Source organism: Dipodomys spectabilis, unplaced genomic scaffold (genome assembly GCF_019054845.1).
Source record: "Dipodomys spectabilis isolate Male_0828 unplaced genomic scaffold, ASM1905484v1 ptg000173l, whole genome shotgun sequence".
In the NCBI taxonomy this organism is placed as follows: domain Eukaryota; kingdom Metazoa; phylum Chordata; class Mammalia; order Rodentia; family Heteromyidae; genus Dipodomys; species Dipodomys spectabilis.
Genome location: NW_024870850.1, coordinates 6,274,989 through 6,347,077, shown reverse-complemented (window position 1 = coordinate 6,347,077; position 72,089 = coordinate 6,274,989). Strand labels below are relative to the sequence as shown.

The 72,089-nt window shown below is 38.9% G+C and overlaps 3 protein-coding genes and 3 pseudogenes across 3 annotated transcripts in view; 3 read left to right on the top strand and 3 right to left on the bottom strand.

The window, feature by feature from the left end:
• Positions 1–18,370: 18,370 nt before the first annotated feature.
• LOC122119967 lies at positions 18,371–19,251 on the top strand (annotated as a pseudogene).
• A 5,256-nt stretch (positions 19,252–24,507) lies between these two features.
• On the top strand, positions 24,508–31,139 carry LOC122119966 (putative gustatory receptor clone PTE01). The gene is given in 4 exon segments (XM_042694011.1): positions 24,508–24,536; positions 27,171–27,262; positions 27,265–28,101; positions 31,081–31,139. Coding segments are annotated over 4 exon segments (1,017 nt in total).
• A 5,290-nt stretch (positions 31,140–36,429) lies between these two features.
• LOC122119965 lies at positions 36,430–37,353 on the bottom strand (annotated as a pseudogene).
• An 8,470-nt stretch (positions 37,354–45,823) lies between these two features.
• Positions 45,824–47,587, bottom strand: LOC122119964 (annotated as a pseudogene).
• Positions 47,588–54,979: 7,392 nt separating this feature from the next.
• LOC122119963 (olfactory receptor 18-like) lies at positions 54,980–67,019 on the bottom strand. Its single transcript, XM_042694009.1, is given in 3 exon segments — positions 54,980–55,618; positions 55,621–55,951; positions 66,970–67,019. Coding segments are annotated over 3 exon segments (1,020 nt in total).
• Positions 67,020–71,773: 4,754 nt separating this feature from the next.
• LOC122119759 (olfactory receptor 7D4-like) overlaps positions 71,774–72,089 on the top strand; it is a 957-nt gene continuing 641 nt past the window's right edge. Inside the window, exon 1 of the mRNA XM_042693806.1 lies at positions 71,774–72,089. This exon is cut by the window's right edge and continues 641 nt beyond it. Coding sequence (XP_042549740.1) covers positions 71,774–72,089 — 316 coding nt within the window.

The window sequence follows — 72,089 nt, the reverse complement described above, 5'->3', positions numbered from 1 at the left end:
TTTTGATAGTCAAGATTATGCTATTCTTGGGAAATGATAAAAAAGATCAGTTTCCCCTTTGAATATTGTAGGTGGGTAATAACCACAGTTCCTGGGAGCTGACAAAAAAGGAGAGATTCTTTGCAGTCCCCATTTTATTTGCTCAAGGGATGAGATTACTTTTACGTGGTTTATGTTTTTATTTTAGTCAATTTTATTACTTTGTAATGAAGATCAGGAGGCTGGAAAGAGAAGTTGTAAGGTACATTCATGAAATCTCAAATGAAGCCTTGGTGAACACAACTATTGGCTGAATCATAAGGGCTACGAAATGTATGTCTTATAGTACCACACAGGGTCAAAGCGATGGCTTTGATTTGGCAAGTGAAAATGTAGTAGGAAACACTTTGACTGACCTAAAAATGTGCTGTGCAATGAGCACACAAAGGTAAAGGACAGAATTGATTGAATATGATGGATGTATGTGTCTTTGGGGTTTCAAAACTAGAACTTTCCAAGTCAACCCCTCCCCCAGACCTGTGCCAATTCTACCATAAAAATCAGATGTTAATACAAAGATGACAGAAGCAAGTCTGGCAGTGTCACTTACGCCTGGATCCCCAGTGGCTTGGGAGGTAGAGAAGAAGAGGGATCACCATTGAAGACTAGAACTGGGCAAAAGCTTTGTGAGACACAATCTTTAAAGAAAATGTTGAGTGGGGTTGCACTGTGCCTGTCCACCCAGCTGGATGGGAAACTTAATTTTAAAAGGATACTGTGGTCCAAGCCAGCTTGGTCATCCCCCCTCAAAAAAATAAAAATATGAGCCCTCCCCTACCTGAAAAAAAAATAGCTAAAGCAGAAAGGGAAAGGGCTACGATATTGTAGAACCCCTCTCTGTCTAGCCAATCTGAGGTTCTGAGTGCAAACCATTTCATCACAAAAAACAACAAAAAGAAGCTCAAGGAGTCAGAGCCAAAAGTGCTCTTGATCTTGGTAAGAGACTTAGCTTATGGATACCCTCAGAGGCAGAATTTAAAAAAAAAAAATGCGAAGAATTTAGGGAAGGTAGCCACCTTACCCTACTTTATTACTTCGTCAATTGGACTCAAGATTATCTTGGGCAATACATTTTTTTTCTTTGCACTAAAGTAGGAAGTTCATAGCAATGTCCTTTCAGATCATTGAAGGCACCCATTAGTAGGAAAATGACTTTGAAACTTACCAGCAGAATCTATCTTTTAAGACAGAATATGGCACTGTGTTATTTTTTCAACAGAGGGAAAAAAAAGATATGCTATTGTGTCAAGGATATATCTGATTCTTTGAATTGGACGTTTTACCTTGAAAAGGAGATAAACATAAAAACACCTGTGGTGTACATGTACACTTTGTCCAGGCATTGAGTATAGCATGAGTGAAAATGCAGTTGAGGTCTTTATTGCCTAGTTAGAGCTGATGCTTTCTGTTTTTTTCTTTGTGTGGATGAAGGCAGTATATTCTTCAGAATCCCTTTGAAATGGTGGTTAAGTTTATATAGAGGAGACATCTGCGAATGCCAAGAGGGTGAAGACGGAACAACTACCAGGAGCTAGTGTTTCACCCGCGGACCCCCTCACCCATCATTTATGCCTTGTGTGTGTGTGATGTCCACGCAGGGGGAACAAAGGGGGGGGTGGAGGTGACTCAAGTCGGGAACAGTCCAAACTCAGATGAAGCACTCTCATCCATCCAGTCAATGAAACTGCGATGATTGTTGTTTTGTTATCGAGGTACACAGACTCAACATTCTGAGTCCATTGGAAACATAAATGAAGACTCTACGTCGACAGAGTGACTTGTTTTATTATAAATTAGATTTTGAAAAGAATAATTGCGAAGGGGTAAAAAGATGCCCATTCCTTCTTTTTGGGAGGGGGTGACTTAGGCCTAATTCCTCAAATGTGCAGCAATGTTGATTTAACATGAATTGTGAGCTTACTCAATGTGTCCTGCAAGATAGGGTCTCTGGAGTACCTGTTCTCTCCAAAGTCAATACAGCCTGTATCAAGCTGTGTTCTCCGGAGAATGGCCTTCTCCTTGTCCAGCTGCATGTGTTTCAAGCACATCCATTCTGAGTGCCTTAAGAGTCAAATAATTGCAATGTTTGCAGTAGTGGTTTCAAACAACAAAGATACACTATACAAAACTTAAAGCATTTGGGATAAAGGATTTGTCTCTCTTGTATGGATAGAGTAGAGCAAATGAACTTGTCATTTGTCTTTAGATCAGACAGAAGTTGACAACAAGATCAATAAATGGAGAGTTTGGGGAAGGAGAAGTGGAAAAAGGGGATGGAAGGCTGAGTGGTTAAAAGATCCTTAGCAACTACTGTCTTGTTGTCTTCCAATCGGGTGGGTGATGTTGTTTTTCCTTTTCCTACCTGCCAATAGGAAAGGAAAATGATCTATGATTTCTGGTAAGTAGAGAAGTAATTTCTTCCAAGAAGGCAACCCCTACCATGAGATCTTCATTCATACCTTGCAGCCTTGACATTAGTTGAACCCTGTAGGCTGGCTTCATCTTGGGGGCCCTTAGCTTACCTAACATGGGTCCCCAGGAGCCTCAGTTTGGCAATGCCAGCCTCCACCTTCACCTCTGATTGTTTGGGAGAGTAGCCAGGGTCCTCAAGATGACCCTAGAGGACAGAGTTGTGACAATTCTAATTATAATCCTTGTAACTATAACTGTGGGTCAAATGGTCCACAAGCAGGTAGAAAAATGTGTGGATTTATGAACTCTTCAATTATGTGAGTTCCTAGAAAAAATGTTTTTTAAATTTTTATTTTTAATCTTCTAACTGAAAAACAGAAAAAAAGCACTGTCTAAAAGGGAAGGCGATTTCCAGGTGACTGATAAGGAAACAAGTTGGGGAAGCTGTCAGCCTGAGAGAAATGGCCACTGGTTTGGACATTGTGAAAAATTACACGGTTGTCTTCATTACCAGATTAGGATGTTCTTTCTCTTGCCTTTATTTTCTTGTAACAATTTTTGGTTATTGGCACTTTTTTCTTGCTGACAACAGTGAAGCAGCTGCCCTTTGGTCAGTTGCTGGCATTTTTAAGAGACCAAGTGCACTATCTTCTCCTGCAGTGCTTCTCGGGGGTGTCAGTAGGCCCCCTTTCTATATGTCTGATGTGTACACAGCCATCTTTGTTCCTTTACCCCAGTGTAGCCAGGAAGGTCAGCTTCCTCAAAGCCCAGGCACTTTTTGGAAAGAAAGGGCACTGAAATGAGTAAACTCTTCCTTCTTTCTCCTCACAGTTGTTTCCTGAAGGCACTGAGCACCATTTTGACAGTACTGGAAAAATTAATTTGGCCAACATAGCCAATTGCACACACACACACACACACACACACACACACACACACACACACACACACCAAACCTGTGATGTCCCCCCCAAAGCTATCCATTTTTGTGGGCTTCTAGAAGGATGTGTTGGAGACTGTGGCACTGGAAGATGCCACAGAAATAGTCAACCCTCAGGATTGGGGAGAAAAGAAGGGTAGTGGAGGAACGTTGTCTAGACTTTAATTTTCGATAATACATGCTTCTCTTCCTGGTGTTTTGCTTAGTGATAGTTTGGTTGCTTAGTTACTGAGAGGATTCCATACATAGCATGGAGATGACAACTCCCTACTGCTTCCTTTCTCTCTCAGTCTCTGATTCTTCATTTAGGACAGGCTGTTCTTCTGTGGGTCTTGATCTCACAGACAAACAATGTAGGCATTTTTTTATAGAAGATGCGTTCTCTAGTCCTCTGCCAAGTAGCTAAACTCTCAGAAAAGTGCAAATCCCATGCATTAGTAGGAAAAAAAAAACCTACAACATTAGGTGATAACATTTTTACCATAACTTTTTTTTCGGAAGGTGGGGAGCCCAAGTCATGTCGATGGAGAATAATTTTTGACTTAGGGAAATTCAAAATGATTATCCTTTTCCAGCCTGCCCCAAGTGTCTCATTAAGAAAAAAGAAAAAAAAAAGAAGAAAGAAAAAAAGTGGTCATAATGATTCTTGCCTTTATAGTACTATGAGCCCAGGCCCTGTTCCTGTTCTCATAGACATTAAATGTTCGTTTCCTTTTTAATTGTGGCTGAATGTCTTTGGTTAAATATTGGTTACCAAGCCCCACCAAGCCACCAGAGGCCTCTGTGTCTGAACCAGTCAAATTATCCATGCTCGCCAAGTTGGATAAGACACTAGAGGTGGCACATGGGCAGGGCTGCTGCCTTCTGCCTACTTGTCCCTCGTTAGGTCTGCTTTCTATTTGCCCCCATGGAGAGACATGGGGTCTCGGGGTATCTCACTTGAGTCCTGACTGGGCTAAGGGCTGCATCTTTGGGCATATCTGCCCAGTTTCCCAACTAAGTCCTTTGTGGTCTTCCAATCTCTTGCCCCTCTCCCTGCCTTCACCCTGTGCTCTCATTGGCTTCAGGAGCTGCAGAGTATGTGGTGGCAATTGTGAAAGGCTCCCATCCTCCTCCTTTAGAGAGCCTATTTTCTTTTCCTCTGGACTGGCTATTTGTGCTTTATTTTTTGAGAGGTAGTGTTTTTGTTTTCAAACTGGCCAACCCATTTCTCTCTCACCCAAGTGTTCGGGTGAAGAGTCACAAGTTGCCTTTGAAAATGTCTGCCCCGCGGTGGACTCTTTTGTTGTTGTTGTAGGAGTCTTCTCTGCTGCGTTCTAGAAAGGGCATTCTAGAAACGAGGCTGGACACACACTCATCAGAAGAAAGCTCTTCTTCCTGGGTTCTTGGAACCCAAAAAAGAGCCCAGCCATCTATCAGAAGCTTCAGTGTCTGTGAATAGGAAGTGTGCAGAATTCTGGAAGTGGGGATGGGTTGGGAGAACACCCGTTTTCTGGTGACCCAGGAGAAGAGAAGGAGAAAGGGGAGGAGGAGGAGGAGCAGGAGAAGAAGTTGTGATGCCTAACCCTTTGGGCAAAGATTCACTTTTGGCAGGGAGTAAAACCTCCTCAGTGCTTTGCATTATGGCATTACTCTTGCCCACCTCTGTTTTCCCTCCCTGCCTACACTCCAACCCTAACCCCCAAACCCCCCGCCATGTTCAAAATCAGTCTCTCCAGTTGGCAGAAAAGGCTGTCATGGCTGCCTTTATTTATGTTTTGAATTTTATTTCCCTTTGAATAAATACCCCTGAAAGAAGACAGGTTGCCACTCTGATCATCTGAGCTGATCTGTGAACAGAGCTGATATGTTCTTGAACTATTGCCGGCACCTCCTGTTTGGTGGCAGTGGGTGATGGAAGATGCAGGGGTCTCTGGGACACAGGATTGGTTCTGAGACTGCTTCCAGGACAGCCCAGGTTGGCAAGTCACCACAGAAATGGCCACTTGCTTGCACTGGGTGGAAAAGGTTCAATTTTTTATTAGTACACATTTTACTGGTATTTTATTATATTAAATATAATATATAATACCAGACATCTGCAATCACATTTCTGTGCGGGACTTACTGTGTTGAAGATAAGTCTTCATCTTTTTGAGAATGGATTGCATTGTAGCAGGATACGGATATCTTTTTCTTTTTGTTCCGGGCAAAACTCCATGACATAGGAAAAGATTTGAATCTAAATGGAGGATGCTCTTCTGGGCAAGTGAATGTCACCTGTTAACCTGGAGATTTTTGAGGAGCACCTGCTGTACCTGTGATGGATGGGGACCCCCACACCGGACTCCCTCCTACCCTCCCAGCCTCCCATCCTCCCTTCTGCCCAGCTCCAGTGAATCTTTTCTGTCCATTCCCATCATGCCAAACATCCAACAGCTGGGGCTTAGCAGGCTGTTTGAGTTGAGTATCTTCATCTCTGTGGATGATCTTAAGTGAAATCATGCAGTGTGAAAAGAGGGTCCCAAGATGGAGACCAGAGTCCTTGAGGGATCTAAAATGCACAGATGGTCTGCCTGTGGCTTGAGAACTGCACTGCTGGTGGTGGCATGTAATGTGTTTTTGGAGAAACCTCACTTCTTATCCCTATCTGTATCTTCTTATTTTTCTTAAAGGTTGGGTCTATTCCCATATTTAACCCTTACAGCATACTGTGGCATTCATTGTTCTTCTAGATCTTCTAGCTGTCCAGTTAGTGGAGTGTCATTGCTTAAAGGAATCACAAGTAACGATGGGCCATAGAGAGAATGAAAGTCCAAGGGTTGTGTGTGACTTCACAAACTGCCACCCACCCTGACTCTACCCCACCCCAACAAAGCTAGTTGTTTCACAGAAAATGCTAGAATTCTGGGATGTATCCTCTCAGGGTTCACTAGGAATCACTTCAATATGTTAGAATTCCTCATCAGCTTTGAAAGGTTCAAATGATCATACCATAGCAGAGGATAGCAAGAACTTGCTAATGGTGAAGACCCCACTGTGGAAATTTCTTAGGCATCCCCACCATGCTAATGGCATGCTCTGACCTATTAGCTGGCCTTGTACAGAAGGAAAGAGCTCCACCCACCTAGGCCCGAGGCTCCCTGCACCTCAGCTTTCATGGGCTCCAGGATGGGCCCTGTCTGAGCACCATGACAGACAGACACCAATTTCTTTCTTTCTTTCTTTCTTTTTGTGCTGGTCCTGGGGTTTGAACCCAGAGCCTGGGCACTGTTCCCGAGCTCCCCTCCAAAACCAACCATCCATTAAAAAAAATTGTAAATTATTTTCTAACTGTAGGCTACAGGAAGGCAAAGAATTGCTTGAAACTATGCACACAGATTAATCCAATTCAGTCATTGGGCTTGCAAATGGAACAATGTTCAATATGTGGTTATTTCTCATCTCCAAGATGAGGAGAATGGTTTGGCGTGGGGGTTGTGGGGGTTGGGGAGCTGGTGTAGCAGTCTAAATATGGGGAAAGTGCACAAGACATTTCACTGGATCATCAGAAAGACAGAACATACCACATTCTGCACAAGGAGTCATGCAAAGGACTCAGATACATAGGAGTCTCTGGTCACAGGCAGCCTGGTATCACTTAAAAGAGATGGGCTTACACCCCAAGAATGTCACTGGGAAGTGGTTTTTTATTTCTTTTACTTATTGTATGTTCTCTTCGTTATCATTCAATGAAAATGTAAAAAGAATGTAGGCAAATAGCTCCCAAGAATGCTGCCTGCATCGTATTTTGGCTGAAACTCATATAATGTGTTTTAAGTTGAGGAAAATCCTGTGACATTTGTGGATGTTTTTCAACACACACATACGTGCGCACATGAGTGCGTGTGAGCAAGCCCATGCTCACGCTCACACACACACACACACACACACACACACAAGCTTCTTTTAATAAGCTTCCTGTTGTGGTTGTTCTCTCTTTATATTAGCAAAAATTAATTATAAGAAGAGACTTTGTTATGATATTTCCATAATGCTTATAATGGACACATGTACACACGTACACACACATACACACTTGGTCTAATATTCATGGCCATTGCTCTTTACTATGAGACCCTCAAATTGTGGGGAAAGAAGCTATTTTGACACCTGTTGATCAACTAGAAGGGCAGGTGAATGGGCAAGGGTTAGTGTTGATGGGGGTAAGTTTATGACCCTGACATAAGATGAAAGATTGTGGAACAAAAAGCGTCTAGCACATTCTCTTGTGTTCGCCAGTTCCATGGACACTGAACTTTGGGGCTGCAGGCAACTGAGAGCACTCTGCAGCTAATACTAATCTACAGAGTTAAACTCTGTCTGGTGGAGGAACAATGCAGGGACGTGCCCCTCTGCCAGGGTACAAAATGTCAGCTTTGTAACTATTTGTAAATTCATGTCTTCATTCTTGACTCAGCTGTTACAATCTGTGCTCCTTTGGAATGTCCTTTGTACAATTTGTAAAATGTGATTTGTTCTTGTAGTGCTTTAAATAAAAGCTTTCACGTGTTTTATGTTATAGTTGCTTGTTTTAATTTATCTTTCCTTGTTTATTATTATTTTAATTATTATTTGTGCTAGTCCTAGTTTGAACTCAGGACTTGGGTGCTGATCCTGAACTTGTTTGCTCAAGGCTAACACTCTTATCACTTGAGCCACAGCCCTACTTTCAGCTGTTGGGTGGTTCATTGGAGATAAAGTCTCACAGACTTTCATGCCCAGGCTGGCTTCGTGCCACAATCCTCAGTTCTCAGCCTCCTGAGTAGAATAACAGGTGTGAGCCACCTGTGCCCAGCTAACTTCTTTCTTAACTTGTACAAAGCAGGAACTAATCAGGGCTGTAGAACCACGAAGTGTCCAGTTCCTGAACACATACCTGGCATTTATCATCAGCCTGAGACTGCAACTACTCCTTTCCACCACATCTCTCAAGGAGGGGACCCGGTCCCTGCCTTGGCTCCCATGGCACCCTCCAAGTTCCCATTTATACCACTGATTAGGCGGTAGCTGTCATTTTACCTACTCCACTCTATCGGACGTTCGACTTCCTAGAGGGAAAACCACATCATTTCCCCTGCCTAACTTTGGCCACATGTAAAATGTATAAGCTGATGTCTAATTGGTTAAATATTCTCCACTAATGAATTTCAGTTCCTGACACATTCAGACATACAGTAGATGTCCAGTTTAAGAATTGCATGGTAGGCCAGGCACTGGTGGCTCACACCTGTAATCCTAGCTATGCAGGAGACAGAGATCGGAGGATCATGATTCAAAGCAAGCTAAGGCAGGAAAGTCTGTGAGAATCTTATCTTCCAGTTAATACCACCAGAACTCCAGAAACAGAGCTGTGGCTCAAGTGGTAGAGCATCAGCCTTGAATGAAAAAGCTCAGGAACAGTGCTCAGGCCCAGAGTTCAAGCCCCTACATTTGTAGTTTTATATATTTATAACTGAATCAAATGAAGAGCTGCTACAGTGTACAGTAGGAATGGTGTTCTCTGATTTTATGGAAGGTAGAGTATCAGTGATTACCACTTATGATTTATATTTTAAAATATTATATATATTATATATAACCAAAATATTCCCAATACTAATAAAATGTAATACAAAAACTACTAAAAAATTGAAAAGACATTGAATTTGTGTGTGTGTGCGTGCATGTGTGTATGTGTATTCCAGTCCTGGACCTTGAACTCAGGGCTTGGATGCTATCACTAGGCTTTTTCACTACCACTGAACCATAGCTCCTTTTGTGGTTTTTTGCTGGTTAATTGGAAACAAGAGTCTCACAGACTTTTCTGCTGGGCTGGCATGGAACCATGATCTGCAGATCTCAACCTCCTGAGTAGCTAGGATTTTAGATAAGAGCCAATGGCACCTGGCTCCTATTGGAATTTTGCTAATGCTTGAATTTGTATAAGACTTTTGGTAATATGGCCCCAAATGACTGTTTCCTTGATGAAATTCTTTTTTTATTCCCATTTGCTTTACACAAAACAGCCAACAAATACATACATATATATATATATGCATATATAATCGCATTCTAATTTTTTCTTTGTCCATATATTAACATAAAAATATATATTTAAAATGAAAATTTTAAAAAATATGTATTTTAAAATGAACTATCTACACTTGTAGATTAAACTGACATCAGATTTTTCTTTTTTTGTATCTTGGCTTTTTGCTTTCTCACGATATCAGGGTAGAGAGTAGGATAAGAGATTTACAAAAATTTTCAGCTTTATAAAATGAAAAGTTTCTGGAACTGAATGCTGTCATTGCATTCCAACAGTGTGAATGTAAATTTCTTTTGTAAAAAAAGTTTTTTTGTTTTTTTTCCTTTCATGCAATTGTTTCTATCATATTTATAAGATCATTTCTATGTGATTTGCATGTCCCTCCCCCACAGTATAACCCATACTTTCACTGTATTTGATGTTGGTATAATTTGTGGAGGGGAAGGGAAAAAAACAAATCCTTTAGGGATATAGGCGAACCCATTGCAACAATGAGATGTACATGTCGATATGTCGAAAAAACAAAATTAACAACTTTGGTGGGGGTTTTGGGGGGAGGTTCAGGTGAGGGGAGGGGAGGAGTATGGGAAGGGATGGGAAGGGGAAATAATGAGGAGGCAACAATGATAAGAAATGTACTCATAGCCATCTAATCTTCGATAAGGGAGCTAAAACAATAGAATGGAAGACAGACAGCCTCTTCAGTAAATGGTGCTGGCAAAACTGGTTAACTACATGTAGAAAACTAAAGCTAGATCCTTATATATCACCCTGCACCAGAATCAACTCCAAATGGATCAAAGACCTTGAACTCAAAGCAGACACTCTGAAAACATTACAGGATGGAATAGGAGAAACCCTGGGTCTCCTTGGCTCAGGCCAAAATTTTCTGAATAGAGACCCGGAAACACAACAAATCAAAGAAAGGCTGGACAAATGGGATTGTATAAGGTTGCAGAGCTTCTGCAGGGCAAATGACATAGCTAGCAAGATCAATAGAAAGCCCACGGACTGGGAGAAAATCTTTACTAGCCATACAACGGACAAGGGTCTCATATCTAAAATATACTTGGAACTCAAAAAATTAAACCACCCAACAACAAATCCTCAAAGAAACAACTGCCCAATAAGTAAGTGGGCGAAAGACTTAAAGAGAAGCTTCTCTGAAGAAGAAAGAAGGATGGCCAATAGACACATGAAGAAATGTTCAACATCCCTAGCCATAAAAGAAATGCAAATCAAAACAACATTGAGATATCACCTCACTCCAGTTAGAACAGCAGAAAGGAACCTTACTTCATTGTTGGTGGGAATGTCAACTTGTTCAACCACTTTGGAAAGCAGTATGGAGGTTCCTCAAAAGACTCCACATAGAGCTCCCCAACGACCCAGCAATCCCACTTTTGGGCATTTACCCAAATGATCACAAACAAGGCCACACTAAAGCTACCAGCACAACTATGTTTATTGCAGCATTATTTACCATAGCTAAGACATGGAACCAACCCAGATGCCCCTCAGTAGATGAATGGATCAAGAAGATGTGGTATATATACACAATGGAATTCTATGCCTCCATCAGAAAGAATGACATTTCCCCATTTGTTAGGAAATGGAAAGGCTTGGAAAAAATTATATTAAGTGAAGTAAGCCAGGCCCAAAGAAACATAGGTCCCATGGTTTCCCTTATTTGCAATATCTAGTATAGGTATGAGTCAAGCGGAAAAAGTCAGATAATGTGATGTTAGGAAAACAAAACCTCAAATATGTATTTTAATGTTTTTGTTTCTTTCATGCATGTGTTTCTAACGCATTTATAAGATTATTTCCTTGTTGCTTTGTATGTCCCTCCCCCACAGTGTAACCCCCGCTTTCACTATATTTGATGTCAGTATAACATGTGGAGGAGATGGGGACAAACAAGTCGTTTAAGGATTCAGGTGGACCTGTTGCAACAATGAGAAGTACAAAATGTCATGTCAAAACCAGCTTTACAATGTCGGTGGGGGGGGGAGCGGGGGTACGATTGGTTGGGAGGGAGGGGGGAGGCCGGGAAGGGAGGTGAAGGGTAAACAAAGGAGGAGGCTGCAATGCTTGGTAAGAAATGTATGCATTATCCTGCCCATGTAATTGTAACCCCTCTGTACAGTATGTTCTCAAATAAAATAAAATAAAATTAAAAAAAAAAAAAAAAAAAGAAATGTACTCGTTATCTTGCCCATGTAATTGTAACTCCTCTGTACGGTATTCTCACACACACAAAAAATCTTATGGAGTTGTACACAGGAGTTGCCATCCAACAAAGATGCTCATGAATACATCTTGACCCATATCACCCCTTTCATCACTCCCAACCTCCTTCAATTTTCTTAATTTTGTAGTCCTCCCTTCCTCTCATCATTCATCTCTAAATTTCTTAATAGGGTAAAAATGGCAAGTATACCTCATGCCAATAAAATAATGGTAATTAATAAAATAATAGAGAAGGAAGAAATGATTACATTTTCCTGCTGGGTACCTAAGTCAAAACCCCCTCGGGGACATTTGCTATTCTCTTCTTTATTCCTCTATTAATAGAAGATCCTTAGAGATTTTATTTTGGACAAAAGGAGCAGATTTGGCTAATTGCCACCTCTGTGAATTGAGCCCCCAAGGTCATACCTGGCCTGTCTCCTCAGCCCTGCAGTTTGATATCTCCAGTGGAGCTGGTCTAGAGCTTTACTCTTCTTCCACAGTGGTCCTCTGCTCACAGAAGATCTTATGTGGCATTGAACATTCTCATCCATTTTGAGGGCTTAGATTGAGCCTGAATTGGCTACCAGCTATGGAGACATCTCTGAATCTACACTCCTTTGTCATGGCTCAGCAGGGAAGCTACACAGCTTAGTAAGAGCAGTCTTGACATACTGATTCCTCTTCATGAAAGCAAGCATGAGGGCTTGGATCCTGAAGACGGGAGGTGATTAGTTTATGTACATTTCATCCATGGATTCATAGGAATAGTGGAATGTGTTCTTGTTGTCATGGAAACACCATGGGTCCTTGAGAATTCCTCAGTATCAGTGAATTATACAACTGGGTTTCATGGTGGTAAGTGCAAAACATGCACATAATTAAATTGATTAATTTGATTTATTAAATTCACCTTGTGACTTGGTACCACTGACTCATGCCTGTAACTTTAAGCCATTCAGAAGGTTGAGATTTGAGGATCACAATTGAAAGCCAGGCCAGGTAATGAAGTCTGTGAGAGTCTTATTTCCAATCAAGCATCAAAATATCCAAAGTGGAGTTATGGCTCAAATGGTAGAGTGTTGACCTTTAGGAATAAAGCTCAGGGACAGCATCCAGGCCCCAAGTTTTAAGCCTCAAAACTGGCAAAAATTCCCCTTGTAAATATTTTTTAATGCCTGCCTTCCAACCCTTCTTCCTGCCTTTTCAATAGTTTTTAGTAGATTTCACTATGGCTTCATAAATCTCATTCCAGGTTTGCTTTTATAAATGCTCTGGGTATAGGTTCCATAAATATACATCATGGACACAGATCATATAAAAAGTAGGCAGGTGATAATTAAGCACAACTATATCGCTCATTGCCACTGGGATATTACAGAATCCCACCTCCTTCCCCATGTTTGTAATCTGCTTATACAATCTCAGATGTAGACATTATATCAAGCTTTATTAATAAATGAACAGAGAGAAAATGGGGTGTCAGCAATGAGCGTGGGTCCCAGGGCAGGAGGGGCAGAAGACTAGAGAGACTAAAGGTAAGTGAATACAGTCATCATATTCCATGTACATACATGTACATATGTAAAAATGGAACCAGATAACTTGAGGGGAAGAGTGGGGTTGGGAGAGATGGGGGAGAATGATGGAAGGGATGACACCAATCAAGATGCATTGTGCTGTTGAGATCTCCATGTTAATACAAAGAGAGAATGTTCCATGCCATCACTTTCACTGTAGAAATATAGCAAAACCCCTTCTGTTTATTCCAATCAGTCTTTTCAGATAATTTTAATTTTTCTTTTGGGTGGGGGAGGAAGGTAATTTGTATGTACTCATTTCCTGTGATATTTAAACTAAAACTTTCCTTATGTCTATATTTAGTTAGGACATAGAAGTATAGTTGAAAATGATGGTCTTCATTTTTCCAGAGAAAGATAGATATAAGCATGTTGATTTTTTTGTTAATGTGAAAATACCAAATAATCTCAAGATATATATGATTAAGTTTGAGATACACATGCTGTGATACACAGCATGTACCAGTTTCTTTGTGTACCAGGTATTCCTTCTTTCAAGAAAAATGTGATTATATGCTTATTTTAACACTGAAACTAGCACTAATAATCTAAGGACATGCACCTTACTGATAACATACTGGGAACAAATATATATGATATATAAAAATATTTGATATATTATAAATATAAAATGTATGTATTACATATATATTTGCTAACATAGATAGACATAAAGGTAGAGTCTTTAAGTAATCTGAACCCATTTAGAAACTGCACATTCTATAGCTAGCATTTATTTTTATGGATGGCAATGACATAAAACTTTTAGAACATTTATGGTGGGCAGTGAGACCAGGCTAGAATTATATGATATTTGCATATTAATTATATTGCTTTATTTCATTTTGTTTGTGGTGTTTTATCTATATATTATATGTCTGTGCATATGTCAACTCTACTCTATTTTACTGTGTACTTAAAAATTATATTTGCTACCAGATGATCTTCACTATGCCTCCTGTTATTTCTCTTAGGTCATATATAATCATCTCTAGTGAGATCCATTCATTTCTGTGATACTGTACTTGAGGTTTTACAAAAGACAGGTCCTGCTGTGTTTTTTAATAATAACTTACACGGAAAGTCAACACATTTTTTGGGTAAATTTTCTCACAGAAAGTGTTATTAATTCTGAAGAATTTGTTTATATATCTTCATGGGTCTGGAGATAAATAAATGCCACAGCCCGTTCTTAAAAAATAGAAAAAAACATTAAATGTGGGGTAAGGATTAAGGAGTTTGCAGGAATATGAAGGGAAGTAATAAAATTTACCGTTACACTGGGCAGCATGAACTAGAAGAGAATATCAATTCAATTGAGTTTGGTTAGTGTGTTCTGACAGATTTAATATTTCAGGTCAATATATTGGACCATGAGATCTAAGTATCCATCTAAAAGTTGTAAGGCAGCCAAAAGTTATATCAACTTTGGTGGTGATATTTCATTCTTATTTGAGCAGAACAATTACAGGGCTACAAAGATAAATTACAAAGAATTCTTATATTAAACTGTTTTCTGCCTGGCTGTATGGCATAGACTTTTGATTTGTGTGATATGGTTTCTTTTCTCAGGAATCCTACAAAAGTGTACCAATAAGTTTGAAAGAAGGTGAAGGTTAGCAGATGCTACAAATCTCACTTGTTCATGATTGGGCTGGTTTAGAGTCATGCCCATAAGCTGACAAAGGAGATTCAATAAAAGCAGATATATAAACTCTTTTTTCCTATTTTATTTAGAAGCAGCAAAAGTATTCATCAAGTACTTGTTTGGATGCATATCTTATTAAGAACATTTTGTTGTTTTATTAGGTAAGACTGTTAAAAGAAGCAATGTTTTTAAAGGGCTGAACAAAACATTTGATATGTATAAAAGTTTTCATCTACTCTGTTCTCTTGTGTTTGCCAGTGTTGTTAGTTTATTCTATGAAAGAAGATATTGAAAAGTAGAGTTTAAGTAAATTCCCTTAGGTTGCATTGTTAATGCACTATTGGTGTGAACATAATAGTTATTTATAATTTTAAATAATTATACTAAAAAATCTCTGCCATTAGGTACATTTATAAAGCATTCCTGTGAAATAGTGACAAGAAATATTATCTATGCTTTAGAATGGGAGGAAAAAACCCACATTACATTGTAGTGTATTTTTCTTTTGTTAATAATGTGATGTTAGGAATAGTGTTTCAAAGATCTCAGGGCCATAGATTTATAATGAAGATGCATTTATATTAATGTGCTCATCTATCAACCAGTGGTTATGGCTGATGCCGAGTGTGCAAGCATGACTAACATATGATTTGTTTTCTATCATGCAGCACATTGACAATCATCTGGAAAAAATAAATTCAAGGTCTAGAGATTTGGTTAGGATAGAGAGGGTAGGATATTAGTACATGACAGATTGGCACTTTGCTTCAAGCAGGAGATTGATTAAGCTATATATTTTACTCAAAACACTAATGTGCAATGCTACAAGCATAGAGAAGCATGAAGCTATCAAGATGGATGGGCAGGGAGTACTTAATTTCCTTGGACATACTTTCTTCAAGATGAATGCAGTAGTAGAGAGAGAAAGAACAATGGGCATTGAACAGTTGAAGGATTTAATTAAGAGAGCTCACAGTCTGACTTTAGAAACTCCTTTTCCTCTACACCTGTAAAGAAAGGCTGTGTTAAATATACTATGAGTTTTCTTGATATCATAAACATTTTATAAGTTGTTATGAATAGGAGTATTTCTCCATCATGTAATCAGTTATTATTTGGTAGATTCCTTCTTCCTTTATAACTAGTTAATAAAATTTGTTTGATTCATTTAACTGTTCCTTAGGCATGATTTCATTGGTCATAAACTGCTACCCACATTTAGGGTTACTTTGTGAATAAGTCAGTATATATATGAATAACGTATCTAGTGTTAATTAAATAAATGTTGACTTAATACAATATTATGTAATTTACTTTTGTAACTGATTAAAAATAAGTCACCACTGACTGGAAAAAAAAAAGATGCATTGTGCTGACATGTTGAATTGAAACCCCTTTGTACAACTAGTTAATGATAAGAAGTGATAAAAAATTATGATTAAAAATTGAACCCATGTTTAAATTGTCCAGTTTCCTGGGAAGTAATACAATTATTCAGTATACTGGACCCAGTGACTGGCAATTTTACTTTGAATCCTAGACAGAAATTTAATTATTAATCTCAATTGTTGTCATTTCTGACTCATCTTTGCCATCTGAGTCCATTTCTCCTTTGATGTGATTGAAGGGATTGAGAACTAACAGCATCAAGGACATCTAAAAGTATACAAGAATTAAGTTCAGAGTTGGAGCCTGGCTCAAGTGGCAAGAGTACCTGCCAGGCAAACACAAGGTCCTGAGTTCAAATCCAACTACCTCCAAAAAAAAGTAATACACAATAAAATAATGGTCAAATACAACTTAGATATTATAAAACAATGCTATGGAGGTTCCTTCATCCCTCAGGTGAAACATCCTGTGATCTGAAATTATCATGGTCTTCCATTAGATGTTATTTTTGTCTTTGTATGCACATGTATTTGAAGAGAAATGACTATTTCATTTTTAAGTCCCACAACCAAACTTTATATTGGTTTTGTAGATAAGAAGAATCCAAAATTTTAAAAAACTGTCTTAAATACTATATAGATGATTTCATATTTCATAATAATTGGCCATCAACTATGTAGCTTCAATACCTTCTATTTTTCCTGTCTAAAGTTTCATTCTACTAAATGAGTGAAATATCTCTTTCTTGTGCCTATGTCATGAGCATGGGGGCTCTAGAATCCGTGTAACTGTGTATCAGTTATTTAAAAAAGCATGACATATTTTTGTTGGTGGAAAAAACCATGAAAAATAGGTAGAAAGAAAAGGAAGGGAAACTTTGCTTCTTGAACTTACAATTTTAGCTGGTTTTATGGTGGACTCTATTTTAACTCATCTTTAAATAGTTGTACAGAGGGGATTAAGTTCAACATGTCAGTTTCTAAGTTCAATGCACCTCGATCAACTTCTTTATATCTTTAAAAGCAAACCACAATGATGAATATCTACTAACTTGAAGATGCTTTAAGGCACCCCATCTACTGTACAGATGGAAGTTACTCTATTTTCATTAGTTAGTATGAGCACAGAGAGGCAGAGAGAGTTTGATACATTTGGTGTGCCCCAGTAGGTCAGCAACACTGGGATAAAATGATCTTTTCCTGACTCCTTTCATGGGGGAGCTGACTATTATAGTGGAGTTGAATTGATGCATCTATAAATAAGAGATGTAGAGTTCTAGCTTTGAGGAAAAAGCCTGAGGGATAGCACCTAGTCTTTGAGTTCAAGCTCCAGGACCAGTGTATGTGCACATGAATGTGTGCATGCACGCACACACGCACACACACACACACACACACACACAAACACACACACACACACACACACACACACACACACACACACGGGATTTGTTTAGGGAGGTATAACATATTTTGAACCTATTCACCACTGTATTATCCTTTTCCAAACAAACAGGACTTGAGTGAGCATAGGTAACCTTGAAGGTGGTAATAAGAAACCCATGAATGATGACAAACTCCTGGGAGATAACCAGTACAAACTCTATTTTCTGCTTATGAATGATTAATTTTAGTGTTTAAAATATGTAGTCCTAGGCTTGAATGGTGTCTCTAAGTTCCCTGATTCAGAGTGATGTCTACCTTGGTCCTACAATAAAAATCCAGGGTATTTGAATGATGCTCAGTATTAGTAGAATATTATTTGTAAAAAGGGAATTAATAGTGCCCTATATCCTTGCTTGCAAGGAGTAGGCTTTGATCATAGATACAGTATCTCTGGTGTTATTAGCCTTTTAACACTGCTCATTAGAATATTTTGAAAGTAAATGTATAGAGGAAGAAAATGGATAAATGATAAGCAGAGTTCAAGAAGACTGGATTTGTCACAACTGAGAAATACCTGAACTTTAAAAAAGTTCAGTCTTTGTTGCATATTTTTTGCTTCATTTTTACCATCCATTTTCCCCCATCCCCAAATTATGGCCAAAAAGTCTACCATCAGAAAATACCACACAAGTCACAGAATTCTTCCTCCTGGGCCTCTCAGAGGATCCTGAATTCCAGCCCATCCTCTCTGGTCTGTTCCTGTCCATGATCACTGCACTTGGAAATCTGCCCATCATCCTGGCTGTCACCTCTGACCTCCCACCCCCTCACCCCCATGTACTTCTTCCTCTCCATCCTTTCCTTCTCTGACATCTGCTTCACCACCACCACTGACCCCAAGATGCTGGTGGACATCCAGACTCACAGCAGAGCCATCTCCTATGCAGGCTGCCTCATACAGATGTCTCTTTTCAATATATATGGAGGACATGTTTCTTTCTGTGATGGCCTATGACTTCTTTCTGGCTATCTGTCACCCCCTGCATTACCTGGTCATCAGGAACCCTTGCTTCTGTGTCTCCTTAGTTCTGCTATCATTATTCATTAGCCTTTGGGACTCACAGCGGCATAATCTGATTGCTCCACAGCTTACCTGCTTCAAGGATGTTGAAGTAGCCAGTTTCTTCTGTCACCCTTCCCAGGTCCTTAATCTGGCCTGTGCTATGACCTTCACCCAAAATTTAGTCACCTATTGTGTTGGCACCATCTTTGGCTTTTTCCCCATCTCAGGGATCCTTTCCTCTTACTGCAAAATTATTTGTTCTGAGAATATCATCCTTGGGTGGGAGACACAAAGCCTTCTCCACCTGTGGTTCCCACCATCTGTCATGTGCTTGTTTTATGGACCTGGCATTGGGATGTACCTTAATTCATCTGTATCTCATTTCCCCAGCAACAGTGTAGCAGCCTCAGTGATGTATGCCGTGGTCATCCCCATGCGGAACCCCTTTATCTACAACCTGAGGAACAGGGACATTAGCAGGACCCTGAAGAGGCTTTATAGGAGCCCACTTTAGCCTGACATCTGTTCAGTGGTGTTTGTTTGGAATGTAAGTTAGAAAATCTACCAACATTGATCATGCAGAGAATACAGAGATCTGCTGTCATTTGTTGGTAATTACATATCAATGTTTTTGTAGTTACCTGATAGTGCATAGATTGGGTATTGGAACATATAAAGACATAACTGAGGAGGTAAACATTTTTCTGGAAATGAATGTTTGTAGAAACAGGTCAATGTATAGGATGCCAAGAAAAGTGACAGGTTGCCTGTTTTCTGGGAATATCTCACCATTATGAAGAAAATCTTAAGAAATACAATTTTCAGCTGGGTGTTAGTGGCTTAAACCTATAATTTTAGCTACTCAGGAGTCTGAGATATGAGGATCATAGGTCAAAACCAACCCAGGCAGAAAAATCTATAAGTCTCTTCTTTCCAATTAACCAGCAAAAAGCCAGAAGTGGAGCTGTGGTTCAAGTGATAGAGTGTCAGGCCTTGAGAATAAAAACAAGCAAGAACATGAGGCCTTGAGTTCAAGTCCTAGTACTGGCCATATGCATGCATATAGAAAAATATACAAATTCTTAAAGTGCAGAAACTATTGTAATTTTTTTTAAAAAGAAAGGTATTTACCTCTTCCTTTGTTTTTCTCCTACTATCCCTTCCCTCCCTACCTCTGCAACTCCTCCCTCCCCCCCCACATGTTGTAAAGTTCATTTTCAACATACCGTCTTGTATATCTCATTGTTACAATGAGTTGACCTGAATCCTTATTTCAGCATTTTGTTATTTCTCTTCCCCTCCCCAAATTAGAAAAATGTATATACAAGATGAAGGGCACTGGAATCAAATACAGTGAAAACAGAGGTTATACCATGGGAGAAGAACATACAAAAGAAACAAAGGAGGTAACAATGCTCGATAGGAAATGTACTCATTACCTTACTCATGTAAATGCAACCCCTCTGTACAGTACTTTTACTATATATATATATATATATATATATATATATATATATATATATGTAATTACAAAGTAAGTTATAGCTGAGCTTCCACTTAGAAGAGGGAGAACTCAAAAAACTTTTGTGATCTTCTTTCTCAGCTCAATGGCATCCTGGCAGTAACCACAACTTCCTTCAATCTTATTAAGCATCTTTATCTCAAAATTGGAGTTCAATAAAGGATTTGATTTAACTACAATTCAGGAAACTGGGAAGAGTTTGCTGTTGTTCAAGAAAAGATAATCCCTGATTTAGAACTTTGGACCTCTCCTTAAAACTTTGTGAAGTATGTGAAACAGTGAGAAAATACATTTGACCTAAAAAAGGCTGATTTAACCTGGGATTTTTTTTTCTGATCTTGAACCCAGGACCTGGGAATTATCTTTGAGCTTTTGTGTTCAAGGCCAGCACTCTACCACTTGAGCCACAGCTCTATTTCTGGCTATTTGATGATTAATTGGAAGTAAAAGTCTCATGGACTTCCCTGCCCAGGATGGCTTTGAACCATGATCCTCAGATCTCAGCCTCCTGAGTAGCTAGGATTATAGGTGTAGGCCATCAGAGCCTGGGTTTTTGGATAAGTTCTATTATTCTATTTTGTTTTGTTATTTTATCTTATTATTTTACTTTATCTTATTATTTCTGTAGCACAGGGAAGAATTTGTTTGAAAGCTATCTGGGAGTCATTATTATAATCTGAGAAGACTTAATAGTTGCTAGAACTAGATCGAGGAAATAGTGAAGAGATTCGAAGATCCTCTTGTTATATCCTTAAGTGATGAATACATATTTTAAAAAGTGAAAAAATATGTTATATGTTGTTATTATTATTTTCTGTATGATGCTATGATAAAGATAAACATCTTACAATTCAATTAAATGAGTCCAGGATCTGAAATTGCAATTTTCATGTTTTAGAAATTGGCCATTTCAATTTTTATTTTCAAATACTACAGAAATTTGGGGTTATTCTTACTCCAATCCCATTTGATTTTTTTCTTTTTTTGTCAGTCGTGGGGCTTGATCTCTTGGCCTAGGTGCTGTCCCTCAGCTCTTCAGTTTAAGGAGAACACTCTATTGCTTGAGCCACAGCACCACTTCTGGTTTTCTAGTGGTTTATTGGAGATAAGATTCTTACAGACTTTTCCACCCAGGCTGGCTTGGAACTACAATCTTCAGATCTCAGCCTCCTGAGTAGCTAGGATTACAGGTGTGAGGCACTGGCACCTGGTCCCATTGAATTTTTTAAAATTGGTTTTAGAGCTTGAATTCCGGGCCTGAGTGCTGTCCCTGAGCCTTTTTATTCTCAAGGCTAGCACTCAACTACTGTGAGCCACAGCACCACTTCCAGGTTCTAAGTGGTTAATTGGAGATAAGATTCTCACTGGGACTTTTCTGCCTGGGTTGTCCTTGAACAATGATCCTCAGATTGCAGCCACCTGAGTAGCTAGGATTACAGGTGTGAGCCACCAGTACCCAACTTCGATTTGAGTTTTAAGTCAAATTTATGTATATATTTATGCAAAAGAATTTCAGTCCAACATGTCAGTTTATGAGTACAATGCTTCTAGATAAATGTATTTGTTTAAAATTATTATTATAATCTCTATGTAGTTGTAGAGAAGAAATACCATTAACAAAGCAGCTTGTGAATGTATTAGGTCTTGATCAATGTCATCCCTTTCAATATTCTCGCCTATCCCTCCCCTACTCATCCCTTCGCTCACTCACCTTAGTTTTATATAAGATATACATTAGATTATTGTCTGCATTCTCACCTTTCTCCTCTTCATTCATTTATCCCTCTCTTTGACCCCACACCACCCCTTTCTAGTATCTATTTCCTGGTGTTTTATTTTGCTGAACTTTGATTTTGCCTTTCTAAGGAATTATACTACCAGAGATCTCCCTTGAATCTACCATATTTCATTGAATACATTTGTATATACTTGCACATTTATAATTTATAATTTATATAACTGCACATTTACTGAGGAGTTTGTAAGCTGAATGTAGCTTCCATATATAAGAATCCCCCACAATGGTGGATATTTATTAACTTCAAGATATCATCCCTCTTCTGTCATTCTTTCCACACACAACCTGTCCTGCATCTCTTCCAATCCCATCTACATCCTCAAGTTACCCAGTTCCATTTTCACATACGTACATTGAGTATTATGATCAATATTGCCCACCCTTCCTCTCTCCATTTGTCTACCTCCAGTCCCCTTAAGTTCTTCTTATTATCAGACAAAACATATTTGAACTCCCTAAAATTTATTATTTGAGGTAATTTATTTAAAGGAATTACACCATGGAAACACATTTATTTTTATGTTTTTAAAATAATAGTATGTGCATCTTCGGAGACAATTCAATTATTCTCTTGCACATCTAAGTCTTCAGATCCTAACCATCATTCAAATTATAGGGGAACACTAAAAATAAAAACCTGGGGATTTGAGGCATGGTCCAGGTGGTAGGACATCAGCCAGTGAGCTAAAGTGTTGAATCAAGAGTTCAAATTGTGAAATTGTTAAACATGGACCACATCCATCCTTACTTCACAAGACTTGGCCATCATTGTTATGGCTTTCATCCTCTTCAGGATTAGATCACAAACCTAGAGACCCTGTAAAACAGCACTTATGTGCTAGTTGATGAATATCAGAACTTTGTAATTCCACTGAGCTTCATCAGCATCATTTAATACTCCAATACCATAAGAAAGGTTTCCATGGGTATCAGAACAGAAATGGGCTAAGGAGGAGGCTACAATGCTTGATAAGAAATGTACTCATTATCTTGCTCATGTAATTGTAACCACTCTGTACAGTATTTTCACAATAAAAAAAGAACAGAAATGGGGTGGGTGGGTTTAGATATATTTTTGAGGCTGGCTGGGACACCTTGGAGAGTATCCTCCAATTTCAGTGTATTGTTAGTGTTTTTCTATTTATTTTCACAACCACCTATCTTCATAATGATGAGGTCCTCTCATTGAGGTGGACACAGGTGATGCTTGTAATCCCAGCTATTCAAGAGGCTGAGTTCTGAAGATCATGTTTCAAAGACAGCTTAGGTTCTGTGACATAACTTTAACATTTATTTTTAATTCTTTATGAGGTCATCCTGGCTGGGGTGCCACAGGATAGGTCAGAAAAGGATAGACAGAAACAGCCTGCTGTTACTGTCAGCAGCAATCACAATTATATTGTCTTATTTTGAAAATTACAAAAGGTCGCCAAATACTTTATTATTCATACTTCTATGAACAGTTAATACAATGTGATCTAAAGAAAAAAATATTTTACCAGATGCTGGTGGCTTGTACCTGTAATCATGAGATTGTGGTTCAAAGCCAGCCTGGGAAGGAAAGAGCTCTTATCTCTAATTAACCACCATAAAAGCTAGAAGTGGGACTGAGGCTCAAGTGGTAGAGTACTAGCCTTGAAATGCTCAGGGATAGTGCCCAGGCCCTGAGTTTCAAGCTCCGGGACTAGCACAGATACACACACACACACACACACACACACACACACACACACACACACACACACACACACACACACGAGAAAAAATAGAACCAATTATTTCCTAAAGTAATCTGGGCTATTTCTGGAAAAGTAGAAACCATAATCATAATCTTCTGGTGCCATTTGTTGAATGTCTGGTATGACACCATCTTCTACTGTCTACCTGATCTGAAAGAAATAACAATTATCCAAAGAAATGCAGAAATCAAAGTGAATTCCTATTGACCTACCATTTTTCCTGTAGTGAGTGTGTGTGTGTGTGTGTGTGTGTGTGTGTGTGTGTGTGTGTGTGTGTGTGTACACCTCACTAGAAATATGCTGGGCTTGAACTTAGTGACTCGGGCTCTCATTTAACTTTTCTGCCAAGGGTTGGTGCTCTAACACTTGAGCCACAATTCCATTTCTGACTTTTTTTGGTGGTTAATTGGAGATGAGTCTCAGGGACTTTGCTTCCCTGAACAGGCTTTGAACTACCATCCTCAGATCTCAGGCCTGAGCCACTGGCTACCAGCTGAGTCATACATTTTTTCAAGTCACACCGTGGGATGACATCCTTGAACTTGAGATCCATGGATTTAGAGTACATGGTGACTTTTTCGTGAGAAGAAGATTGCCAGCCCCAGATCCTTGTAAGAATGTCCCTTATCCAATTATCAAGTCTCTAGAGATTGGAAATAACCAGGACTAATTTAGTGAATGGGAAAGGGAGAGGATGGAGACACACCCTTCATGCTCCAGCAGAGGCTCAGGGCATCTCAGTGAGTTTTAAGGTTTCAGGGATGGGGGAGAGGGGAACTTCGACCTATTTCCTCATCTGTTCACACATGGCAGGGAGGTGAGCCAGATGCGAACGTTCCAGGAGGCAAAGTTGAGCTCAGAGGTCTAGACAGTTTAAGGTCTTTTATTGTGAGGATGGAATTCCTCTCATAGGTGGTTTTGATTTCTTTCTATGCAAGTTCTAGCTCATTAAAATCTTCCGCATTGGTGGAGAAAATGGCTCCTACTAAATAAAGTTCTAAGAATGATTGCGTGTAGGCGGCTCACACCTGTAATTCTAGCTACTCAAGAGCTGAGATCTGAGGCTTGCAGGGAAGTATGTGAGACTCTTAGGTCTAGTCAAGTAGCCAAAAGCTAGACAGGGAGCTGTGGCTCAAATGGTAGAGACATTAGCACTGAGTGAAAAATAGCTCAAAGAAAATGCCCAGGCCCTGAATTCAAGCCCCAGGACTTTGCAAACTTAAAATTAAAAATTAAAACAATAAAAGGAGCAATTGAACACTTTTTTATTGTGAAAATACTGTACAGAGGGGTTACAATTACATGGGCAAGATAATGAGTACATTTCTTATCAAGCATTGTAGCCTCCTCCTTTGTTTCCCCTGCAATTGAACACTTTGTATATTTAAAATTTTCAAAATAGTCACATCTATGGTAATATTACATCTGTTTTATTGACAATCAACTGCTGAGTTTTTTAAATATTACTCAACATTCTTAAAATTGGTTCCCTTAATTATAGTTTTATTGTTAGGAAAAACAAAAGCCTGAGTTTTCATAAGGAGCCTGAATTAAGGTGATATTCTTCTATCTTTTTTTATGAGAAAGTGTGTAGTTAAAAGATTTTGATTTCACATAAGTTGGCAGAGTTATAGTTTCTCACTTGATTGTGGTTCTGACATTGGTTTCCAGTACCCGCAATGGAGGGTTGTAGTTGATGAGGAGAATTCCACCAGATAGATGATAGTAAATATCTATTTAGTAAGCAGAACTTGAGGCATTTCTTTGAGAATGTGGAGCCATGATGAAATAACTCTTTTCTTGTTGTGTGTCCCTGGCTCACACCTGTATTCCTTGCTACTCAGGAGGTTGAGATTTGAGGGTAGTGGTTTGAAGTCAAACCCAGCAGGCAAGTCTGTGAGACTCTAATTTCCAATTAACCATGAAAAGCTGAAAGTAGAGCTGTGGCCCAAGTGGTAGAGCACCGGCCTTGGTCCAGATCCTAATTCAAGCTCTGGAGCAAGCACATACACATGCGCGCGCACACACACACACGTAACAAGCACACACAAATTCTGCTCATTGAAAATAAGCACAGAACATTAAAATGTGTCAACATGGTACTTCACTATCATCTATCATCTTCAGGATCGGTCTTGTAACTTTTAAAACTCATTATCCAGAGCTGGGAAGGTGGCTCAGTGGTAGAATGCTTGCCTTGCATGCATGAGGCCCTGGGTTTGATTCCTCAGCACCACATAAGCAAAAAGAAAAAAGCCAGAATTGGTACTGTGGCTCAAGTGGTAGAGAGCTAGCCTTGAGCTGAAGAGCTGAGGGAAAGCGCCCAGAGTTCAGGCCCCATGACCAGACCAAAAAAAGAAACCCCAAAAAACTCATTATCCAAATAAGAAGTCTAGTGCCTAAACAGTTATATTTTGAGTCACATTAAAACAAATCAAAAGGAAAAATAATGTTTGACATGAAACACCCAACAGTTGAATCCTTTACCTCCTTTATCTCCCTAAAAGAGACCATCTAAAGACTACATAAAGTACACCAGCCACCAAGCACAAAATGTGCTGCTGAATTCCAAGTATTTCAATGTGATTGTACATCCAGACAATGGATCTTTTGCCCTAACATGTTCTGATCCATAGAAAGAGGATTCATATTCTTTAAAAAAAAATATTTTGGTGCCTGTCCTATAGCTTAAACTCAGAGCCTGGGCGCTGTCCCTGAGCTTTTTTGCTCAAGGCTAGCACTTTTCCACTTGAGCCACAGCTCCTCTTACACCTTTTTAATGCTTAGTTGGAGATAAGAGTCTCATGGACTTTCCTGCCCAGGCTGGATTTGAACCGTGATCCTTAGATCTCAGATCTTTATATCTTCAGCTTATAGGAATTAGACACCAATACTTAGAAGGATTTATATTCTTAATACAAGCATGAATGTTGAACATGAAGAAAATATATTTGACTGATTCATGGTGTCTTTTTTTTTAGTTATTTTCCCCTAAGGGAGGGAAGGCTAATTGCTTGTCTTATTTATTTTATCCATTCAAATAGAATGAACTGATAGGTACCTGGCTCAGGATTTGTGAATTAAAAAATGACCTTGAATCTTTAAGGTTAATTGGCCCACAGACCCCATATTGGATGAGTACAGAACAAGGGACCGTCACAACTCCAAGGAGTTCAGTTAAAGAGCGCAGCAGTGAGGAATATTCCTGAAGACATTTGAATGTGCAATCCATGAGGACACGTGTGTGTGTGTGTGTGTGTGTGTGTGTGTGTGTGTGTGTGTGTGTGTGTGTGTGTGTATGTGTGTGTGATTCCAAAGTCTAAACATTCATTGCTCTGGGCTTGGTGTTTTTACACCAACATTCTCTTCACCAGGTGTCCCATCTATGGGGAGACAGACAACCTCACCTGTGTGGGGGAATTTCTCCTCCTTGGACTCTCACAGGATCCTGAACTACAATCCTTATTATTGGGCTATTCTTGACATTTAACCTGGTCACCATGCTGAGCAACCTGCTCATCATACTGGCTGTCAGCTCTGACCCTCACCTCCACACCCCCATGTACTTCTTCCTCTCCAATCGCTCCTTGGCTGACATTGGATTTAGCAAGAGTATAGTTCCCAAAATGCTGGACCTCCAGACACACAGCAAATCCATCAGCTACACTGGCTGCCTAACACAGCTGTTCTTTGCTTACCTTTTTGGCTGTTTGCAATGTCTGCTTCTTGGTGTGATGGCCTTTGACCACCTGGTGGCCATCTGTCACCCCCTACAGTACCAAATCATCATGAACCCTCATCTCTGTGGCATGTTAGTTGTGGTGACATTGTTCTTCAGCCTCCTGGATGCCCAGGTGCACTGTTTGATGGTGTCCCATCTGACCTTCTGCAAGGAGGTGGAGATCCCTCATTTCTTTTGTGAGGCTTTTCAACTTTTCACGCTTGCCTGTTCTGACATCTCCATGGACTCCATATTGATCTACATGACAGGTGCTGTTTTGGGTGGCATCCCAGTGTCAGGGATCTTTTATTCATACACACAAATCATTTCCTCCATTATGAAAATCCCCTCAAGAGCAGGGAAGTACAAAGCTTTCTCTACCTATGGATCTCACCTGTCAGTGTTTGGTTTGTTTTATGGCACTGCCACTGGTGTCTACCTCAGTTCAGCCATCTCACACTCCCCCAGAATGGTGGTTGTGGTAGCAGTGATGTACACCCTGGATACCTCCATGCTGAACCCCTTCATCTATAGTCTGAGGAACAGGGACATCAAGAACGCCCTCTTGAGGATTCTTGAGAATGGTGTAGTCTCTCTACCTCTAAGCAAAATAAAAAATGCACAAAAGACTATGTGATTTTTTTTATTGCTTCTATTGTATGTGCTTCCCCCATGGTATAACCCCTGTTTTCACTGTATTTGATGTTGGTGCCCTGCATCTTGTATATACATTTTCCCAATTTGGGGAGGGGAAGGGAAATAACAAAATGCTGAAATAAGGATACAGGTTGACCCATTGTAATAATGAGATATATAAAACACTATGTTGGAAATGAACTTTACAACTTGAGGGGTGGGGAGTGGGAGAAGTTGTGGAGATGAGGAGGGAAGGGATGGTAGGAGATAAACAAAGGAGGAGATAACAATGCTCTAGAGGAAATGTACTCATTACCTTACTCATGTAATTGTAACCCCTCTGTACACTAATTTTACAATAAAAAACATTAAAAATGGGCCAAAGAAATTCTGTTTATGTAACTTGAATAAAGGGATGGAGGGGGAAAATGGAGAACAAGGAGGAGACCAAGAAACATTGTACTCATAACCTGACTTATGGCATTGTAACCTCTTTTTACAACTACTTAATAATAATAATTAAAGTAATAATAATACTAATGAGAAATTCTCTCTCATGACACAGTGTATATCTGTATAGCCAAATGACTTTCTGCTTTGTGTTTATCCATTTTTTTCTCTTGCCATGGCTCTCATTGATTAGAGAATGATTTGTGTGCATATATGTGCTTACAACTTACGATACTATATTCAAATTTTGGTATGTATTTTATTTTATGTCTTTTTGCTATTCAGGTTCTTCTTACTTTCAAGCATTGGAAGATAATCATCCCTTTTTATTTCATCTCATTTATTGTTTCTAAAAATTTTAGGTAAACACACACTTATATGTGCATATATATATATATATATTTATATATACATATATGGAGGATCTAACTTTTGGGCTAAGACACTAAATATATACCAATTATAAAATTAATATAAGCAGAATCTTGATATTCTTGAGTGACAGTTGTATATTTTGTGAGTGCTGGAAGTTGCTACTTCTGTTTATTTGAGTGAATGATTAATTCTATTGTAGAAGTTTTCTAGCTTAATTAGACTATTTGGGATTCCTAGAAAAATCTGAGAGATCAGAACCAAGAATTTTTCCTGTTACATGTCATTTTCTACAGTTGACCAAAATGCATATGTGTTTATGTAAATATTTATAAATTATTAGTGATCCAGGTGCTGGTGCCTCAAGCTTGTAATCCTAGCCACTCATGAGCCTGAGATCTGAGGATAGTGCTTCAAAGGCAGCCCAAGCAGGAAAATCCAGGAGACTCTACTTAACCTCATCCAAAAAGCCATAAATGGCCAGGGCAGAAAAGTCAAGGACCTTAAGTAAAGAGTCTCTAGTTTTAGAGGGAAATTCATTAATATTCACCTGCATATGATGATAATCCTTTTAATTTTTATTGTTAAACTTTTGTAACTCACTCAGTGAGAAACAGAGAAGGCACATGTTGAAAGGTCGAATTGGGAGTTTTTATAGAAAAGCTGTTGTTGCAGGTGGACTCTTGTTTCAAAGACTTGCAGCCTAGAACAAAGTTATCACAAAGATTTTAAAGGCAACAACCACATATTTGGGTGGAGCCCCCAAGCCCAACTAAAGAAGACCATCTTGGAAAGTAGCTCAGGTACCAGCAGATCTTTTCCATTTTGGGAAATAACTCAGGGGTCAGCTTCAACTTCCCATCTAGGATGGATATGCCTTGACCTTTCCATATAGAGGTATCCTCAGAGGCAAGCAAATCAAACCATGTAGGCAGGTAATCAAGGCAGAATCAGAGCATTCTCTATGCCGAGCTTTCCTAGAGCTAAATAGCATTGTCTCTGGACAGAAGTGAGGCTTAGTGAAGCTTCCCTTTAAAAAGAGGAACTTTTCACCTAGGGTCCTTGACCTTGATCGCAGAATAAGAATTTCTGGACAAGTCACAATGGTAAGAAAATTTGGCAGAGCTTTATTGAATAAGTAAACAAGCAGGCAAGCAGACAACAAAAAAGCAGACAAACAGAAAGGTAGGAAGGAACACACTGTAGGAGAGTGCAGGTGCCCTCATAGGGAGTTAAGAGACACAGAGACACAAACATGTAGATACATACACACTGACACAGACACAGACACAGATACACACAGACACAGATACAGACACAGACACACACACACACACACACACACACAGACACACACACACACACAGACACACACACACACATGGAAAGACCCAGAGAGAGGCACACAGCTCCTTGGGCTGTCAGGGTATAGCTTCAAGTTATACAAAGCTAGGTGCTTTGTCTTTGCTCTAACCATACTTGGTGCTATTTCTTTTTTTTTTTTGTCCAGTCATGGGCCTGAATTCTGGGCCTTGGCGCTGTCCCTCAGCTCTTCAGCTCAAGGCTAGCACTCTACCACTTGGGCCATAGCGCCACTTCCGGCTTTTTTCTTATGTGGTGCTGAGGAATCGAACCCAGGGCCTCATGCATGCAAGACAAGCACTCTACCACTGAGCCACCTTCCCAGCTCCACCTGATGCTATTTCTGAGTTTCCAGGTCAGAATGTATCTTGCCATAAAAAAAGATTTTTATCCTTGAGACAAGGAGATGCCCTGCAATCTGTATTTTAGGGCATCATGTCAGACAGTTGTTAATCCCTGGGTGAGAAATGCATCCCTCAGGAAGGAGTGCATCCTGTTGTCTCTCTTTGAAGCAAAGATAGCATTTCTAAGTTTCTAAATACTATATTACTAATTTGCCTTCACCAGGCCTCAGTTTCCTTATGTTATCTTGCTTTGTTTTCCCTAAAATGACTTTGTTTCCTAAATATATGAAGGAATATCTCCTGTATTTGCTGTTAGCTGACCATACCTCATTTTTTCCCTGGTTTATCCAGCTTCAGCATGACATCTGAAATTCAATGAATGGCCTCTCTTATCTCTAGGCTTTTCAGAGCTGGGTAGAAAGTACCCTCCACCCAGCAAGGCACCGGGATGGCTGTGAGAGGTTACTAGACTCAGCCTCCTCACTTCAAAACCATACTGGAACTGAACCCAGGTCTTTGTACTTGCTGGTCAGGCAGTTTACAGCGTATACTATACTTTCCTGCCTAATCCTTTCTTGATATTTTTGTTTTAAAATAGGGCTTTGAACTAATGAACCTCTTGCCTCTCCATCCAGAGGGTAGCTGGGATTATAGGAGCCAGCCACCTAGATCAGCTTCATCATCCATTTTCACAAACAATTGCTAATGAAATTTTAACCACGTAGAAGGAAGAATCATTAGAATGCATTGTTAATTAAATGACAACTTTGAATCCAGACCCCTCACAATTCTAATTTAACCATTGTGAAACCCAGGCCTGGAATTTGCATGTGTAATGAACTTTGAGAAAGGATGTGATCCTGCAGATCTGAGATAACATTTGAGAAGGACACTTCTTTGAGTCTGATAGAAGTTCCCCCTTCATTAGTTGCTTTTTCTCTACCCTGCCCAAATTCTTCCATTTGTGGAAACCCCTACTTCAAGATGGAACTCCCTCATAAAATAAAATTTTAAAAAATTAAAAGAAAAAAATGAGACCCTACTTCTGTTGTTTCTCCTACATTTTTTTTCCTCCAGAAAGCACAAGGAAATATTCTAGTTAGGGAAGTCCTAACTTAAATCTGTGGGGGGTTATAAAACATTTTGTCTTGAGGATACTGGAAGTTTCTTTAAGTCTTCCAGAAAAGTGGGAAAGAATTGCATTATTCAATAAATTGTTCTATCATCATTCTGATCTCTAATCAGTAATACTCCCTTAAGGTAAAAAATACAAATTAAAAAATTACTTTTGCCTCTGGGAAGATAACATTGATAAAAAAGCAATTTTTAACAAGATCATTTGCCTGGAGATTCAAAATTGTTCATTATTTCTTTTTAAATTAGTCTCACAGGACTCCTTACAGTGGCCTGTGCTTGTTGGCTTTCCATTAATGATGGTTAAACTTAAAACACAGAAATTTGTTAAGGAGAATATTCTTAGGGGAGAACTCCAAAGGCATAATCCCTCTGAACTTTTAAAATACTTTTTTTTTGGTCCAGGAGCTTGAAGTCTGGGTCTGGGCAAGCACTGTACCACTTAAGCTACAAATTCCAGGAAATGGAAACATGACTTTTTTTTTTTATTGTTGTTGTCGGTGGTGTTATTTTGCTTTTTGGTTTTTTATTTGTTGATTTTGCTCTCTTGAGAGAGGAAAAAGGAAAGCACAGAAATGGAGGTAGGAAGGGTGAACAAATGCAGGCATGGTATTCACTAGACTATAAACTACGCAACTTGTGGGCACAGACAAGAGGTAGAAACTTGGAGAAAGCAAGGGAAGAGGTGACATTGCCCAGAAGAAGAGAGAGGGAGTGTTATTGTTACAAAAGAAATGTACTCATTACCTAACTTACATAACTATAACTCCTCTGTACATCATTGTTACAATAAATTTTAAACATAAAAAAGAAAATAAAAGAAATGTACTCATCTGACTTACAAAATGGTAACCCCTCTGTACAACACCTTAATAATAATAACAAAATTATATTTATTCTATACATCTATATGAAGAATATGTGTAGAATATATATGGAATTATATCAATGATAAAACAATAACATATAATAAAATATAGAGAAAACAATAACAATAATAGCAATACATATAAAATTATATAGTCTCTATATTCTTTATATACTATATAGACCTTGCAATTTTATTCTCTCTATATTCTCTATGCTATATAGAGAATATATATTTTCTGTTATATAGAGAATATATATTATTATTGTATTTGTATATTTATTTATTTTATATTTTTATTTTATATATTTTTTAATTTATTATATTTATCATATATATTATATAATATATACAATATATACTATATATAGAATAGAATTTTATTTTTATTATTAAGGTTTTGTACAGAGGGGTTACCATTTATATATATATATATATAAGTTCTCTAATATAGAAAGCATATATATAAATATAAGTATATATAAATACTTATATATATTATGTTTATAGAAACATATTATATGTATAACATAAATATATGTTTATTTATGCTATATATGTTTATATAATATATAAATAAATACATAAACATATTTATATAGTCTATATTAAACTATATATTATTGTGATTGTTATTTACCTTTATATATAATTTTACAATATAATTTGTTCTTTTCTTATGTATATATCTATATTCTACCTAGATATATTATTGTTATTATTAAGGTGTTGTACAGAGTTATTACCATTTCTATATATTGTCTCTAAATATGGAGAGAATATTTATAGATATATACACATTTATACATATGTGTGAGTATATATATTTATTTTTAAAGATAGAAATTTGTCCCTGGGGGTGATTTTCTGCTACCAAATTCTCCAACCGCCTTAGTTCTGGAAGTCATATCATTTAATCATATCCAAAATTGAAGGTATTGAAAAGCATGATGTCAGCCCAGTACCCGTGGCTCATGCCTATAATCCTAGGTACTCAGGAGGCTGAGATCTGAAGATCACAGTTTAAAGCCAGCCCCAACAGGAAAGTCCATGAGTATGTTGAAAACAAACTTTACAACTTTGCAGGGATGAGGATGGGGTGGGGTTGGGGGTAGGAGAGGGGAGGGAGGAGTTGGGGAGGTGGGGAGGAAAGGGATGGTATGGGAAAAATAAAGGAGGGTGTACAATGCTCGATAGGAAATGGATTCATTACCTTGCTCATATAACTGTAAGCCCTCTGTACAGTATCTTTACAATAAAATATATATATATTAAGAAAAAAAAGTCCATGAGACTCTTCTCTCCAATTATCCACCAGAAAAAACCGGAAGTGGTGCTGTGGCTCAACTGGTAGGGCACTCCCTTGCCTTGAGCTGAAGAGCTCAGGGAGAACACCCAGGTGCAGAGTTCAAGCTCCACAAACAACATAAAGGGGGAAAAAAAGCGTGATATGCCCATTGGTTTAGTTATAGAACAATTAAGTGCTTTAAAAATACAGGATTCTATACTAAGTTTGGGTATGAATAAACTCTTTGCAGTTTGAAGGGGGAATATTGCAGTAAAAGTAGAAATTCCTTGTATGAACAAAAAATATCAAGTTTAGCTCAACTCTTTTAAAACTGGGATTTATCAGGAAGGAAGTACAGGGTTATGAGGTAGGTCATTTTTAATGAAATATATGGGAATGAATCTAATGAACTAAAAATGCTCTCCAGAGGTATCATTAATTAACAAGAGATATAGATAGTGCAAGCATAAGTCTCTATGCCTGGCCTTCTCTCCAATTTTTTTTGGACATTTTCTGAGATTCCTTCAATAGTTATTTTACATTTTATCAAGCGGTATATGCTTGCATTTTTGGGGGGAGGAGAAGAATGGAACTCAGGGCCTGGGTGCTGTCCCAGAGCTTCAATTTGCTCATGGCTGGTGTTTCTACCACTTAGGCTACAGCTCCACTTTTGGCTTTTTTGTTGGTTCATTGGACATAAGAATCTCACAGACTTTTCTACCCAGGTTTACAGTCTTCCTATCTCAACCTCTGAGTAGATAGAATTACAGGCATGAGCTACTGGTGCTTGGACACCAGCAGTTTTAATACCCATCAGCCAATCTACTGATCAAATACCAAAGACCCATTAGGGCCAATGAGGTTCTCTGTTCTGAGAATTTTGAACGGGATTCCTGAGATACGGAGTCAGGTACATCCACAGATGACAGGCCCTAGACATGAAAGATCATAGAGAGTTGGGCTTGAAGTTGATGTGAGGGAAAAGCTAAGAGTGAGGATGATCATGTCAGCAGTGAACAGAGAAGGTGATGGCTCCAGAATGCTGTGATGGCCAGCAGAGTTCAGTGGACAAAATTATTTTGCCTGTGGAATCAATTAACTGGAATTTTGATTCCCAAGTTTCAATCCCAGAAGATTTAGCAACACTTGATTTCATGTTTTCACTATATTCCCATCAATTTCACCCCTCTATCACTCTCCTTGTTCTCTTTCCTCTAGGGATTAGTGCCCCCTCTAGATTTCCTTCTTCTAGTTTCATGGCTCTTCATTTTGCAGTGTTTTTTTTGTCCAATTGAGTTTTGATAAAGATGCCAAAAAAATAGCACAATTAAGATGCAACTGTTTCAGAAAATAGCACTGTAAAAATACTTGTCTACATCTGAAGAATGGAACTAGATCTTTATTTCACACCATACATATACATCAGCTCAAAGTTGACCTTTAAAAACTTAAATGTAAGTTCTGACCTTGTAAAATAGTAGAAGGAAGCCAGGCACATGGCTCATGGCTGTAATCCTGACTACTCAGGAAGCTGAGATTTGAGGATCACAGTTCGAAGCCAACTAGGAAAGGAACATCTGTGAAACTGTTATCTTCAATAAATTACCAAAAAAAAGCCAGAAGCGGAGCTGTGGCTCAAGTAGTAGAGCACTACCTTGAAACAAAAGAAGCTCAGGACACACACACACACACACACACACACAGAGAGAGAGAGAGAGAGAGAGAGAGAGAAAGAAACAGGAGAAAACATGATATTCATTTGAGATATGATTTTATTGGCCAAAAAATGTACAGAAAGAAGGCACAAGTAGAGATAGGTGATTATTTTGAGTAATAAAAGGCTTCCATACAACAGAATAAGCAATATACCAGAGTAGTATACATAGGATGATTGGTGCATATCTAGAATATATGGAAGCTGAAAAACTCAGTAAGTAAACAAATTGCATAAAAGGATGATGAGACATTTCTCTACTGGTGCCTCACATCTGTCAAACTAGATAATTGGTGGGGTTGAGATCTGAAAATCATGGTTCAAATCCAGCTCAAGCAGGAATGCCTGTGAGACTCTTACCTCTAGTGAATCACCAAAAGCTGGAACTGGAGCTGTGGCTCCAGTGTTAGAGCCTTGAGCCAAAAGAACTCAGGTACAGCACTGAAGCCCTGAATTAAAGCTCAAGGATGGCACATACACAAAAAGATAATTTAAAAAGTTTTTTAAAATACCTCACCATCCATAAAGCTTCAAGTGCTATGGACAGGAAAGAAAAATAGAGAAAGAAAGAGAGAGGAAGAGAGACTGAAGAGAAACAGAATTACATATATAAACAAATTCAAAGGTGTTTTTAGAGTAGGAAAAAATGCAGAAGTATACCCTTCTTGACACAAAAGAGAGAACTTAAAGTAATTTCCAAATGTGAATTAAGGGCCCAATTTCCACTGAATTCTGGTCAGGAGTCTAGAAAGGACAAGAAACGGATCTGCTGAGGAGTCTCTTCAGGGCCCCTTTCATATCCTTGTTCCTCAGGCTGTATATGAAGGGGTTCAGCATGGGAGTGACCACCATGTACATTACAAGACCACAGATCTTTATTGAGATGAATGAGGCACAGCAGAACTGAGGTACACCCCAAACCCTGTCCTGTAGAACAAGGAGACCACACAGAAGTGAGAGCCACGGTGGAGAAGGCTTTGTACTTGCTAGCAGCAGAGGACATCTTCATTAAAGAGGAGAGAATCTGACAGTAAGAGAAGATAATCCCAATGACAAAAGGCCCCCTGACTAAAGCAGCTGTCAGATACATACAGATGGTGTCAATGAGGTTAGCAGAGCTGGCCAACTTGAGAACCTGAGCTAATTCACAGAAGAAATGGGGGATCATGGTGCCTATGGAGAAGGTCAGTCGATTCATCAGTAGGACATGGAACACTGAAACACATAACATGATGATCAAAGACATGAGGACCAGGAGGCCATAGAAGTGAGGGTTCATGATGACCTAGTAGTTTAACGGGTGACAGATGGCCACAAAGGCCATCACTGCTAATAGGAAATTATCCATCCCACCAAAAATCATATAGAAATACATCTGAGTAAGGCAACCTGAGTAGGAGATGTCTTTTTTCTGTGTCTGGATATTCACTTGGGGATAGTGGTGGAGGTGAAGCCAATGTCAGCTAAGGAGAGGATCGAGAGGAAGAAGTACATAGGGGGGTGGAGGTGAGGGTCAGAGCTGATGGGCTGGATGATGAGCAGATTTCCAAGCACAATAACCAGGTACATGGACAGGAACAGCCCAAAGAGGACTGGCTATAGTTTAGGGTCATTTGAGAAGCCCAGAAACAGGAATTGTACTACTGATGTGTGATTTTCTTCTTCCATGGCACTGGCTTTTCTCCTTCAGAGACAAACACACATTGTGACTCAATCTCCTGCTACTCAGACAAGAATTTCACATTCTTACCCCTGGGTCAGTATCTGTGTGCGTGCGTTGCTTCTGGGGCTTGACCTCAGAGACTGGGTGCTGATCCTGAGATTTTTTTTGGCTCTTTTGGTGGTTACTTGGAGATGAGAGTCTAACAGACTTCCTGTCCAGGTGGGCTTTGGATTGCCCTCCTCAGATATCAGCCTCTTGAGTATATAGTATTACAGGCCTGGGTCCTTTGTGACTTGCTTAAAATGTTGTTTTTTAACTGTGTCATCTTACACTAGCACTTATCCAAGATAGAACTCTCCTCATTCAAACATCTTTCAAACAACTGCACCGTTTCTCATCAGATGAAAATTTCAGGAAAATGTTGTCCTGGTGAATTCCTACTAATAGGATCTAAAATAATAACAAGCACACTGATAAGAGATAGAACCAATTCCCAAACATTCCTAAAAGCAATCACAGAGAATGTATGTGAGACTTCTGCTCATTTGTCAGTGTTCTTCAGTGTCTATGAACTGAGTTAAATCAGCAGGGTTTGTGGATAAAAGATATGTTTGATAGAATCAATTTAAGCATCAAAGGCTTACCTGATGAGTTAGCTCATGCTTATTATCTCTGATACTCAGGAGACAGAAGTAGGGAAAATTGAAGTACTAGGCCAGCCTGGGAATCAATCAATCAATCAATCAATCAATCAATCAATACACACATAGTGAGACCCTCTCAATTAATAAGCTGGGAGTGGTGCTATGGCTAGGAGGTTCATGGTGTGAGGCTAGACTGGAGGAAAAGTGCAAGTCCTTAGTTGAATAGTAACCTAAAAGCAAAAGGTTTGGAGATGTGCCTTGAATGCTTACACACTTGCCTAGCAAGGATGAAGTAAGAGTTCAACCCCTAGACTAAAAATTCCAAGGCTTAATATTGGTCATTTTTGGATATTTTTAGTATTAGGAATTTATCTTTGGATTTTAATATGTATCAACTTCTTTATGCAGATTGATCTCAAAATTCAGAAATCAAAGTCTATTCTTTGAGTGAGCATTTTTATTCACCTGACTTTCTCTTCCTTTACCATCTATCGTAACCTGTCTTTTTTTGTTCTGTTCTTCAGAAAAATGAGTTCGATGACTGCACATGGGAGGAAGTCTGAGGTCAACCGCAGTCTGAGGTCAGCCCTTCTTGCACAGCTCTGAAAGAGCTCCAACTTGCAACAAAGAAACAAGCAAATGACCAGCAATTATTTTTTGAACACCTTGCATATGTCTCAGGCCTGTATGGAAGGGATTAGAACTGTGACCATTGTTTGATTATTGTCAAAATACCAGCAGTTGAATGTGAGGGATATAAGTAATACAGATAGTCCAATCAAATGACAATATTTAACACAAGGACTCACAGAGAAAGAGTTCAAAATATGCTTATTGTCCTGAACTGCACAATTTTTAGAAGGAATGGTAATGTATCTTCTGTTCCAACTTCGATTAGAAGACTTGAAGGGCTGACTGGTATTTATAAAGTCAGGGGTCTTGTTTTTATTTTGTGTGAGAAGTCAAACCTAAATTCAGTGCCCAAATAGAAAGTATCATGGAAGAGCAGAGTGATGAAAACTGGATGTAACACCCCCTATCACTAAATAACTGCCCAATGAACTATATTAATTTTGCTCGATCTATTGGAAATAAGGTGTTACTTTATTACATTGTACTAAGACAAAGTATGAAAAAATTTCCAAGGCTTCTATAAATCCCAAATCATCTTACATCATTAAAAAATGAACGTCCATGTGAATTGATAAAATGTGGTATATATACCTGATGTTGCAGGCAGATACACACCTGACAAGACAACACCAAATTACAAGAAATCATGTCATTCTTCAGGACAATGGATGGGTCTGGAGATCCTTATGTGAGTTGAAGCCTATAGTCACAGAAAGTAAGTGATCACATGTATGAGCTAAAAGATTGTGCAACCAATGGATAATAAAAATTAAAATGCAGAATTAGGAGGAAGAAGCAGGTAACCAGTGGGAGGGCTGAATATGAATAAAATAACAACTAGTCAAGGTTGAATATGAATAAAATAAGGAGTAGGCATCTGTGAAAATGTGACAATGAAAACTATTATTAGGCACAATTAATATACATTGATAAGCAAGTTAAAAAAACATAAATGCAAGATCATAAGCTATGTGTTTACGCTGGCTGTGATTGAAACAAGTTAAGAGTCTTAATGTCTCTTGAGAGGAAATCAAGTGGGTGAGAAAAGGAATGGGAAATGGTTCTCTAGGCGAGGAATGCTTGTGCTATGAGAGCAAAGAAGGGTCACTTGTGGGCCCACCTAGCACCCAGAGACATTTCAAGTGAAGAGAGATCAGAATTGGCTGCTGGCTGACAGATGGGGAGCTGGATCCCAGAAGGGTTTTGAAACAATAGTGTGATGGGGAGTAGAAGCTCACTGCCAGAGGGATGGAATCTAAATCCCTACAGTAAAACTTCTGGCACACTACCTTGATATGCCTCTTGAACTAGAAAAGCTGAACTCATGTATGGGTCTGAGATTTTGTGTTGCTCTCATCTTTTGCTTTCATCAGTGACTCACCTGAGTCCTATCACCTGGTAAGAGGTGAAAAATACAAATGTCAGCAGTATCAAAAGGATTAATAATGGGGGCATTGGTGGCTAATGCCTGCAGTCCTGGTTATTCAGGAGGCTGAGATCTAAGACTTGAGTTGCAAAGCAAGCCCAGCAGTAATGTTCACGAGATTCTGACCTCAAAGTCACCACTAAAGAGCCAGATGTGCAGCTGTGGCTTAAGTGGTAGAGCACTAGCCTTCAGCTAAAAAGCCAAACAAGAGCTAGAGGCCCAGAGTTCAAGCCCCAGTGTTGGTGCACACACACGCGCGTATACATACACACACACACAAACACACACACACACAATTGAGACTAAGTGGCAATGATATAACAAAAAATTAAAACATCATGTTTACTGATTGAAGACACAAAACTGACAGGAGTAAGTTAAATAAAATTCATTCTTCTGTACTTTCTGGAAACAGCAGACAAATAACATAAGGATGTTAACCTCATTTACCACCAATGTTAAAACAATATATAGGAATTAGAAACATGATCACAATAGAAAAATAGTTGAAAGAGGGTATTAACAATCCTGTAGTTAGCAGCTCTATCTGAGCTTGTGAGTTAACAATGAAAATACCCTAAACAAATAAAGAATGGGTGCTTGAAACCAAAATCTACAGTATAGATGAATTAAATCACTATACTATTTATGTTAGGAGAGAGTAAGGAGGAGCAGAAAGGGTTGCAGATATGAATAAGAGTAAGGTGTATACATTAAAATCTATATATAGAAAAGTCAGGACAGCAGGGTGCTGGTAGCTCAAGAGGCTTAGATCTGAGGGTCTAAATTTGAAGCCACCAACTGAGGCAGGAAAGTCTGTGAGCCTTTGATCTCCAATTAACCACCAGAAAACTGGAAGTGGTGCTGTGGCTCAAGTGGTAGAACTCTGACCTTGAGCTGAAGAGTTCAGGGAGAATGTACAGGCCCACAGTTCAAGCCCCCACAACTGACCAAAAAAGAAGGGTCAGGACTAAACCCCTCATTTTGTAGAAGTTAATATACACAAATAAGGTAAATTTCATAAGCAGATCAATTCAGTCTCCTCTACAAATTAGGTGACGTTGATGATTATATTTTCTGCTAGTCTTGGGCCTCAACTCAGGACCTAGGTGTTGTCCTTGAGAGTTTTCACTGAAGGCTAGTGCTCTACCACTTGAGCCACAGTTCTGTTTCTGTCTTTTAGGTGGTTAACTGTGATCCTTAGATTACAGTCTACTAAGTAGTTAGGATTATAGGTATGAGCCACAGGTACATGGGCAAGTGATTTTCTTTTTGATCTGGAAAATTTATAAGGGCTGCTAACAAGAAGAAAAGGAAATAGCAATGTGCATAGTTAAGAAGAAGATAATTGAAGACAGGAAACAAAGGAAAATGTCAATGTATAAGAAAAAGTGAATTAGATTCGAAGAGTACAGAATATACCTTGTGAGGAAAGCTGGTCTAGATTCCAGAGTATGATGATTAAAGCAAAACAAAAGGCTGAGAGGAAAAAACACACAGATTTGTAAAATTAGTACTTTTTATTCTAAAGAAAGTAACTACAGGGGCTGGAAGGTAGCTCAGTGGTAGAGTGCTTGCCTTGCATGCATGAGGCCCTGGGTTTGATTCCTCAGCACCACATAAGCAGAAAAAGCTGGAAGTGGTGCTGTGGCTCAAGTGGTAGAGCACTAGCCTTGAGCTGAAGAGCTGAGGGACAGCGCCCAGGCCCAGAGTTCAGGCACCATGACTGGCAAAAAAAAAAAAAAAGAAAGTGACTACACATTAAAATCTATATAAACTAGATTTGTTCCCATTCTCTCTGTTTCAGAACTGAAGCCAAGAATTCACTTTTTTCCCTTTTATTGTTTTTAAATTCACTTGATCTTGTGTTTGTCAAAGATATCCCAGATCTCTCTGATAAGTGTAACTGAAACTCTGTTTTTGTGAAATCTCTCCTCAGGAACCCTGCTGGGGTTTTAAAGAAACCTTGAATCAGACAATTACAGAGGGTGGTCCACAAGGACTTGTTAAACGTTTCTAGTCTGTTAATGATTGGATTACTAGAGTTCTTCATTAAATTAATTATAGAGTTGTTTTTCTATTCTCCAAATTTTTTTTATCTCTGGAGTTAAAAGGAAGATTTCAGTATGGAAAAAAATTAACCAAATTCCGATTCATTTAAACAGAAATAGGAATTAATAGATTTATTCTGTCAAAAGAGAATTTAGTTCTTTTTTCTTTATTCACAAGAAATCTCATGAAGGCATAATTGTTTCTCAAAGAGATAAAATCCAGCTTTCATTGATCCATGGCAAGTCTCCTGAAGAATCTCTGGAAATATAGAGAATTATTCATCATCCTAAATGTTATGGAGGAGAGAAGAAATTCTCTTTTTAATTCACTGCAAAAAAAATGAGCTCTCATTTTTGTATAAGCCTAGGTTTTCTCATCCTATATTAATGTTTCTGAACTTGTATTATTTCACTTAATCTGAGGGTCTATAGTTCAATCCATGTTTTCTATACATGACACAATGTTATTTTTCTGTTGGAATAAATAATACTTCATTGTGTATAATATCAAATGTTTTTATGTGTGCATCTGTTAACAGACATCTGAATTTTTTCTACAAGTTGGCTATTGCTAACATTGTCACAATAAACATGAGTATATGCATTGGGTTTTTATATTAAAAATTAAAATCCTTGGAATCTTCACCCAGGAAATTCTGTATCCTAATGAAGTGATAGTTTAATTTTGTTTTTGTATGAGGGCCCTCTGGCTTGAACTCAGTGCCTAGGTATTGCTCCTGAGCTTTTTGGCTCAAGTCTAGCACTCTACCACATGAGACACAGCTCTACTTGCAGCCTTGTGATGGTTAACTGGAAGAAGAGTCACACAAACTTAAAAATTTTTTGTCTACTTTTTATTTTTCAGTCTTCTTACCTTTTTAATATGCAGTGGTGACACTGTGGTATTTCCATACATGTACACAGTGCACTTTGAACAGATTTGCTCCTGCCACCAACTTCCCATTGAATTCCCCCTCCCAGGTCCATTTTCAAAGAGTATTTTGAGTTTTTTTTTCTCAAGTTATGTGTGTAAGGTAAATTAAATAGGTTTAATTAGGTTGCAGATAAAGAGACACCATGCAGTATTCAGGTAGGAAGAGAAGTTCTATTTCTGAATTGCCTGTCCCGCCCTACATGATAGAGGTTGCACAAGGCAGAAAGAGCTAAGCTACTCTCGGGGTAGGACTTAACTAGGCCAGGGACAGGAAGACGTCTGGCCTGGTGGGGGAAAAGTGTGGATACACTCTATCCAGATGTAACCTCAGAGCCTGGGACCATCCCCAGGTCCAATGAAAGGCTTGATCAGGGGTGGTCTAGGATATAACCTTGAAAGAGGGGGAGGTATCTGTTTCCCTGTGTGCCAGTTACCTAGGTAATACAGGTACTAGGCAGAAAGCCAAGAGGAGGGAGGAGTCTGCTCTGCCTTCCCAGCTATATATATTATAATATTACATATTATATAATGATTATATATTATATACAATGATTATATTATACACTACATATATAATATATAATATATTCTACATATAATATATAGTATCTTATATATTATGTACACATATTATATATAATATATTATATGTTATATAATTATGTATAAATACATATCACACCAGATCAATATCTTTCAGGAAATCAATATATCTTCATTTACTGTTGTCATGAGGAGCAATGGGGCTCTTGAATTCGTTTGCAAATCTACATGGGATTTTCAAAGCTTGTGTTCAGTATCAAGGGCCAGACAATTCTGAATCTGAATCCAAATCTCTAATGAAGGATGATTTAACCTTAAGAACTCACCTCCCCCACCACCAACCAGCCATATCTTAGGACTGTCCTCTTTATGCTATATGGGAATTGAATCGCAAAATACAGAGAAGGCACATTTTGAGGGGTCACGTTGGGAGTCTTTATGAGAAAGCCAGAGACTGCAGGTGGCCTCCTTTCCCAAAGACCTGCAGCACTGAGTGTAGCTAGCACAAAGCTTATAAAGGTAAAAGCCACCTGATCGGTGTGGAGAACAATCAGGGGTAAGCAAAGCAAACCATTTAGGGGAACAATCTCAACACCAAAATTTTCCTTGTGGCTAAACAGCATGACACATTTGCATATTCTCTGGAACTGCAATTTCTTGGGACTAAAAACACGAGGCATCTGAAATTCAGAACTGGATGAAATGCCCCCAACTTCCAACTAAGATGCTAGGATGGCAGTGGGGACAAGACATTGTTATTTAGACCCAGTATCCTTATTTCAGCTGCAGACCACATAGAATCATTTCCCTTCCCTTTCCCTTTGAACAAATGCACCAGTAGTCTTGAAAGAGAGACTGAGACCAAGGCCACATCTAATGACAATGCCCCAATGAATGACAATGCCCCCGATGAATGTCAATGCCCCCGATGAATGTTTTTGAAACCTTGAAACTCCTCAGTCAAAATAACATTGCTCACCCATGCTGCCTCTACCTCATCCCATTGCCATCTCTCTACCTGACTTCATTCTTTCTGCCTCATCTTTAAAATGCCCTAGATGTAAGGGGGGTGGGGGGAAGTGCCATTTTGCCTTCAGACATCCTAAAGGAGACTTAGTTGTTCTTCCCAGGTTCCATTCCTGAATAAAACCTGTTGATGTGTTGAGTTCGCTTTCTGCCCTTTTTTTTATCCTGATACCCCCATGACTCAGTTTCCTTACAATCTCTCCTTTTCAGAAAACTGTGAATAAGAGAAATAATTCCATTAAAAAGTTCTCACCACACAATAAAAACATACATTTAAGAGAGTCAGTAGAATCTGAATTTGAGAGAAAAAATTTTTTGTTCACTATTGAATGCTCAATTTCATTCCTGTTCTCTCTGTAAGAACATGAAGCTAACCCATCTTATCCTGAAGAAAAAAAATGTTTAAGATTCAACAGGATAAGTTTTGAGCAATTCCTGGGAACATTTGATGTGATTTGTGCTGTGAATTTCCAATCAGAGATATCAGAACACATGTACAAGTTATTGTAGGGGAGATTAAGGGAAGGGGGCCAGACAGATGGAGACTCATAATACTCAATGTACGTATAGGAAAATTGAGGTGGTGGTGGGAATGGGAGAGATGGAGAAGGATAGAAGGGGTGACACTGATCAAGAAGCATTGTACACATAAACAGACCTGTTGAAATGAAGCCTCTTTGAACAACTACTTAAAGGTGATTTCAGCAGGTGGTGGTAGCGGACATCTGTAATCTGAACTATTTAAGAGGGTTAGTTCTGAGGATCATGGTTTAAAGTCAGACCCAGCAGAAATTTAGTGAGACTCTTATCTCCAATTCATCACCAAAAAGCTGGAAGTGGCTGTGACTCAAATGGAAGAGCACTAGTCTTAAGCAAAAAAAAAAAAAAAAAAAAAAAAAAATGCTCTGGGACTGCACCTAGGCTCTGAGTTCAAGCCCCAGGATGGCACACAAAGTAAAAAAAATTAAAAATGCTTCACTACACATAAATCATTAAGGGTCATATATAGGGAAGGAAAATTGGGGAAGGAGATTAAAAGAGAGGTTGAAGAAAAACAAATATAAGCACATACACATACATATATGCAAATTCAAGGGTATTTTCAGAATAAAAAAAGGAAAAGTATATCCTTTTATTTGAGAAAAAGAATGAGCATGTAGATATTTACAAAATGTTCTTTAAGGGCCACAAGTACTATTTAATTCTTAGGTTAGGGATCTAAGAAGGAAAGGAGACAGCTCTGCTGAGAAGTCTCACCAGAGCCCCCTTCACATCCTTGTTCCTCAGGCTGTAGATGAAGGGGTTCAGCATAGGGGTGACATGTGTACACCATTGAGGCCATCATACTTTTGTAAGAAGATCAGGACACAGCAGCACTCAGGTATACCCCAAGTCCTGTCCCATAGAACAAAGAGACCACACAGAGGTGAGAGCCACAGGTAGAGAAGGTTCTGTGCTTGCTAACAGTAGAAGACATCTTCATTAAAGTGAAAACAATCTGAGAGTAAGAGAACAGGATCCCCATGACAGGAAAAATCCCCACCAAAGCAGTTGATATGTACAAGCAGATGGTGTTGATGAGGGCATCAGAGCTGGCTACCTTGAGACCTGAGCTAGTTCACAAAATGGGAGATCTCAGTGCCCACAGAGAAGGTTAATCGCTTCATCAGTAGAATACTGAGTAGTGTAATGCAGAAAATGAGAGGCCAACATACATGGACCAAGGGGCCACAGAAATGAAGGTTCATGATGACCAGGTAGTTTAATGGGTGACAGATAGCCACAAAGCGGTCACAGGCTATCATTGCCAATAGGAAAGTATCCATTCCAGCAAAAATGATAAATACATATGAGTGAGGCAGTCTGTGTAGATGTCTTTTTTCTGTGTCTGGATGTTCACCAGCACCTTGAGGATGGTGTTAGAGACAAAACAGATATCCATGAAGGAGAGGCTGGAGAGGAAGAAGTACATGGGGGGGTATAGAGGTAAGGGTCAGAGGTGGAGACCAGGATGATGAGCAGATTTCTAAACTCAGTGATCAGATACATAAGCAGGAACAGCCCAAAGAGGACAAGTTGCAATTCTGGATCCTCTGAGAGGCCCAAGAGGAGAAACTGTGGTATGATGTGTCATTTTCCCCTACCATGTTGCTAGCTTTATTCTTTCAAAGATGAACACACATTCAACCTCATTCACCTGGAAGTCAGTTATTTTACATTCTCATACCTGGTTTAGTCTCTGGCCCTGGGGCTTGAACTGACCTGGAAGTCCCTGAGCTTGTGTGCTCAAGGCTAGTTCTCCATCCCTGGAACCACACCTACATTTCTGGCTCTTTTGGTGGTTTCTTGGAGATAAGAGTCTCATAGATTTTTCTGCCCAGGTGGGCTATGGACTGTGATCCTCAGATTTCAGCCTCCTGAGTATCCAGGATCGCAGGTAGAAGTCCTTTGCATCAACCTTAAAAGGTTATTTTTTAACCATGTCATCTTATACTGGGCAGCTGACCAAGATAGAATTCTCCTCATTCAAATATGTCCAATACATCTTTTTACCAACTGTACCATGTCTCATCAGATGAATCTTTCAGAAAAAAATGCAATTCAGGTAAATTCTTTCCGATATGAGGCAAAATAATGACAGGCACACAGATAAGAGAAAGAGCCAATTCCAAACCATCTCTAAAAGCAATTGCAAGGAATATATGTGGGACTTACTGCTCATGTTTCAGTTTTCTCCAGTGGCTTAGGACTGAGTATCAGCAGAGTTCATGGAAAAAACACATATAGGAAAGAATCAATTAAAGTATTGAATGCAGTAGCTCATTTCTATAAATGTCAAACATTCAGGAGGGTGAGATTAGGATAATTGAAGTTTCAGGTGATCTTGGGCAGCAATAAATAAATAAATAAATAAAACCCTACATCAATTAATAAGCTGGAAGTGGTGACATGTGCTCCCATAATCACAGCTAGGAGATTCATGGTCCGACCAGCCCTTTCTAAATAATAGAGTAATGCCAAAAAGCTTGCAGATGTGCTGGGAATGCTTAAGCACTTGCCTAACAACAATGGGCTAAGAGTTCAAACCCCAGTTGATCAAAAGTTACAAATTTCAAGGCTTCTATAAACCCCTAATTGTCTTACAAGTGCTAAAAAATAAAAAAAGAAAGTGAAAGGAAGGCTTTACATCCATCCCAGGAGACCATGTGGAGGCAGGCCGGCACGGGAGAAAGATTACAAGGTTTATTAGAGGAGTCATATTTCCATGGGGGAGAGAGAGCGCATGGTGTCTTTCCCTATTCAGGTAACAGGAGGGTCACCGGCGGGAAGTGAGGTAGGTGGATGCTCAGGTGGGTCTGTATGGAGAGAGGGAGTGGCTAGCTGTATGGTGGGAACTCCAGGGCTGGGAGGAGCTCAGATCTGGATGGAACTGAGGACCAAAAATGGGCATAATGCATACAGAAAGTCCATGCAGATCAATACACTGTGGTATACATGTATGATGATGTATTATACAGATGGACACACACTTGATGAGACACACAGAGACAAAATTCCAAGAAATCACGTTGTTCTTCAGGACAATTGATGGGCTTGGAAATCCTTAGGTGAGTTGAAACAGATAGCCAAAGAACACATGTAAACTAGAAGATTGTGCAATAAACAGACACCAAACAAAAATGCAGAATTAGGAGGGCATTTTGAGGAAGAAGTAGGCAACCAGTGGGAGGGCTGAATGTGAATAATTATGCAACTTTAAAATGTGACAATGAAATTTGTTACTAGGCACGATTAATATAGATGAGTAATCTATATTAAAGAGGACACAGATGGAAGTTTGTATGTGTTTACTATGACTGTGATTCAAGCAAGTCAAAATTCTTAATGTCTGTTGAGTGGAAATTAAGGAAATAGATTAGAGACTCATGGCCTGCCAAGTGGATGAGAAGGGAATGGGAGATGGTTCTCTGAGTAAGGAATGCTTGTGCTCTGAGAGCAAAGATGGGTCACCTGTGGTCTCTCCTAACACCTAAGGCATTCCAAATGCAGAAAGTAAAACCTGCAGCTGGTAGATAGATGGGGAGCTGCGGCTCAAGTGGTAGAGTGCTATAGCTTTAAGCAACCCCCTCCCCACCACACACACACATGCACACACACACACATGATTGAGACCAAAAGAGCAATGATAGAACAAAAAAAATACTATCTATACTGTTTTCCTGGAGCCAGACACAAAGCTGACAGGGAAAAAAATTTTTAAATGCCATCCTCTCTATTTTCTGAGAACAGAAGGCCAATAAACATGAGGATGTTTTTTAACCTCATTCGCCACCAATGTTAAGTCAACAAATATATATTGTAAACATGATCACAATCGAAAAAACGTTTGAAGTTTATTTACAATCCTCCTGTGGCTAGCTGCTAGATCTGAGTCTGTGAGTTAACCATGACAACATCCTAAACAAATAAAAAAAGGGTGTTTGAAAACTGCAGTCAAGAAGAACGGATAATTAAATCACTAGAGTACTCGTATTGGGAGAGAGGAACAAAGGGGAGAAGAAATGTAGCAGGTGACACATCAGTGCAGTCTCTTTTAACTCTAACCATGTAATTCTTTTATTTATTTATTTATTTGTATGGAAGTCCTGGTACTTGAACTCATAGCCGGGTGCTGTGTTAACAAGATCAAGGAAATTGCAATGAGTATAATTAATAAACAGATCATTGATGATAAGAAATACAAATGAAGATGACAATGTATAAGACAGAGTGAATAAGAGTTGAAAACTCTGCAGAACATACCTCATGGGGAAAGCCCATCTAGATTCCAGAGCATGAGGAAGAAAACAAAATTAAAAGCTGAGGGGAAAAGAATAGATTTTGTGAAATTGGAACTCTTTTTTTTTTTCCTCAAGAAAGAGACTTCATGTTCAAATACTACATAAACTTAATTCATTCCCATTCTTACTGTTTCAGAACTAAAATCAAGACCTCACATTTTTTGCTTTTCTCTTTTATCCACTTGATTTTTTCATCAAGATATCCCTGATTTCTCTGATAAGAGTAACTGAAACTTTGTTTTCGTGAAATCTGTCCTCAGAAATTCTGCTGGGGTTTCAAAGGAACCTTAAATTAGACAATTCCAAGGTATAGTCAACAGGGACTTGTTTACTGTTTCTAGTGTGTTAATGGTAGCATTATCAGAATTTCTCATTAAATAAATTGTTCAGGTGTTTTCCATTCTCCAAATACTTCAGTTCTCTTTGGGTACCAAGAGCATTGGAGTATGGAAAAATTTAGCCAAATTAATGTCAGTTTAGGAAATAATAGGAATTAATAGATTTATTGTGTCCAAAGGGAATTTATATATTTTTAAATTTTTAAATCACAAAGAAATCTCATTGAGGACTAATTATTTCTAAAAAATAAGAGAAAATTATTTGTCATCCTAAATGCTATGGAGGAAAGAAGCAATTCTTTTTTTTATTCACTGTAAAAATAATGAGCTCCATTTTTCTATAAATCTAGATTTCGTCCATAGGAGGGAAGACATATGATATTTATTTTTCTGAACCTGAATTATTTCATTTAACCTAGTGGTCTATAGTTAAATCTATTTTCTCTAGAAATGATATAATGCTAGTTTTCTATAAGACTGAGTAATACTCCACTGTGTATAGCTATTGCATTTTTATCCATTCATCTATCCATTCATCTTTTGGTAGACATCTGGATTGATTCCATGAGTTAATTATTGCTAACAGTGTCACAATAAACAGAGGTATGCATGAATCTTTTGAGTATACACCAAGGAATTCTCTATCATAATACAGTGATAGTTTAAAGCTCTGTGTGTGTGTTTCTGTGTGTGTGTGCTGGTGCTAAGTCCTGAACCCTGGACCTGGGTATTGTTCATGAGCTTTTTTGCTGAAGGTTAGTACTCTACCACTTAGGCCACAACTCCACTTCCAGCTATTATTTTAATTTTTTATTGTTATTATAAAAGTAATGTATGGTTATGGTTACATAACTCAGGTAAACAGTACATTTCTTTTTGGACAATGTCACTCCTCCCCTTACTCTCTCTCCCAGTTTTTTCCTCTGTTACCCAACCATAAGTTGCATAGTTCATTTAAAACAGTGTCTAGTGATTACCACTGCTGCATTTGTTCACCCTTTGTCACTCCATTTCTTAAACTCCTCTCTTGCCCACCCAGAGAAGTGAACAAACAAGATAAAATAAAACAATAACAAAAGAAAAACCTCTTGCTTTCATTTTATAGAGATCATTTCAATTAGGCATTGTGCATTGGTGATCCTCCCCTAAGAGTGTCCTCCTTTTGTCTATTGGTGTATGAATGCCCAGAGTCCTGAAAATTTTTATCATGTCTCAGTGTATTTTAGATCTAGCTTCTTCAGGCTTCCAGCTTTTTTCTGGTTAAATAAAGAGAAGAGTTTCGTATACTTTCCTACCCTGGCTGACTTTAAGCTGAAATCTTTAGATCTGAGCCTGCTGAGTAGCTAGAATTGCAGGTGTGAGTCATGGGCATCTGATTCAAAGTTGTTGTTTTTGTTTCTGTTTTTTTTCTAAAGAAGAATATTCCTCATTAATTTCTATACTGGCTGAACTAATTTGCATTCACAACAATTTTGTATGTAAGTGTTTTCTTTCCACTGCATCCTTGACAACATTGACTGGTGTGTGTGTGTGTGTGTGTGTGTGTGTGTGTGTGTGTGTGTGTGTGTATGTGTGTGTGTATGTGTGTGTATGTGTGTGTGTTACTTTAATGGTAGCCATTCTGACTGGGGTGATATATAATCTCCATGTAGTTTTGATTTGCATTGTCATTGTAGTGAAGGGTATTATGATACATGTATGCCCACACATCCTGGGATTATTCACAGGATCCATTGTATAGAATCAGCACATATACTCATTAAGAGGTAACTGAATAAAGAAACTAAACTGTAAAATTATATATGTGCACACACACACACACACACACACACACACACATACACACACACACACACACACACACAATATGGAGACTTATTCAGCCAAGAAAAGAATCATTTGGATGAAAATAGATGCATCCAGAGATCATCATGTTAAGTCAAATAATTAAAAAAGGCAAAGATGATGTATGTTCTCTTATCTGGGAAGTCACATTTAAAAACATGTAAACTTAGAAAGCAGACTACTTTTTGAAGATGAAACGGTGAATAGAGAGATATTAAAAGTGAGTAATGGGGTAGTAAATATGTTTAAAATGCCTAATTACCTGGTGACTTTACCATATGGGTGGCGTTGGGAAAGATGAGGGAGATTGAGGGAAGGGACGACATTGACAAAGATAAATTGTCCTTATAATCTCACATGGTGAATAGAAACCCTTTTGTACAACTACTGAAAATAAAATAAGGCAACAAATATACACAATCAAATAATTTTCCAATGCATAATGTGCATGTATATGAATGGCATAATTAAACCCATTACTTTGTAAAATGAATGCAAAATAAGAAAATAAAAAAAGCATATTTTTCCATCTCCATGCATTTGTATAGATCATGGTTAATAATTTCTCAAATTTTGTAGCTCTTTTTTTTTTATTATGAAAATACCATACAGAGGGGTAACAATTACATGGGCAAGGTAATGAGTAAATTTCTTATCAAGCATTGTTGCCTCCTCCTTTGTTTTCCCTTCCCATCCCTTCCCATCTCCCCACAACACTGCTCCCCGCCGCCACGCCAAAGTTGTAAAGTTGGTTTTTCAACATAACGTCTTGTACATCTCATTGTTGCAATGGGTCCACCTGTATCCCTATTTAAACAATTTGTTTTTTCCCTTCCCATCTACAAATTATACCAACATCAAATACAGTGAAAAATTCTTTTCTTTATTTTAGATCTGAGTCAGTACCTGATCATTTTACTCAACGACTAGCACTCTATCAACTAAGCCATGCCCCAAACCCCTTGTATTTCTTATTTTCATTTTTGTTTTTGTTTTTTGCTTGGTCGTGGGCTTGACCTCTGGACTTGGGCGCTGTCCCTGCACTATTCAGCTCAAGGCTAATGCTCTACCACTTGAGCCACAGCACCACTTCCAGTTTTCTGGTGGTTAATTGGAGATAAAAGTCTCACAAACTTTCCTGTCTGGGCTGGCTTTGAACTGTGATCCTCAGATCTCAGTCTCCTGAGTAGCTAGGATTAAAGGTGTGAGCTATTGATGCCCGGTTTCCCCTTGTATTTCTTAAGTGTTCTTTTTTGTTGTTGTTCTAGAACGTGTTCTATTATGGAGAATGCTTCTGAGAAATACGTGTATTCCCAAGCTGTTGGTTGGAATACTCAGAAAGTCCTAGGCGTATCTGTCATGTCCTTCTCTTTGCATAATATCTCTTTCCAGGAAGTTTCCTACTTTCTCATACCTCATTATTTTTAAAGTTATAGTTTTATGATATTTAAGTAGTTGTACAAAGAGGCTACCAGTCAGCATGTCAGTTTATAAGGACAATGCCTCTTGATTGGTGTCACCCCTTTCATCATTTTCCTCCATCCCTCTCAGCTCAGCTTCTCTTTTCAGTTTTTTCTGGTTTCATTGGATATGACTTAAATATCTTGACTGCATTCTTGCAACTTTCCTCTCTTCAGTCCTCTACCTTTCTCCTCTTGACCTCACCCCTTTTCACATCTCTCAGGTACCATTGTCCTGCTATTATTTCATTGGACTGTAAATTAATTTTTTAATGAATTAGACCACTCAAATGCTCCTTGTCAAATACCATCCTTTGGTACATATATTTGCATACACTTGCTTATGACCCTACTTGTTTTTAATTACATAATTATAACTTAGATCTAGCCTCCACATATGAGAAAGAACGGGTATCCTTTGGCTCTCTGGGTCTGACTTCTTTCATTTAACATACTTTTATCCAGGTCTATCTATGTCTTTTCAAAATGAAGTTATCATTTTTCCTAATAGATGGGTAAAATTTTCTGTGTCTTTATACCACATCTTCTTGCTCCATTCATCCATTGAGGGACATCTAGTCTGATTCCATGCTTTAGCTATCATGAATAGTGCAGCCATGAACATGGTTGTACAAGTGTTTTAACTGTAATCTTTTGTATTGTAATCTTTTGGATAAATGCCCAAGAGTGGTATTATTGCTGGATCATAGTTTAGTTTTTTCTGAATTTTCAATTGCTTTCCAGAGTGATTGCACCAGTTTACATTTCTGCCAATAGTGTATTAGGGTTCTTTATTCTTCACATTCATGCCAGTATCTGTTGCTGTTTGTATTCTTGATGATGGCCATTCTTTCAAAGGCAGATTGAGAGATCTTGATCTCCAGCTTGAGAGATCCTGATCTCCAATTAACCAGCAAAAAAAGTTGGAAGTGGTGCTGTAGCTCAAGTGATAAAGTACCAGCTTGGACAGAGAAGTTAAAGGGCAGTACCCAGGCCCTGAGTTTAAGCCCCAGTACTGACACATTGGCGCGCACACACTCACACACACACACACACAAATACACACACGATGCCTATGAACAACAAACAGGTGTATTCAAAAAAGTTCAGAATCACAAATTACTAGGGAAACTTAAATCACCAAACACTAATCTCACCTTAAATGGCATTGGTCAGAAATATATTTCCTGATGAGAAAGTTTGGGGGAAAAGGCCCATTAGATGGTGTTAATGGGGATGTTGAGTAACTATAAGAAGTGCGGAGAACGATAAGTTGGTATCTCAAAAAAATAAATAAAAACCAGAGCATAGAAGTATCATATGACTCAAAAACTTCCCTACTAAGATTAGCTACGAAGAAAATAAAATCAACATATCAGGTTACAACCACACTTTAATTTTGTTAGTACTCTCAATAACCCCAATGTTGAAACAATGTACAGGTTTGGGAGAGAAAGAACAGATGAAAAGTGTAGGATCATCTCCAGGGTTTTGAGAACAAGGAAATCCTGACCTTTACAATAAATATAGAACTAATATGGATGGAAATAAAAAAAAACAAGGAGGCTGAGAACTAAGGATTGTGGCTCAAAGCCAGCTTGAACAAACATTCTGTGAGACTCTTATCTCCAATTAACAAGCATAAAGTCAGAAATGGAAATGTGGCTTGAATGGTAGAGTGTCAACCTTGAGTGACGAAGCTAAGGGAGAGCAGTGACGCTCTGAGTTCAAGCCCCACTGCTGGGAAAAACAAACATGTGAACAAACAAAGAAACAAACAAACAAAAAGCCATGAGGGTCAGTAATTAAGGACACCAAACTACATAATATGAGGAATGAGTAAAATTTAAAATCTAGATGTCTAATGTTGTTGACTTTTCCCATCTCTATTCAAATGGAAGAAGATGGAAATGTTTTTCTTCTGTAGAGACTCCACAGGGTACTTTGAATGTCCTTGTTTCTCAGGCTGTAGATGAAGGGGTTTCGGAGAGGAGTGACCACTGTGCACATCACTGAGGCTACTGTGCTCTCTCTGGGGAAAGATGCAACATCTGAGAAAAGGTACACCCCCATCCCAGTTCCATAAAATAAGCAAACCACTGATAGGTGAGAACCACAAGTAGAGAAGGCTTTGTGCCACCCAGCTGGGATTGACATTTGCAGAATAGAAGAGACAATTTCATAGTAAGACCAGATGATCCCCAAGATAGGAAAAAAGGCAAATACAGTGCTGGTGAAATACATGACAACATCATGAGTTAATGTGTCAGAACAACACAAACTGAGGAGCTGAGCAGGGTTATGGAAGAAACTTGCAATGTCAAAGTCCTTGAAGGAAGGGAACTTGAAGAAAATGAAAAGGTGCAACTGTGAGTCCTGAAGGCTAACCACAAAAGATACTGAAACTAAGAATGCACAGACATGGGGATTCATGATGACTGTGTATTTCAGGGGGAGACAAATGGCCACATACCGGTCATAAGCCATAATAGTCAGAAGCATGTCACCCATGCATGCAAAAATGGCAAAAAAAAAAAAAAAAAGGACAACTGTCTGAGGCAGCCTGTGCAAGAGATGGCTCTGTGGTGAGTCTGGATGTTCACCAGCATCTTGAGGATGGTGGTGGAGGTGAAGCCAATGTCAGCCAAGGAGATGATGGAGAGGAAGAAGTATATGGGGGTGTGGAGGTTGGGGTCAGAGGTGATAGCCAGGATGATGAGCAGATTTCCAAGCATGGAGACCAGGTACAGGAAAGGGAACAGACCAAAAAGGATGGGCTGTAGGTCTGGGTCCTCCGAAAGATCCAGGAGATGGAATTTAGTGACACATGTTAGGATTTGTGTTTCTCTATGGCTTGGACAACTGTTTAAATGGAGAACAAAAGTTTGAAAAAAACAAATAAAATAGCATGGAGCAGGTCTCTATAATTTTGGGCTTTGTTTGTAAAAAAAATTATCTTTAATTGCTTGTACAAAAATGTTTCAATTTTCTTTTTTTTTGGGGGGGGGGGGTTCCGGTCATGGGGCCTGAACTCTGGGCCTAGGGCTGTACCTCAGCTCTTCAGCTCAAGGCTAGTGCTCTACCCCTTGAGCCACAGCGCCACTTTCGGCTTTTTTTCTTTTTGCTTATTTGGTACTGGGGAATCGAACTCAGGGCCTCATGCATGCAAGGCAAGCACTCTACCACCGAGCCACCTTCCCAGCCCAATGTTCAATTTTCTATATGCTGGTTGGCTCATACCAGTAATCCTAGTATGCAGAAGGTTGAGATCTGAGGATCAAGGTTCTAAATCAGTCTGGGCTGGAAAGTCTCTGAGACTTATTTCCAATGAACCAACCAAAAAAAAAAACCCTGAAGTCGAGGTTTAGCTCAAGTTGTAGAGAGCTAACCGTATGCTAAAAGTGTAAGGGAGAGTCCTGAGTTCTAGCCCTAATATTGCACAAAAAATAGGCAAGAATTAGTTTTGTCTGTTTTGTTGGGACTAATTTGTATGAAAAAACTAAATCTTACTAATTATCATCAGGTACAACCAGCTCTTTTCTCTTCTCCATTTCAGTCTGTATTCTATAATGGGCTATTCATTACAAACCACTAATAATCTTCATGTTTTTATTAATGTAAAAATTATTTAACCTAGAGAACTTTAGCCATAAAGAGTATCACCAAACATACTTTTGATTTTCATTGTCATGGGTGACAAACTCATGGTCCTTTGCTCAGTGATTGCTTAGCTGGCATTTAACCTCTTGAGCCTTCCCTTCAGCCTGTCTTTGGTTTATTTTGGAGATGGAATCTCATAGACTTTCCTGTTAGGGCTGACTTTGAACCATCATCCTTTGGATCTCAAACTCCTGAGCAGCTAGGATTATAGGTATGAGTCATCAGTACCTGGCTCTAAAATGCATTTTGAGTGTCAACATTCTTGTGCCTGTTTAGTAGGTTCTGATTCCTGTCATTCTTCATTGACACATCAACTACAATTCTCTTTACAGTTACCAGCAATTGAGAGGTTCCTTATTTTGTCAGCTAGACCTTTGTATTAGTTAGAGAAAAAAATGGCTGAAATGAATAATCAGAAATAATGTAAATATTCTGACAAATTCCAAATCTACTTTACAGACAAGAACTCTGTGTGTGTGTGTGTGTGTGTGTGTGTGTGTTTGTGTGTGTGTGTGTGTGTGTGTGTGTGTGCATGTGTGCTGGTATTGAGGGCTTGAACTCGGAGCCTGGGCAGATTCTTTTACTCCAGGCTAACACTGTACCACCTGTATAGTTGTTCCACTTCTGGCTTTTTGGTGGTTCTTTGAAGATAAGAGTCTCATGGACTTCCATTCCCAGGCTGAGTTTTAATCCCAATCCTCATAATGTCAGCCCTCTGAGTAGCAAGGATACAAGTCTGAGCCACTGGTGTCTAGCTCAGACAAGTAAATTTTAAGAATTGTAGCATGGCCTAGAAAGAGGAAACATAACCCAGTAAATTCCATCATGAAGGGCTATTCAAGGCTTCCTAAATCACAGGTGCTGAGTGCTGTGCTTTATTTTTAGTTTCTGGGTTTTTTTTCAAACGTGATCAATTATTTATTATACATGCATTTAATGATAGACTGTAATTATTTAGAAATACTAACTCAATCCAATAAACAATGAGTGAAGTCAATCCTGTCACATAAATGCAGTAAGTTAGAACCACTCTTGTCCATGTCCCTCTCAGGGAAGAGATTGAGTAAGTACTCACTTATTCTTCCAAGGGCAGGTAGAAAGTGAGGCAGACTAGCTGAGTGGGGAAGGATTGTCAGCTTTAAATTTAAACAGTGAAAGTCACTGAGAGAGTAACTTACTCCATAAAACATACTTTCCAGGTAAGAAATGACAATATACAATCTTCCTGTATGAATGAATAATATTAAGAGCTAACAATCATCCAGTAAAAACTCTGGAACACACCATCTTGCAACAATACATGATTGCACTCAAAGCACTTCTATAACACAGGTGGCCTCACTCCTCTCAAGTCATGATGCCCAGTGGTTAAGTGTTCCAAGATTGAAGAGTTGGGTATATGGCAAAAGTGAGCTTCGAACTCAAACAATCTGGTGCTCAAGATCATGCTGTGAGCTCTGTGTTTTAAGCAGTTTACTCACACATTCCCATAGCCTTCCTCTAATTATCAAGGCCCACATTGTTTTTCTTTCACAGCACACACAGGAGTACATTATTTTTTCTTCATCTTTACTTGGCTGCTAGTTAAAATGAGCATGGAGTCATTAGGCAGTGGGGAAGGTGGCTCAGTGGTACAGTGCTTGCCTTGCATGCATGAGGCCCTGGGTTTGATTCTTCAACACCATATAAGCAGAAAAAGCCAGAAGTGGTGCTGTGGCTCAAGTGGTAGAAAACTTGCCTTCAGCTGAAGAGCTCAGGGACCATGCCCAGGCCCAGAGTTCAAGCCCTACAACCGACAAAAAAAAATACGCTTGGAGTGAGTGTCTCCATCTTTCCAACATGCCTGAATTGGTCTATTGGAAACTGAAGACTTGGGCAAGAAAAGCTTCCATCTGAACAAGATTTCTCATACCCTCACCACAACCACAAACACACAATCACAGTCTTCCTAACTGAAAGCTTCCTATATCGCTACGCAACTTGTCTTGTTATTCCCATGATGAGAAAACACTGCTCCTGCTGGGTCCTCCATCTGTCCATGGTCCCCCATCCCCAGTACTTACTGGGTGAGGTTTCTTCATTGCTGTGACATGGCCAAGGCCTCTGATGGAAAGCAGTCTTCTCTCTCCTTCTCTGTCTCTGTCTCTGATATACTTAGTAGCAGTGTCAGAGAAGATCTTCCTGGTGGAAGAAAAGCACAGGGAGAGCACAAACATGAGTGGAGTGCATTACCCAACCAGAAGACTGGGAACATAATTTGGTTATTGACGACTATTAGAGGAGTTTACAAGATTAACACCCAGAGCTCATAATTAGCTTGATTGGTCCATTATCATCCCAGTCTCTTATGACTTCTGAGAATTACTAAGGAAAGGAAAAGATGATGTGAGTGTCCTCTAAAGTTTTCAAGTCTCTTCCTCTGTGGCAGAAGGCTCTGGAGCCATTACTTGATTTGCTTCACATATTTAAAATTCTCATCGGTGCTTAAAAAGTTATCTTCCAGTAGTTATATACAGGGATTTCAATTCAATTTGTCTATTTCTGAGTACAATGCATCATCTCAAGGAATGTCCCTCCTTCTATCATTTCTTGACTCTGTCTCTGTCTATTCTATCCATGTCTGCAAGTTATCCACTTCATGTTCACAAATGCAGATTGAACATTACCACTGAACACTGGGTATTTTGGGAAAATACATATAAGCAATTTCATACTTCTTATGTGCACAGTTCTGAAGTATAGATGACATAAATATCATTGCCCATGATCCCCAGAATTTATTCAACTTTCCAAACTTTAAATTTGCACTCATTTCCAAAACTCCCAATTCTTCCATCTCCTCACCCAATCAAATGTATGATTCAATGTAATGAGACCTCACTTCACAAAAATAGTTGGACAAATAAGTCAAAATTTCTGTGTGTAACAATTTGGCACTGACACTTTTTTATAGAAAGAATATGACATAGATATATGAGCTTCCCTATCTTTATGTCAGCATTAGTCACAAAACATAGGAATCAATCAACTTATCAACTTCTTTATCATAAAGTGCAAAATTAAAACAACAGAGCACACAGACAGTAGAAAATGACTCAGCCATAACAAAGAAAAGGAACGTGAAGTAAGCTTTATGCCATTCAACTAAGAGACATGGGACAGGTGTAGAAAAGCAAATGTCCCATCCACATGTAGGTACAACCTAAAATAGTTACAATGACTGAATAAACCAATAATAATCATTAAAAGAGAGAATAAAATGGGGCATAGAAGAGATGCTTGGTGGAGCACAGGCTTTTCATAGGACCTAAAATGCCAGTAGACAGGATAACTTCAAGAGATCTCTTGAACTGAGGTATAAGTATAGGTAAAAACAATAAATTTCACACTTTAAAGTGCAAAGATGGGAAAAATATTTGCAAAACATATATAGACAATATAGACATTCTTTCATAGCCTGTGACTGAAGGACAAGCCATAGAATGACAAAATAGGCAAAATGTGCAAGATTATTATCCCTAGAAAATATGTAAGTTATAAAAGAGCATATGTAAAGATTCTCCATTAGTCAAGAATGCAAACCAGAAGCCCCAAGGGACACCAACTTCTATCCAATGGCAGGTTTTATGTCTGTTAAAACTGAAAACAATCAATTTGAGAGAATTTATGTATCTTCATGTAATAGGCTGTATAATGGGAAAGTGACTCTGGAAAAAATAGATGGCTTTTCCTGAAACAAATAGATAAAAAAATAACCCATCAATTTCATTTATATGCATACATATAAATGATGAATATAATGAATATAATCAGGCAAGCAGTGTTTAATGACAGTACTGTCTTTTTTTTGGGTGCTGGTCTTGGGGCTTGAACTCTGGATCCGGGCATTGTCCCTGATTTTTTTTTTTTGTTCAATGCTGGTGCTCTACCATTTAAGCCACAGCCCCTCATCCAGCATTTTTGGTGATTAATTGGAGATGAGAGTCTTGATGGCTTTTGTGCCCAGACTATCTTTCAACTAGAAATCTCAGATCTTAGCCTTCTGAATAACTAGGATTACAAGCATGAGCCTCTGGCACCTGGCAAGATAGTACTTTCTTGTGAGAAAGGCAATGACAGCAGATTTCATTGCTGTGTGGGCAAAATAGCTCATATTTTAATAATTTCAGATGGATATGACTTGTAATATAATCTTATATAACAATATAGCCAATCATCATTAACTTAAATGACATTAAGTGGTGTACAAATTAAATATGTTTCCATAGTAGCTTTAACATTATCAAAATGATTATATATATATATATTTTTTTTTTTTTTTCAGGCACTGGTGGATCACACCCAAAAGCCTAACTCTTGGTTGAGATCTGAAGGAACTCTTAATAGAGACCCGGAAACACAACAAATCCAAGAAAGGTTGGACAAATGGGATTGCATGAAACTGCAGAGCTTCTGCTTGGCAAAAGACATAGCTAGGGAGGTCAATAGAAAGCCTGCAGATTGGGAGAACATCTTCACTAGCCATACAATGGACAAGGGTCTCATATCTAAAATATACCTGGAACTCAAAATATTAAATCCCCCAACAACAAATCCTCAAAGAAACAACTGCCTGGTAAATAAGTGGGCTAAAGTATTATAGAGAAACTTCTCTGAAGAGGAAATAAGAATGGCCAATAGATATATGAGGAAATGCTCAACCTCTCTAGCCATAAAAGAAATGCAAAGCAAAACTACACTGAGATACTATTTCACAACAGTCAGAATGGCTATAATCAATAGCTCTAATAACAACAAATGATGGAGGTTATATGGAGAGAAGGGAACCATACTGCATTGTTGGTGGGAGTGTAAACTTGTTCAACCACTTTGGAAAGCAGTATGGAGGTTCCTCAAAAGACTCCACATAGAGCTCCTCTATGACCCAGCAACCCCACTTTTGGGCATTTACCCAAATGTTCACAAACAAGACCACACAAAAGCTACCAGCACGACTATGTTTATTGCAGCTTTATTTACCATAGCTAAGATATGGAACCAACCCAGATGCCCCTCACTAGATAAATGGATCAAGAAAATGTGGTAGATATACACAATGGAATTCTATGCCTCCATCAAAAAGAATAGCATTGCCTCATTTGTTAGGAAATGGAAAGACTTGGAAAAAATTATATTAAGTGCAGTAAGCCAGGCCCAAAGAGCCATAGGTCCCATGTTTTCCCTTATTTGCAATAACTAGTGTATGTCTGAGACAAGCAGAAACGGTCAGCTAAGTTGATGTTAGGTGAAGTGAACCCTAAGATCAGAAATCAAGTCCTGCTATTGTTCCTAACATATTTATAAGGTGATTTTTTTGTTGGTTTGTATGTTCCTCCCCGATGGTATAACCCCTGTTTTCACTGTATATGATGTTCTTATAATTTGTGGAGGTGAAGGGAAAAAACAAATTGTTTAAATAAGGATACACGTGGACCCATTGCAACAATGAGATATACAAGATGTTATGTCGAAAAACGAACTTTAAAACTTTGGTGGGGATGGGGGTGGAGTTAGAGGGGGGGAGATGGGAAAGGATGGGAAGGGGAAACAAAGGAGGAGGCAACAATGCTTGATAAAAAATTTACTCATTACCTTCCCCATGTTATTGTAACCCCTCTGTATGGTATTTTCACAATAAGAAAAATAATTAAAAAAGTAATTACACAGAATGGGAGAATACTTTTACTAGCTATACATCAAACATGGGCCTCATACAGAGTCAATAAATTATGTCCCCAACAAAGAAATCCTCAAAGAAACATCAGCCCAATGGTTAAATGGTGTAGACTTAAAAGTATCTTAGCAGCAGAAGAAATAAGAATGGCCAATGGACACATGAAAAGATATTCTACGTCCTTGGCCAAAAATATGCAAATCAAACAACATTGAGATTCTACCTCACCCCAGTAGAATGTCTATTATCAAGAAAACTAACAATAACCAATGCTGGTGAGGATGTGCCTAAAAGGAAATGCTACTACACTGTTGGTAGGAATGGAAACTTGTTCAACCTCTTTGGAAAGCACTATGGAGAGTCCTCAAAAGACTAAACATAGAGCTCCCTATGATCCAGGAAACCCACTCCTAGGCATTTATTCAATAGCCCACAAAGAATACCACACTAAAGCTACCAGCACAATCATGTTAATTTCAGCATTGCTTACCATAACCAAGATACAGAATCAGCCCAGATTCCCCACAGTGGAGGGATGGATCAAGAAAATGTGGTATATATACACAATGGAATTCTATGCTTCCATGAGAAATAATGACATTGGCCTCATTTGTAAGGAAATGAAAAGGCGTGGAAAAAAATTATATTAAGCAAATTAAGCCAGATCCAAAGAAGCAGAGGTTGCATGCTTTCCCTTACTTGTAGTAATCAGAATGTGCCAGTAAATCTACAAGTAAACACAATGGTTAGTAAAACAGAATTAAATTTAGATATGATGAATTAAACAGAACACTAAACATTCATACAGTGAGACCAAAGGAGAATAGTCTTAGCAGAAAATCACAAGGGATTAATAGTATATATGATCATACAAAATTATACCTAATGAGATGAGTTTCAAGAAATGGAAAAAGAGGCTTTTTACTTTTTGTGGTCTTCTTTCCTCTGTTTTTCTGTCTTCTGTTGCTGTTTTTGTTTTTTGTACCTTTGGACTTTTATGTAAGTTTATGTGATTTGGGGAGTAGACGGGAAGACACAGCAATAGTGGGACAAAGGGTGAACTTATTCAACAGTGCTACTTACTAGATAGCATATTGTAAATAAACTAAACAACTGTGGTAGAAGGGGTCAGGAGGGGACAAAAACAGGGAAAAATGAGCAAAGAAATGACACTGTTCAAAAAATAAATGCACTCAATACCTGACTTATTTAACTGTATCCCCTCTGTATATCACCTTTCCAACAAAAATTCAAAATAAATTTCCTCTTTATTATATTTAGGAGGATGACAAATAATTCTCTATATCTCCAGAGATTCCTCTAGAGACATTTATTATAAACAAATGATACCTAGATTTTTGTCTCTTCTAGAAATAAGTATTCCTTACTGAGATTTCTTGTGATATTTTTTCAAATTCTTTATTGTGATTAAGTGATTACATAATTTGCCAGATTTCACAGTATTGGGATAGTGATGCTTAGTTAAAGGCATAAACATATTGTAATTTTCATGGGGCAAATCTACATCAATGGAGATAATCATGTGGTTCTTGACCTTGGATCTGTTGATGTGTTGGATTACATTTATTGATTTACTTATGTTAAACATTCCTGCATCTCTGGAATGAAGCCTACCTGGTGGTTGTGTATGATTTTTTTATGTGTTTCTGAATTCGGTTAGCTAGAATTTTGTTAAGGATCTTTGCATCTGTGTTTCTCAAGAAGATGGGTCTATAGTTCTCTTTTTTTGTTGGTTCTTTGCCTGGTTTGGAGATGAGTGTGATATTGGCATCGTAGAATGAGTTTGGGATAGCTCCCTCTTTTTCTACTGCTCTGAAGAGCTTGAAAAGTATGGGTATTAGTTCTTCTTTAAAGGTCTTATAGAATTCCGTTGTGAATCCATCTGGTTCTGGGCTTTTCCTTGTTGGAAGAATTCTGATTATTTCCTGTATCTCGTTGTAAGACATTGGTTTATTTAATTGATTTATTTCTAGTTTGCTCCCTTTGGGCAACTTGTATTTCTCTAAAAAGGCATCCATTTCTGCTAGGTTTTCTTTCTTTAGAGAGTATAAGTTTTGAGAATAGTTCTTTATAATTGTTTGGATGTTTCGGGTATTTGTTATGATTTTCCCATAGCATCCCTGATTTTGTTAATTTGGGTTTCCTCTCTTCTTTTCTTAATTAATCTTGCCAAAGGTCATCAATTTTATTTATTTTTTCAAAGAACAATCTTTTTGTTTTATTAATTTTATTTATAATTTTCCTATTCTCTATCTCATTAATTTCCTCTCTTAATTTGATTATCTGGCTCCGTCTAGTAACTTTAGGACTTTAGGTTCCATTTTTTCATGTTTTTCTAGCTGTTTTAATTGCAACATGAGATTATTAACTTGGTCTGTCTCCATTTTCTTGACATGGGCACTAAGGGTGATAAATTTGCCCCTCAGGACTGATTTTTCTGTGTCCCACAAGTTTCTTTGTGATATGTATTCATTTTCATTGAATTGTAGGAACTTCTTAATTTCTTTTTTAATTTCTTCTGTTACCCAGATGTTGCTTAGAAGTGTGATGTTCAATTTTCATGTATTTGAGTAATTTCTGCGGTATGCTTTGCTATTGAGAACTAGCTTGATTCCACTGTGGTCAGATAGGATACTGGAGATTATATCAATCCCCTTGTATTTGCTTAAGTTTCTTGCATGAACTATGATATGGTCTATTTTGGAGAAAGTCATGAACTACTGAGAATGTGTACTGTGTCATTTTAGGGTGAAATACTTGGTAGATATCAGTTAGTTCTGCTTGAAGTATGGCCTCACATATTTTAGTAGCTTCTTTGCCAATCCTCTGGTTGGTGAGAGTCGGGTATTAAACTCTCCTAGTAGTATCATATTTGGATCTATTTTATTCTGTAAGTTTGAGAGTATTTGCTTAACATATTTGGGTGCTCCAATGTTTGGGGAGAATAAGTTGATAATGATAATATCCTCCTCTTGGATTTTTCTCTGTATTAATATGTAGTGTCCTTCCTTGTCTTTTTGTATTGATTTTAATGAAAAGTTTATTTTGTCAAATATCAGGATAGCTACTCCTGCTTTCTTACTTGGGGCACTTGATTGGTAGATTCTTTTTCCAACCCTTAACTCTGAGTTTGTTTGTATGTTTGGCTGAGAGGTGGGTCTCCTGAAGGCAACAGATGGATGGGTCATGTTTTCTTATCCAATCTGCAGTTCTTTTTCATTTGATTGGTAAATTAAGTCCATTAATATTTAACGTTATTATAGAGAGATGCGTTGTGGTTACTGTCATTTCCTGTTTTCCTAAGTTTTCTTTCCTTTCCTCCTGTGCTTACTGTTAGACTTCTAGTAATACGAGTCTGGTGTGGATCCCTGTTCCTGGTTACTTTCTTCAGGTTGTGTTCCCCCTCTTAATATTCTTTGTAATGCTGGCTTATTGTTTATGAATTTGTTTAGTTTTTCTTTACTATTAAAATTTTAGTTTCTCCATCGAATGTGAATGCTAGTTTTGCTGGATATATGTCTGCACTGGCAGTTATTGGTTCTCAGGGCTCTGATTGTACTTTCCCAGGCCTTTCTTGTATTCAATGTCTGTGTGGGGAGATCTTCAGTTATTCTAATTTTTCCCCCATTGTAGTATAGCTCCTTCTTCATTTTTGCTTCATGCAAGATTGTCTTCTTATTATTCAGATCTATCATTTTTACTGTAATGTGCCTAGAAGTGTTTCTCCTGGGATCCTGCTTGTTAGGTGTTCTATATGCTTCTGTTATGTAGGTAAGATGTTCTCTTTTAAGATGGGGGAAATTTTCATTGATAATCTTGTTGAATAGGTGTTGCATTCCCTTGCTTTGATATTCTTCAACTTTGTCCACTCCAATTATACAAAGGTTAAATTTCTTGGCACTACCTGTTTGCTCTTGGATTTCTCTTTGGCATAATTTAAGTGATTTTTCCATATCTGTTACTTTTTGGTCCAGTTGGTTCATTCTCTCTTCTGTATCTAATACTCTAAATTCCATTTCATTCACTCTGTTAACTATTGCTTCCATTGTGGTTTGCATGGAGGAAATTGACTCATTTATGGATTTGATGTTGGTTCTCAAAGTACTAATCTCACCTCTTAGTGGGGTGTATACTGCCTCTATCTTTGTGGGCATCTCCTGAATCTCTTTTGATAGTTTGTTCCTTTGTTCTTTAAATTTCTGATCTATTTCTCACTTTAATTCTTGAGTCATTGCCCCCAGCATCTCTTGGATGTAGCTTTTGTCTTCCATTCCTGCTTTGGTTCCATTGGAGCTCTTCCCTGGGTAGCTGCTGGCTTTTGAGGGTAGCTTGCTATCCTGGGTGTTGATAAACCTTGTAATTTTTCTCTGTGATTTTTTCATGGAGATTCAGATATTATTGGAGACTAATCTGAAATTTTGTTTTGGTCAATAGGTGTCTGTCTTTGCTTGGTTGCTGTTTCTGGGTTGGCATAGAGAGTCTGTACCTGGTCTCAATTCTGTTGGGAGCCAACCTCCAGCTACTGGTCTGACCCATGTAGGGCTCTCGGCTGTCTGCTGTAGATCACTTGCAGTTCTTGCCTTTAGAAGGACTCAGCAGCCTAGACTGCTCCTGTTTATTCCTACAGGTGCTCTTGGCAGGATCTGGTATGCTGGGTGTACTCTCCCAGCCTAGGGCATGCCAGTTGGACCTGTGCTGCTGTATATCCCACCTGGGTTATGCAGCCTGGAGTACACTCCACTGTTCACTGTTGTGACCCATGGGTGCTGTTCCTGGCTTGGGTGTTGAAGGTCCCTTCCAGGGGTACTCTTGATCTAGCCTGGCCAGCTGGATGTGCTCCATGGGCTGGTGGAACACTCTCACAGTTCCTAGTTTTAGTGGGTCCTGTGGTCCAGGTGTTGGGGTAGGGGGTCTGGGTCAAGATCTGGGGGTTCCCACCAGCTCTGGTCTCCCTTGAGGAGGGATAAGCTGTCCCTGATGGGTACTCACCCTGGAGCTAGTTGTTGTTTCTGTGCAATGTTGGTCACTGGTTGCTGCTGCAGTCATTGTTCAGTTGAGATCCTTGTGGGCTTGGCTGGGCAGTGGCGGCTCTGCATGTTTCTCCTCCTGTCTTTGCCTCTGTTGATGCTGTTCGGGTTGGCACAGTGGGATGGGCTGTGCCTTGGGTGGGCTGCGTGCTAGCCTCTGTCCGATGGGTAGGGCAGGGGTTTCCGTGCAGGTACTGAGTGCTGAGGTTTGTCTCTGTGCTCTCCGGATCAGCACCAGTACCTTCCAGGGCTTCTGCTCTGGTGTTCTGTGGGTGATCCATGTAGTTCTAGGGTTCTGAGCCCCTCTGCTAGGAGATTGAGGGGTTAGGGAGGGCTCTTTGTGCAGGCTCCTGGCTCGGATGTTTCTCTGTTCACCACAATCAGTGGGTCCTACACTGGTACCACAGGTGTCTTCTGCATGGGTGATCTGCAGATGACCCCCTATGTCTCTGGGGCCTCCAGCAGCCCACACCGAGCCAGGATTGCCGTGGCTTGGCATGTTGCCTCGCAGCCAGTAAAGTTTGGGGGAGGGGTCTTTGCACTTATCTGTTCTGAAATTCTTCCTTTTCTTTCTTTTTTTTTTTTTGTCTTTTTCTGACACTTGTTTTTCTCTGGGTGTTTGTCTTTTTGTTGTTGGTGGTCTCCTGGGGAAATTGAGCATTGGAATTCAAACTCTCCTTTTGGTTGGAGAGAGCTGTGGTTTCCCTACTGACCCATCGCCATCTTGGTCCCCTTCTTGTGACTTTTAAATCAAACAAAATAAAAGATTTACATGCCCTTGGAATGAAATTAATTTGTTAGTTTCTATTTCTGTCTTAACTGACATGAATTTGCCTGAACTTTTTTCCATACTGTAATCCTCTTGAGACCTCAAGAGAGCTACAATATTTGGAGAATGGAAACATAATTGAACAATTTATTTAATGAGAAGTTCTGATGATGCAACCATTAACACTCTATAAACATTAACCAGGTCCCTGTTGACCATCCCCTGAAATTGTCTGTTTCAAGCTTCCTTTAAAACCCCAGCAGAGTTCCTCAGGACAGATTTCACAAAAACAGACTTCCAGTAATCTTTATCATTATTAACATGAACAAATCTATTACTTTGCCTCCTCCTCAGCTTTTTATTTTGCTTCCTTCATCATGCTTTGAAATCTAGATTGCCTTTCACCACAAGGTATGTTCTGCCAAGTCTACAAATCTTCACTCTTGCTTATATATTGTTATCTTTCTTTGTATTTCCTGTTGTCAATTGTCTGTTTATGAACTAGATTGATTGCTGTTTCCTTTTGTTTTGTTAATAATTCCTATACTTTTGTAGAAAAAAATTACATGGCTAGGTGCTTGTAGTTCATGCTTGTAAGTCTAGTTACTCAGGATGCTGAAACCAGAGGATCACAATTTGAAGCCATACTAGGTAGGAAAGTCCATGACATTCTTAACTCCAAATAATCAGAAATTAACTATAGGTGGAGCTGTGGCTCAAGTGGCAGAGAACAAACTTTGAGTGAAGAAGCTCAGGGAAAACACCCCATCCCTGCATTCAAGCTCTAAGAATCACACACACACACACACACACACACACACACACACACACACACACACACACACACGCACGCACGCACACACACCATACACACACATAGGAGGGGTGATACAGTGAAATAAGGATGCGTTTCAGGTGAACGACTTGTACTATTATCTATATAATGACATTTTCTTCTCCCTATAATAAAGAAAAACAAAACAAACTTGTATTATCATAATGTTAGCTTTCAGGATAGAGGTGTAACAGGTGTGTGTGTGTGTGTGTGTGTGTGTGTGTGTGTCTGTCTGTCTGTCTGTCTGTCTGTCTGTCTGCCAGCACTGGGGCTTAAGCACTGGCCTTGACCTCTTTGAGCTCAAGGCTAGTTCTTCACCACTTAAGCTGGACTTTTTTTCTGAATACTTGGAGAGAAGAGTCTCATAGGCTTTCCTGCTTGGACTGGCTTTGAAACTTGATTCTCAGATCTCAGCCACCCAAATATCTAGAATTACAAGCATTAGTAGCCAGCATCACAGCCTCCAAACCTCTAGATACTGCTGACATTTATATTTGTCACTGCTTACCAGGTGATGGGATTCCTATAGCAAAAAAAAAGCAAAAGATGAAAACAACACAAAATCTCAGATTCACACATGAACCTGGTTTTTCCAGTGCAAGAGGAACATGAGGGTAGACTGCCAGAAATTTTACTGTATGGGCTTAGACTTGATCTCTCCCAGCCCTCAGCCTCTACTCCCCATCACACCATCTTTTCAAATCCTTCTGGGAGTCCAGCTCCCCATCCATCTACCAGCTGAAGAGTCTGTTTCCTGCATTTGGAATGCCCCTTGGTGCTAGGAGGGACCACAGGTGACCCATCTTTGCTCTCAGAGCACAACCATTTCTTGCCTAGAGGACCAACTCCTAGTCCCTTTCTCACATACTTGGCAGGGCATGCGTCTTTAGTCTATTTCCTTAATTTCCACTCAACAGACATTGAGAATCTTGACTTGCTTGAATCACTGTCATTGTAAACATGTAACTTACAAACTTACATTTGTGTCTTTTTTAAGCTTGATTATGAATATGTATTAATCAGGCCTAATAACAGTTTTCATTGTCATATTTTCATAGATGCATAACAGGAGCTTTATTCATATGTAACCCTCCCACTGGTCACCTGCTTTTCCTCCAACAGCCCTCCCAATTCTATAAATTTGTTTATTTGTTGCACAGTCTTCTAGATTACACATGTGATAGCTTTCTTTTCGAGGCTGTATGTTTCAACTCACCCAAGGCCCTCCAGGTCCATCCATTGTCCTGAAAAATAACATGATTTCTTGTTGTTTCATATGTGTGTATGTGTGTGTGTGTGTGTGTGTGTGTGTGTGTGTGTGGTCAAATGTATGTATATGACATTGCTTCTTTCCACATGGACTCTCCACTTTTTAATACTTTAAGATGATTTGGGGTTCATAGAAGCCTTGACTTTTTTGTTATTTGATTGGCTGGGGTTTAAACTCTTAGTTCCATGCTTGCTAGGGAAGCACTTAGGCATTCAGGGCACATGTCCAACCCTTTAGTCTTTAGGTTATTATTCAGATAGGATCTTTCCTTTATTTTTCACCCAGTCCAGTCTCAGATCATGAACCTACTAGTTTTAACTTTCATTTGGCTGTGATTATAGGAGCAATGCCATTACTCCCAGCTTATTTTAATTGACGTAGGGTATCACTGATTTATTTGTTATTATTTGTTTTTCACCACTCTGGCTTGTAAGTTCAATTTTCCCCATCTTTTTCTCCTGAATATCTAGGATTATAGGCATGAGCTTCTGTCTTCAAATATTAAATAATTTGATCAAATATATCTTTTATCCACGAACTCTGTGAAACTTACTCAGTCCATAGCAGCTGAAGAACATTGACAAACATATTCCATGTGGTTACTTTTTGGGGGGTAGGGTCCAGTTGTGTGCCTGAACTCTGGGCCTGGGTGCTGTCCCTCAGCTCTTCAGCTCAAGGCTAGAACTCTACAACTTGAGCCACAGTGCCACTTCTGGCTTTTTTTTCTGCTTATGTGGTGCTGAGGAATCAAACCCAGGGCCTCATGAATGCAAGGCAAGTGCTCTACCACTGAGCCACCTTCCCAGCCCATCCATGTGGTTACTTTTACAGATGATTGGGAATTGATTTGTTCTCTTATCTGTGTGCCTGACATTATTTTGGTTTGTATTGGAAGGAATTCACCCAGAAAGCATTTTTTTCTGAAAGAATCACTTGATAAGAAATGATACAGGCATTCAAAAGATGCAGCAGGCATACTTCAATGAAGAGAATTCAGTGTAAGATGACATGGTTAAAAAAAAAATAGCCATAGTGCAGGTTATTTATGCCTATAATGCTAGCTACTGAGGAAGCTGAGATCTCAAGATCACAGTTCAAAGCCAGCCTAGGCAGGATGCAGGTGGTGTTCAAGTGGTGGAGTGATAGCCTTGGGTACAAAAGCAAAATGAGACAATTCAGGCCCTGAGTTTAAGAACTTGGAGTGGCATACATACACACACATACACACAAACACAGATACTGACACAGATGTACACATAGACACACAAAAACACACATGCACACACATACACAGATACTAACCCTGGGCTGGTAATGTTAAATAGTGGTCTGAATTGCAGGCGGATGACTTTGAGTGTTTGCTTATCTCTGAAAGAGAATGCTAGTGACATGGAAGGGGAAAATCACACATCCATGGCACAATTCATCCTCATTGGCTTCTCAGAGGACCCAAGCCTGCAGCCCATTCTCTTTGGGCTGTTCCTGTCCATGTACCTGATCACTGTGCTTGGAAATCTTCTCATCATATTGGCCATCACCTCTGACCCCCATCTCCACACCCCTATGTACTTCTTCCTCTCCAAACTCTCTTTTGTGGACATCTGCTTCACCTCCACCACCATTCCCAAGATGCTGGTGAATATCCAGACACAGAGGAAGGACTTCTCCTACTCAGAGTGCCTCACTCAGTTGTATTTCTTCATGA